The sequence below is a fragment of the Asterias rubens genome, chromosome 11 (genome assembly GCF_902459465.1).
Source record: "Asterias rubens chromosome 11, eAstRub1.3, whole genome shotgun sequence".
Lineage (NCBI taxonomy): Eukaryota > Metazoa > Echinodermata > Asteroidea > Forcipulatida > Asteriidae > Asterias > Asterias rubens.
In genome coordinates this window covers 2,129,577-2,201,665 of record NC_047072.1, presented here as the reverse complement: position 1 = coordinate 2,201,665, position 72,089 = coordinate 2,129,577, and the positions used below count along the sequence as shown (strand labels likewise).

Here is a 72,089-nt window from a genome sequence, read left to right as displayed (position 1 = left end):
GGGCATTTTAGTACGAAGTGTTTCCGGCATCTTTGGTCTCTAAAGGGATTTGAGGGGAAAAACTATCGGTATTCGACTGGAGCTTCACGGTGTGGTTCTAAAATAGTGAGTGGGTTGAGGGCCGGCTGCTGTTGGATTGAGCCAAAAGTTAGGTCTTGAGTTTAGGGTAAATTCACAGAAGTGCAGGGCTTGATGTAGCTTACTATTTGTATCGACCTATAAATTGATTTTTCAAGACCAGAAACAAAATGAGAAAAGAAAATCCTTTCTTCACACTTTAACATCGCTGCATTGTAGTTAGGCCTATACTGGGGAGTGCGAGTTTTCATTACATTATTTAATTAAAAAGCACACCACTGGACTTGGAGTTTACTGGCCTTACGCTAAAATCACTGACCTTGACCCTGTGGTCCATGGTAAATTTTAAGCATCGGACTTCCAGACTCTTATTCACTCGTACTTTAATTTCATCCAATTCTAGCAGTAAATTCTAGCAATTTCTTTCGAAACTGCATGCCTTGTAAACTTTACCTCTAATAATTCCCCCACCCAAACTCCCGAAACAAAAAAATAACGTTTATTTTTTTCGCACTTAATTAAAAAAACAAGCCACTGGACTTGTCAGGTTGTGAGTTTGCTGGCCTCACACTATAAATCACTGACCTCGAACCCTGTGGTCCATGGTAAATTTTAAGCCTTGGACTTCCTTTACATCCAATAATTCCCTCCCCCAAACTGCCCGAAACAAAAAAATAACGTTGATATTTTCGCATCACCGAATGTAATTTCTTATTAAAGACACTGGACACTATTGGTAATTGTCAAAGACCAGTCTTCTCACTTGGTGTATCTCAACATATGCACAAAATAACAAACCTGTGAAAATTTGAGCTCGGCTGGTCGTCGGAGTTGCGAGATAACTATGAAAGAAAAAACACCCTTGTCACACGAAGTTGTGTGCTTTCAGATGCTTGAGTTTGAGACCTCAAATTCTAAATATGAGGTCTCGAAATCAAATTCGTGGAAAACTCTGTCACTTCAGAGGGGCCATTTCTCACAATGTTTTCTACTATCAACCTCTCCCCATTACTCGTTACCGGGTAAAGTTTTATGCTAATAATTATTTTGAGTAATTACCAATAGTGTCCACTGCCTTTAAAACAAAATGCAGAAGGGAATCTTAGTAATAGTACTAGATGTGGGTCGGTCGGCAGTCATGCGTAATGTAAATTGGGAAATAATCAAGTTTGATCATTTAGGGCATTGACCGTGATTGTAATATTGCTGAGATGAAGCCAATAATCCACTTGAGATGACTGTAGGCAAGACATGTTATTAAAAGTCAGTTGAGTAGCCGCACCTGGTTCTCCCTCGGGGAAACGTCCCCCCACTTATTAATGTGTACCTGTCAACTCCTTAACATCTATTTTTAGATTGATCATGATATTATCTGCTTGTAGGCTCATAGCAAATCGTCCTTCTAAATTAAATCGAACTCGGTGAAAGTCATTGATGTGGGTAGAGATGGGTTTCCGAATGAGTACTGTACATGTACGAACATGAGTGTACATTATAATGAGGACTGCTGTTGTGTACTGTGCATGCACACGACACTATTGAAAATTACTCAAAATAGTTATTAGCATAAAACTCGGTAACGAGTAATGGGGAGAGGTTGATAGTAGATTTCGAGACCTCAGATTTAGAATTTAAGGTCTCGAAATCAACTTTGTGTGACAAGGGTGTTTTTTCTTTCCTTATTATCTCGCAACTTGGACGACCAATTGAGCTCAAATTTTCACAGGTTTGTTATTTTGTGCATATGTTGAGATACACCAAGTGAGAAGACTGGTTTTTGACAATTACCAATAGTGTCCATGGTCTTTAAAATGCACACTTTCTTTGTACCCTTTCCTTTAGCACCCTTGCCCATTGTACTTTTATTTGCCCCCTTGCAATTGCATCTGCACCTTTGCCTCTGCCCCTTGCCAGTGTGCCCTTGCCTTCCCCCTTGTATTTTGTAGCTTGCCAAGTGCACTCTCCTTGCCTTATCCAACCTTGCCTTTGATCTCTTGCCTTTGCACTTCACCTTTTTGTACCCTTCTTGCCTTTTCACTCTTGTCTTGGTGCATTTGTGCCTTCCCTTTATACCCTTGCCTGTGCCCCTTGCCCTAGCCCCTTGCCTGTGCCCCCTGCCTGTGCCCCCTTGCCTTTTTCTTGTCTTTGCTCTTTTGATTGTTTCTCTCGAAATTCATACAAATCAGACTCCCAGAGTAATATTCTCATCTGCAATACTCTCATTGCTAAAGTCAAGGACACCGCATTTAAAGACCTGCAGCCCACCCCAGCAATAACAAAAACATGTAGGCCCTACACTTCGTAATAAATAAACTTGCACAAAATCCCAGTGACAAAACACAAACAGTCTCCTGTTGTTTTCACTCAAACGCAATTGCTGTAAAGTTAATGAAATTTTCACTGGTTATTTGAGTGGCGTGTTTACATTGAAAGCTTGAAGCTGATGCGAATGACAATCGACCATTCCAAGAAATAACTATGGACTTTCATTTCAATTAGTGTCACAACAGTGCTAGATGCAGATCCTTAAAAAGTATTGTGCAGCAACACATGCAATGTTAAAGACACTATTGGTAATTGTCAAAGACCAGTCATCTCACTTTTTTGCTGTATCTCAACATAAATGCATAAAATTTCAGCTCAATCTGTCATCGAAGTTGCGAGATAATAATAAAACAAAAAACACCCTTGTCACACGAAGTTGTGTGCTTTCTGATGCTTGATTTTGAGACCTCAAGTTCTAAATCTGAGGTCTCGAAATCAAGTTTGTGGAAAATTACTTCTTCCTCGAAAACTATGTTACTTCAGAGGGAGCCGTTTCTCACAATATTTTATACTATCAACCTCTCCCCATTACTTGTTACCAAGTAAGTTTTTATGCTGAAAATTATTTTGAGTAATTACCAATAGTGTCCACTGCCTTTAACCTTAATGCATAGCACAAGCAGTGAGTGGGCATGTGTGGATAAACTTGTAAAGACGTATTCATGCTATGCAATACACATTGTACAGTAATCGTGATTATCACAAAAGCAAATTGACAACTTTTAATCTACTTAGGGGGCCTACATAAAAATATTACTTGCTACATAAAGTTTGTATAATTTGTGGGCTGAGAAATATTGTGATGCGAAACATTGTAATTTTTGAGAAAATATGATGTTGCCTACAAATTAAGCATGGAAGGTTTTATCTGCACGATATAGACCTATTCACAATGCTGATGCGAAATGCTGTTTTTACACAAAACTGGAACCTTGATTTTACTAAAGTTTCACGGTCAAGTTTTAAGAGCGCAATTTATTCTAGTGTAGATGTGTCATACATCTGTAGGCCTACATGTTTAAGTTGCTAGAAAAAAAAGATGTTGTTGACATAAAAAATCTGTTTTCCCCCAATGTTCCCTTTTAATGATTCACTCCCTTTGAATAGTGAGCTGTCAAATTTTAAATAATAGGCAAAACGCACAATAAACGTAGGTCAATGTACAAGTGTACATTGAAATGTAAACTATGGTAAAACTACAAAACGGGGAAGTTTTTATATCATGTCAAAAAGCAATAACCCCTAATATGGTGTCCAAAGAAGTACATTTGTAACTGCACCCCTGGGGTTATAGAAGGCTGCAATGGGCTTTTGCAAATTCCTCTTAATTGTACACTGTGGTAGACCTATAAAACCACAAACATAAAAGTATGAATGAAGCCGACATACTACCAAAATTCTGCAACATGTCCTGCAGATCCTGTATTATACACAAATGAAACACTGGCATTTTGTTGTATTTCTTAGAAAAAGGCAGGGGTCTGGCTGACAAGATTATAAATGCAATTTTTTTTTGTCAGGGCTAACAGTGTTGGTATGACAGGGATGCTAGTGTCATTGGAGACATGCCTTTTTCATTGCAAATTCCTCTAAATTGTACACTATGTGGTAGACCAGTAAAACCACAAACATAAAAGTGTGAAAGAAGAGGATACATAGAATTGTGAAACATGTTTATACATATAGAAAAATTAAATGTCAGCATTTTGTTCTTGATTTCTTAGAAATCAGCAGGAATTTAGTTGACAAGGATATACAATTTTTGTTAGGGCTAACAGTGTTGGAATGACATGGATGCTATGTACAGTAGTACTCCAGGAGGGTCATGACCTTTCATTACCCAGGGACCAATTTCAAGTCAAGGCAGTGGACACTATTTGTAATTACTCAAAATAATGATTGGCATAAAACCTTATTTGGTAGCGAGAAATGGGGGCTGTTGATAGTATAAAACACTGTGAGAGATGGCTCCCTCTGAAGTAACATAGGTTTCGAGAAAGAAGAAATTTTCTACGAATAGACCTCAGATTTAGAATTTTGAGGTCTCGAAATCAAGCATCTGAAAGCACACAACTCCGTGTGACGAGGGTGTTTTTTCTTTCATTATACTCACAACTTCAAATGGCCTTTCAGATGCTTGAATTCCAGACCTCAGCTGAGGTCTCAAATATGTAGTGAGAAATGACTTCTTTCTCAAAAACTACTTTACTTCAGAGGGAGCCGTTTCTCAAAATGTTTTATACTATAAAACAGCTCTCCATTGCTCGTTACCAAGTAAGTTTTTATGCTAACAACTATATTGAGTAATTACCAAAAGTGTCCAGTGCATTTAAATTATACACTGTGGTAGACCTGAAAACCACAAACATCAAAGTGTGAAAGAAGAGGATACACAGAATTTGTGAAACATGTTTGGGGGATACATACAAAAATGAAATGTCAGCACGTTGTACTCCATTTCTTAGAAAACGGCAGTAATCTAGTTGACAAGGTTATTCCATTTTTGTCAGGGCTAGGTCTAGGAGTACTGATAGAAGGGCAGGGATTGGCTACTTTACTAGGAGGGCAGGGATTGGCTACTTTACTAGGAGGGCAGGGATTGGCTACTTTACTAGGAGGGCAGGGATTGGCTACTTTACTAGGAGGGCAGGGATTGGCTACTTTACTAGGAGGGCAGGGATTGGCTACTACTAGGAGGGCCATGACTTTTCATTACCAAAGGCCTAATTTCATAGAGCATACAGGCATGTGATATTTCCTCTTTTAAGCTGAATTCCTCTTTTTAGTTTTGATTTTCCTCTTTTTTTCTTCACTTTCTGTCTGTGTATAAAGTATAGGAATATTATCTTTACCTCTTTTTTCTTGCCCGGTTTTCTCTTTTCCTGTCCTTCATGGTTAGTTACTCACATGCCGGAGCTTCTGGACCGATTCTAATAAACAAAATGTGTCCACTAAGCAGGAATTGGTAGGAGAAAAATCCTTTAACATTATTACCTGTCACATGGCAGTTTGGTTGGTAACCTTTGATAGCCCGAGTTCCTGTGAACTGGCATTTCCATGAAATTTGTCCTTGAAACCCACCCTCTTTTGAAACCCTTCTTCGGACAATTATATTTAAATGGATTTTAATTTCCCCTTCGTCCCCCTCCCCAAATTGGCTTAAACCCCCATCAAGGCAGTCAATACACAGATGAAAACATGAAAGCAGTAAGCACACCTTGCTATACAATTGCCCTGTAATTCTCGCCAACATAAGACACCTAAGGGCCGACTATCACCCGATCCTTTATCCAGAATGATGACGAATTGATTTCATTGATTGCATTGATTTGGATTGATTTGCGGTTTAGTTAACAACAGGTGGAGGCATGTTCTGTCTAAATCGGAGGATGTGAAGTTATTGAAAAGATGTCAGGCTTTAAACCACTTAACTAATTACTCAAGCTGGTAATCTGAGGAATTATACATGGACTCAGGTTTACCTGCTGGTGGGTGTGCAGGAACCGGTGATCAGTAAAGTAACCGCTGAATTGTCCTAATAGTGCATGCTATGTTTAAAATTCATCAAACCGTATAGCAAGGAATATAGTTATAATAATATTAATAAAGACTTGTAATGCGCAAATATCCACCCTTTGTTCAAGGTGCAGTGAACCCCCCCCCCCTGCACAAAAAAACACCCCAAAAAACGGAAAGATAAACAGACACAACAAAATGAGTCCTTGAAAACCTGTGACATAAGATAAGTTTTGAGAAGAGATTGGAATTTTGTGGTGTACAAAGACAAGATCTAAGATTTAAGGACCACGTTGCCTTGGATCGGACGAGTTGGTCTACAAAAAGCGTTATTCACATGTTTCTTGTTGTATCCAAACCTTATGTCAGTCATCATCATTCAGGACCAGTGCTTTAGTTGCCATTATTTAGCATTTATGCCTTTATGTAGTTCAGTTCAACATTTAAAAAAAAAATTGTTTGCCTATTATTAAACAGAACATAAAAAATAAAAAAAATTATTTTAACAAAACTAACTGCTTTTGAAGATTTCACAGAATGAAATATCCTTTTTGAATGGCTACTCAAAAATAACGTTCAAAGCGTTACATTTCAACTAGCCTTCTGCTAGTCTTCATTAAAATTCCTGCACCATGGTAATTCCACACCCAAACTGCTGGACTCTTGACTATGGTGGTAATGTTTGCCTGAACCCATGTGAAGCATGATCAGTTTACTAAAATGCACTCCGCAGTCCAACACCCACCATACAGTAACTCAACACCCAAACTGCTGGACTCTGATTATGGTGGTATGCCCGATCTCCTATGTGTAGAGCATATTCAATTTGTTGGTCCAGTCATGGAGGAAGAAAACAGAGTCTGTTTTCTTCCTCCATGGTCCAGTGTAGTCCGTAGTCCAAATAAATTGAACAAAAGATGGAGTGGAACTTTGAAGTTTTGAGGTTGGCAGGGTCAAGTACACCCTCAGCCTTACAATGGAATATTCTGGCTAGCTACTGTAATTTTTCTGAAACACCAAAGGACTTCATTCAAAAGGCAACAAGGTACCCACCCCACCTCCTTGAACCAGTAAAAAAGAGGGGCAAAAAGAGAACGATTCTTGTAACATGCAGACCGTCAAATGTAGTACACCCTCGGCCTTACAATGCCAATACTGGCTACTGTACTATCCTGAAACACCAAAGGACTTCACTCAAATAGTATTACAAAAGTAACCCACCCCCCTCCAACCAGAAAAAAAAGAGAGAAAGAGGGGGAAAATCTCTTGTTCAATACAGACCTTTGAGTCATTCTGAAACACCAAAGGACTTCACTCAAATGCTAACAAGGTACATACCCCCTCAAACCAGAAAAAAAAGCGAGAGAAAATGAAGAAAAAGTCTTGTTCAATGCAGACCTTTGAGTCATTCCAACATAGTACACCGTCATCTTTACAATAAACTGGCAACTGTAATTTTCTGAAACACCAAAGGACCACACTCAAATAGCAACAAGATACCCAGCCCACCCCCTCCAACCAGACAAAAAGGGAAAAAAGGAAGAGAAAATCTTGAACCTTGGACCTTGTTAAAATACAGACCTTTCAGTTATTCACAAAATGAACAAAACATCCCAAGGCTCTGTTTTGAGAAGTCACAAACTTTGGGTAAATTTGTAAAACCTTGTCCCTGAGCACTCAACAACTTTAAAGAGAAACACACCAAAGAAAACCCTTCATTTTAGAATTGTCATAGAATTGAAGTTTTCCACTTTTTGCAACAATAAGTCAGGGATCTGGCTGAACTTATTGTTAGCAAGAGGGGGTCTTTTGGACACACTGGTTTATATGTGATGTGCATGTACAGTATGAACAGTTTGGACAACCAGTTTTAAAATTTCAAGCAAATTTTGGCAATTTATGAACAATTTGGACAACCAGTTTATAAGTTTCAAGCAAATTTTGACACAATTTTTACCATATTCTGTCTGATAGATTGGGAAATTGATCCTTTTAGCTGTGTACATATTTTCCCTCTTCTCTTGACCTTGGAGTGGTTTACAGCTGACCCACAGTGGGTCCCTGCCTGGAACCTATACCAGCACTGACTCATGGCTGGCCCCTCCAAGCCCCTAAAGGACTCAAGAAATGCAAGGAAAACAATTTCCTGGAAGACTGTGTTATGGCACTTCTGGACATCCATATCTGCGGCGCCCATAGTACAACAAAATCTGATTAAAACGATGCGCCCCGGAGGCATGTATTGAAATCATGTTGCCTAGTAGCTGATTGGGGCAAACTCTGGGACATAACAGTAGTATAAGGGCTTCAGCCCACAGTCAATGGATTCCCCAGTTAATCCCCTGCCCCAAGGGTATGCAGTTTAGGCTCTGATCAGGTCAATTCTCAAACTGGAAATGTTTATACTTTGTGCATGCTGTACAACCAAGTAGGGTACATATGTAGGCCTACTGTATACTGGAGTGGTACCGCCATTTTTGTTGGGTGATGTTGGGTCCCCTGTGTACACAGTGCATTCAAAGTTACAAGACTGTCCCCCTCTCCAACTTCAATAATATACCATGCCCGCTATGGGAACAGAAGTACCCCCCCCCCCCAATGTTCCCACTTTTAACGCACAATTAAAGGCACTGGACACTGTTGGTAATTACTTAAAATAAGTGTTGGCATAAAAACTTACTTGTTGACAAGCAATGGTGAGATGTTGATAGTGTAAAACATTGTTAGAAACGGCTCCCTCTGAAGTAACGTATTTTTTGAGAAAGAAGTAATTTTCCACTAAAATATTTGAATTTGATTTTGAGACCTCACAATTAGATTTTGAGGACCCGAAATCAAGCATATGAAAGCACACAACCTCCTAGTATGTGCCAAGGGTGTTTTTTCTTCCATTGTTATCTCGTAGGTTTGTTATTTTGTGATTGTGTTGAGATACACCAAGTGAGAAGACTGGTCTTTGACAATATTACCAAAAGTGTCCAGAGGTTGATTTCACAAAGAGTTAGGACTAGTCCTAGGAAATATTAAAAACTTAAGGATAGTGCTAAGTTATGACGAGTAACTCGTCCTAACTCGAGATAAGACTAGTCTTAACTCTTTGTGAAATCCACCCTAGTAGTGTCTTAAAATCAGGCCTCAAAATAACTCATACCCACAGTAATTGATGTGTTGCCCTGTCTTTTTGTCTGTGGTGCCCTGTGCTTTTGCTGTGGTGCCCTGTACTTTTGCTGCGGTGCCCTGTACTTTTGCTGCGGTTCCCTGTACTTTTGCTGCGGTGCCCCCTGATGTAAGGTTCCAATACAATCTTCATTTTCACCGTAGAAGTGTTCCTTACCAGTAGAGGAAAGGAATTAAATATGAAGCTTGCATTATTTTCTTCTTGTACAGAAGTACAGTACCCCTAGCAAACTCCATAAATAGTTCCCGAGATTCCAAACACAATGAAGACATAGTTATTAATTTTGGTTTTTACCCATACACGGATGTGTGTTAGCACCGTATACTCAGTACTTTCACGAGTCTTGTGAAAAAATATAACAGGCATGTTACTCGGGTGGGATTCGAACCCATGACCCTTGCAATTCTAGAGCAGTGTCTTACCAACTAGACTACAGAGGTTGCCCGGTAGCTAGAGGTAGTTCGAATCCATCCTATGTTTCGGCAGCGGGTACCGCAACGATTATCAGAGATGTTAAATTTGCGTCGTGGATAAGGAATATTAATTTTGGTTTTTACCCATACACCGAAGACACTACGTAACATGCCCCCATATCAAGCACCAAATGTTCAGTATGGTTACATTGGATTGGAAAAACGGGGGCATTCAAGATAATGATTCACAATAATGAAATTCAAACCTCAAATTCCTTATACATGTATATCATCGTTTCTCTTGGTGGGTCAACTCTGAGAAGTTGGACAAATACTGTTGATAAATAATGGTCCAGCAAAATGGTTTAAGGTTTCAGTATTTTCATGGTAGAATAAAGTGAACATAATATAATACGAAAATGAATAATTGTGGGGGTGGAGGATAGTAATTTGTTATTTTTAACCTACTGTAAAACGATAGAAGAATATGAATATGAGGGAAACACTTAGAACCGGCGACAAAAGATAGCCTTCCTCCTAGCGAAGAACGTAATGTGTAAAATTATGCCTTAGGTTGTGTGTTTAAGTACACAGTACTCTTACGTGTACTTCACACAAAACTCACATTGATTCCTGGACTACCTTGTCTACATCCGGCCTAAGTTTGAAACAAATTGTTGAAAGGAATTCCAGGAAAACCTGATGACAGAGAATGAACCTCTTAAAGACACTGGACACCATTGGTAATTGTCAAAGACCAGTCTTCTCACTTGGTGTATCTCAACATATGCATAAAATAACAAACCTGTGAAAATTGAGCTCAATTGGTCGTCGAAGTTGCAAGATAATAATGAAAGAAAAAACACCCTTGTCACACGAAGTTGTGTGCGTTTAGATGGTTGATTTCGAGACCTCAAATTCTAAATCTGAGGTCTTGAAATCAAATTCGTTGAAAATTACTTCTTTCTCGAAAGCTATATCACTTGAGAGGGAGCCGTTTCTCACAATGTTTTATACCATCAACCTTTCCCCATTACTCGTCACCAAGTCAGGTCTTATGCTAATAATTATTTTGAGTAATTACCAATAGTGTTCACTGCCTTTAAAAGTTTTGTTCTTTTATTGGGAACTTTAACGGTGACATTTTGTTAAAATAAGTGAAACTGAAAGTGTTGAGTGAGAACATCCAGTCATACTCCTTTTCAAACGGCTTTTTAGTCGGGGAGAAACTATTGTGACTCAGCTTTTTTCTTGGTAGTTTTACTCTTTCCCTTAAAGCACGAACAATCTGTTTCTCATGATAGAGCCAATTCCAAGAAAATACAAGCCCAGGAAATTGCTGGGGAAGTTAAACCAAGGCCTTGAATAAACTTAATATGGCACCCATGGCAATAGCTGCAGTTCCATGTACTTTTGCCTTGGTGTCCTTTGCAAAGTATCAAAATGCGTTGACTTTTTCTTCATGGAAGTCAGTGTGCCTCTTACCAGAGAAACTTTTCCTTGCCCTTTCCAGAGCGAAGTTAAAGTCTTTGTGACCCACTTGCCAAGCCCATGTTTGCTTCACTTTTGATGCAATTTTTATTGGGAAAAATAACCACTCGGTATAGGCCTACTAACAATGCAAATGTGGAAAGACTTTTTGCTGATAAAATGTCTAGGGAAATTTGTCTGTGTGAATAGGGCTTAAGTTACAATCTTCTTTACGCACTGTTTTTAAAATGAATATTATGATATACCTAATAGGCCTATGTTCTGTTAATTCCCAGTATTTTGTTGAGCAACTTGATAGCAGTGCAAGTGAAACTCACAAAGAAGAATTTGACATTTTTTGTTCAGAAATACAAAATATATTGCAGAATGCAGTCAGTAGGAGCATACAATGAACAGTAATAATGAAGGGGTGTAGAAGGGGTAAGCAGTGTTGGGAGTTGGCAGGTGCAATCGTAAACACGGGGATAGACACAAATGGGTTGGAACACAAAATTGGACAGTCCCTTTCTGGAATCAACTTCCTCTGATTGTTACATGTATGATGTTCCTTCATCATAAATAAGAGACAACATCTTTGTGCTTTTGTTTGCTTGTTTTGGGTTTTTTTTTTCCAGTTTTTTGTTGAAGGGGGGACTTGGGGAACGATATCGTCTTGCAATTTTGCATAGCAAAAAATGCCAATATTGAGCAACGAATCGTGGTTTTTTTAGTGGCAACAGTGATACATTTTTATGGAGCATTCTGCTCTGCTATCTAGGGAAATCATTCACTGGGACTTCAGATCAAATTCGCTAAAATCATCCCAGATTTTTAAATCATTCTGAGTGCTCAGGCCAAATTTCCAAAATGTTGATGAAGGAAAAAACTTAAGAGAACCCTGGAATGTGTATTAAAAAGTAGAGGAAGGGAATTAATTTACACTTCCGGTAAAACAATGGTGTTCATGTAAAGGCCTTGTCACACGAGGCAACTTTTGCGGGCAACTTGGGGGCAACTAACTGCAGTGCATGCTACAGGACCATTTTGTTAGCACATGGGTCAGTTTTAAAACATTGTCTTTCGATCCACAAAATAAAAATGTTATACATTCAAATGGGAATGCCTTTTCTTCTTGAAGATTGCCTGGAACTGGTTGCCCGTAAATTTCCTTGTGTGACATGGCCCTTAGATTCCCTTTGAATACAATGGGGGTATCCGATGTTCTTATATTATGGCACTACTCTCTTTAGACTAGTGTGATATCAGGCAGCTGGTTTTCTCCAAGAAGCTGGTATTTCCCCTCGAGGGTCTTTGGTCTGTAATGGATGCACAACACCCAACTCTTCTATCAGCAAACTTGAGATGGTCTGAATAGCTTAGGGTAACCTGTTTGACCCCATCAGGTCATGTAGGTTAGGATTGGTCAATAGATGTGGAATGTCAGACCACATGTCATCATTAACAGCTTAATAGTCCAATCCTGGATTTCACAAACACTGAGATTTATAATTCACAGTTGGTGTATCTCAACATAATGCATCAAATAACATTAACAAACTTGTGAAAATTTGAGCTCACAATCGTACATTAAAGGCAGTGGACACTATTGATAATTACTCAAAATAATTATTAGCATAAATCTTTCTTGGTGATGAGTAATGGGGAGAGGTTGATGGTAACAAACATTGTGAGAAACGGCTCCCTCTGAAGTGCCATAGTTTTTGAGAAAGAAGTGATTTTTCACGAATTTGATTTCGAGACCTCAGATTTAGAACTTGAGGTCTCGAAATCAACCATCTAAACGCACACAACTTCGTGTGACAAGGGTGTTTGTTCTTTCATTAATATCTCGCAACTTCGATGACCGATTGAGCTCAAATTTTCACAGGTTTGTTATTTTATGCATATGTTGAGATACACCCACTGTGAAGGCTAGTCTTTGACAATTACCAATAGTGTCCACTGCCTTTAAAGTTGTGAGATAATAATAAAAGAAAAAACACCCTTGTCACACAAAGTCGTGTGCTTTCAGCAGATGCTTGATTTCGAGACCTCAAATTCTAAATCTGAGGTCTCAAATCAAATTCATTTAAAATTTCTTCTTTCTTGAAAACTACGTCACTTCAGAGGGAGCTGTTTCTCACAATGTTGTATACTCTCAACCTCTCCCCATTACTCGTCACCAAGTAAGGTTTTATGCTAATAATTATTTTGAGTAATTACCAATAGTGTCCACTGCCTTTAAAAGCACCATGTAAGTTAGTACCTTCCCCGAGTTCTGTGAAAATATCCATAATCAAATCACTTGGGTAGGATTCAATTCAAACTCAAGACCTTTGCATTGCCACCGGAGTGTGGATTGTTTCACTGCACTCCGGAAAGTACCAAGTAATGTATATACATGTACAGCGCGTACAACATGTTGGTGGACTGTAGTAAGGGAAAATCAATATTCGTTATCCCTGATGCAAGTAAAAACGTGTCATGGTTTTGGGGGTTGTATACATGGTTTTGACGAGTTTATCTAACAGGCTGAAGGACTTGATAAATACAATGATTAAGCATATAAAATTCCTCAGGAATGCTTTTTATTAACAATTTATCTTGATTTACTACCCTGCATCTTGAGAACAAGAATGACCAACAATGCTTGCCTGTGACAGCTGCAACTACCCTCTTCCCAACTCAATAAACATTCCCCAATAAATCCACCCATTGCAAAGAGAGTTGTGTGATCCCCATCAAGGCATTTTGAGTACAAAGCCAATCAAGGGATACTAAACTTAGGGGTGGTAGGGGGTGGTTTGGGGGTTGGAAATGTCTGTAAAGTTGTGAAGGGATTGCAAGGGATTAGATTGGGCCATCATAATGAAGACATTAGAAAGGGGGGCAATCCGACCCTCTTGAAGATACCATAGTCCTGGGATAAGCTCATTAGCATCGAGTGGTCCAAATCTCAAACAGAGAAAAGTGTCATCCCTGACTCATGTAATCCCATTTAGGTTTAAACTCCTTTCAGAAAAGTTGTTGTGAACTAAGAGGCACTGGTTTTTTTGTGTGGCATTGCGCCATATTGTTTGTATAATTCGCTGGTAGATCCCAAAGGGATAAGTACATCATTGGTTTTTAGGGAAAAAGGAACGAGGAATATTTTTTATCCAATTCAGGGATTTTGAAAAAAGTCTCATCCTGTTATTAAGGTGAACTCCTGCTGTTTCCCTGGTCATACCTTAACTTGGGTAACTATTGGTTGGGGGGGATGGGGAGATGTCACTACATGTACCTTGGTCGCTTTACTTTTGTTGTTTAAAGCCCGGTTCATACTTCCAGCGAATGCGAATATGATGCGAATTTGACGTGAATTTGACGTCACAACCTTCCTTTCGCAGTGATATTTGCACTTGAGATGAGCAGAGTTGAACTGCTGCAAATTATTCTCCTGAAGACGAGCAGAGTATACTGTTTGAAACGTCGAGACCTAACCGGCTCTTTTCAGAGCCAACACTCACCCTAAGAGATTTACACATGGTTGTACCCGCAGGTTTACTATTTATTTATAGTTTCTTGTTATTTCTCCACACAAAGCTTCAAATAATACTTGCAAATTATTCATTGCGAATTTGTGACGTCAAAATTAGCTTCGCATTTGCATTCGCAGGTAGTATGAACCGGGCTTAATACTAGTTACCCCTGATTGAACCTCCCATTCATAACCCCATGGTGTGGGTTAGAGTCCAAGTCGTGACACTTAAGCAAGACACTTAACCATTAAATAATGCTGTGTCCTTCGGATGAGACGTAAATCTGCTGGTCACGTGTGTTGTGTAATGCACAATATTAAAGAACCTGTGCTCTTAATCTTAAAGAGACAGGGTTAGCCCCAGTTATCCTGCTCTGATCGGATACATATTGACAACAGCACCTTGTAAATCATAACTAGTGCTATAAAGGCATCTATAGGTCTCATACTTCATAAACGTAGCTCCCCTGATTTGCAGGAAAAAATACTGAGCGCTTTGATAGGCCCTAGGAGTGTGATAAAGCGCTTTTAAATATAAAAACCTAGTATTAATACAATTATTATTGTGTATGAACTATAGGCTTGATCAGTGAGATTTCAAATTAAATCTGTATTTAAATCAAAATGGCCAATGCTGTCCTCTAAAGCCCGGATACTTCCTGCGAATGCGACACGAATTTGATGTGAATTTGATGTCACAACCTCTTTTTTCGCTACGATATTCGCAAGAGAGTTGAACACATTTCAACTTAGTGCGCAGTTCGTTGTGAATTTGTGACTTCAACATTCGTATCGCATTCACATTTGTATGAACTGGCCTTAAGCCTGGAAACGTGAATCAAATGTAGATGCCCCTGTTCCTCCTAATCCTTAACACCCTGGGCCCCCACCTCTTTCTTGTCCCCATAGAGAGATATTTCTGTCTGGAGGTAGTAGGTACTTCAAACCTCTCTAAATTGTCCTTGCTAGGCCCATGGAGTGATAAGCTAGGCCAAATAAAGGACAAGTAATTGGTTAACAGCATGTCCCACTTTCTAAATTACCTAGTGGGGGAGGAGGTTTGTTTGCCATTATTGCACCCAGAGTTTATTGTAGAGAAAATAGAATTAGCTTTCACAAACTGCTTACCAACCATAAATACAATGAGAGAGTTTTGAAAAGCCTCTAAGCCTATAAGGAGAACAACAAAATTATACAAAAGTTATAGACTTATTAAGATTTGTCAATGAACACAACAAGGGGTCCTTTGTCATTGGAGGTGACTTTGATATTGTTATTATTGTATTGTGTGATCATTATCAGTATCATAATTATAGCCCTATGGAGGCCATTGGTTCACCCATCGATTGACGTCCTTCCTCCAACTAGACTCTTGGACAAGTCGTTAAATGTCTGTCGTTAAATGAATCTTCCCGTGATTCCCGCGCTATTCTTGCGAAACTGCTGGCCACGCGAGACTACTGATGTCGATGGTCCCATGATAAAGTCCGCAACCAGCAGTTCGCGCGAGAGCAGTGATCTCGCGAGAGCACCGCCACAACTCAACTATCTCACTGCGGCAGACCATTAACGACTTGTCCACAAGTCTATCCTCCAACCTATGCTCCAACCATTTCTGTTTTTGGCCCTTCTCCTGGTTGGTAAATTTCCCATTACAGTCCAATCTGTAGTCATCTTCCCATTGGCATTTCTTTCCTCTGATATTTGTAGCGTCTATACCGAGATTTATTATACCCTCTTACACTAACCCAATATCTAAAGTGGCCGATATTTCAACCTTCTCTTCTAGTGACATGTCCGTACCATTTCAGATTCCTATGGGGGCCGATTTCACAAAGGGCTAAGATTGATCCTGAAGGAACATTACAGAATTGGTTTTGCTAGCAAAAAAGTTGCTGGCAGTTTGTGTAATCACTTTATGTAATCCACCTTATACATAAACCGACAAACCTGTAGAAGTTTCAGATCGGCTGTCTGGGTCACGAGAGAATAGTGAAAAACCGATTACAAATTATTGCATTGCATTGATGCCAAAACAAAAATTAATAAAATGGTCACTGTAGTATGAGCGATATTTCTCATAAAATAGGGAAAATTCAGACAGAAATATTTTGAGGGATGTTTTCTACTATCATCATCATAGACCGTGTAAGTTTTTGTTTCTTACCAATTCTGTAACGTTCCTTTAACTTTGTATCAATCTTAATTGCTAAGCAAAGTGTGAATGATGTCACAGTATAAATTGCTATGGCAATTATTATCAACTCTTCTTAAGATGATTTTTTGTTCTTAGAGAAATTGAGCCCCAAGGTCAAATTGAGTTTTGTAATGCTCTCATTTTCTGATAGATTGAGTCCTCCTAAAAAAGGGGAAAGGTTTCAAGTCTGTAACCTGATGTTAAAATGGTGTATCATCTTATTTTATACACTTAAAGACACTGGACACTATTGGCAACTAATTGTCAAAGACCAGTTCTCTCACTTGGTGTATCTCAACATTTGCATAAAAGAACAAACCTGTGAAAATTTGAGCTCAGTTGGTCGCTGAAGTTGTGAGATACCTATATATGAAAGAAAAAGAGGTCTCAAAATCAAATTCGTGGAAAATTACTTCTTTCTCGAAAACTATGTCATTTCAGAGGGAGCCATTTCCCACAATGTTTTATACTATCAATCTCTCCCCATTACAAGTTACCAAGTAAGGTTTTATGATAATAATTATTTTGAGTAATTACCAATAATGTCCACTGCCTTTAAACATGGCACCATCAGACAGCAAACAACAATGAGTCTGTTCTAAAGAGGAGGTTCTGCAACATTCATAAGCTTAAATTCAATGCTGTTTTGATTGAAAATTCAGGAATGAATTGAAAATTCTCCTTCAAAAAAATGTACAGACTGTAACTTCAAATGATGTCATCAGACGTACCTTTTTGGATTTTGATTTTTTTTTTTCGCTCTCGAAGGGAAGGGGGGGGGGCCTATTTCAAACCATGGAGGTAGAAATCAAACACAGTGGAGTTTATACTATTGTATTGTGAGGTTAGAAACTTGTAACTGGTTCCAACATTTTAATAAGGACTATATCTATTGGAAAAGGAATGGTCACTCAAAAAACAACTCAATTTGACCTTGGAGCCATCTTTAAAGGAACACGTTGCCTTGGATCCGACGAGTTGGTCTTTGAAAAGTGTTTGTAACCGTTTGTTATGAAATGCATTTTGGTTAGATAGATATTATAAAAGTAGAATATAACGATCCACACAAGTATCACTCGAAATTGCACGGTTTTCATTTTACCTCGTTGACTAACACTGTCGGCCATTTTTTTACTCCTACCATGGAGCAATAAACTAGTGCTCCATGCTCCTACAAATGGCAGAATGCTCCTACAAATGGCAGATCGTGTTAGTTCGTAAAGTAAAAGGAAAACCACGCAATTTCAAGGCAAATTTGTGTGGATCATTGTATTCTACTTTTAAAACATCTTTCTAACCATATGCATTTTATAACAAACGGTTACAGAACGCTTTTCAAAGGCCAACTCGACCGATCCAAGGCAACGTGTTCCTTTAATGTTTTAGTCCTAATGGTTATACTGCAATCCAATATAGGTTTCTAGGCTAGTTAGTGTATGGTCAATGATGATGATCCCGTTCCTGCTACAGCACTGCACAGCATGCATAGTGAATTGTGGTCGGGTAAATTGGAAGTTAAGTCCCAGTGTTACCTTTTCAATTTTCCAGTTGTGAGTTTGATTGTCCGCCCGCACAATAGCCTGTAACTGCTTTCTATTATATGGCATACACAAGTGCCACCCTTGTGCAATCACAGAGAGAAAAGACTCTGAGGAAATCCTCATACAAAGGAATAAGTAACAATAAAGCAATGGCCTTTTTGTAGGAGCCTGGAGAGTGGGACTGGGCTGTGTTACTTTTTAGAGATTAAGGGAAGTGCTGAGGAAATACAGTTTTGCAAAAGTCTCTCAGCGGAATTTTAGAGAGATTGATCGAATGTTTCAAGAGATTGAGAGAAATTCTTTTCGCGGAAGAATAATATGTTCCTTTCAAATGATTAAAATGAAAGTACATTGCACACAATCAATCTATCATCATGTATTTGTAGAGCTCCATCATTCTAGTTCATTCCGAGCCTATTCCGAGGTGCTAAGAAAGTAAGGGAAACAATTCAGACAAAAGACTTTGAAGAATTTCATGTGGAGGTGGCAAGTGCAGCGGAGTTAATGTAAGCAGATTTAAAGAGATGAGTCTTACTCTTAATCTAGCGTTTAAGGATCTTTAAGGAGTCAAGTGTGTGGAGTTGATAGTGGGGATCATGCTATAGCTTTGGGGCACATTACTGTTTGTGTGTTGATACCTTCTCTCTTTTTGGAAATTGGGTTTGAGGAGCTTCTAACTGCTCATTCAATTTGGGGGAGAGCTCTTTCCTTTGTACAGAACCAAACTTTTTAACACATTAGTGTAAAAAGTGAAAGCAATACACAATGTTTATCCATGGAGAATTTATTCCTCCATGGTTTATCTAAGTTGTTACTTTTTCATTATATTTAATTTTAAAGCATGTAGGCCTCCTCTGATGATTTATTTATGCAGTTTACCAGATTGCAGGATTGGAGGGGACACTATTGGTATTTGTCAAGGACCAGTCTTCTCACTTGGTGTGTATCAATAACAAACCTGTGAAAATGTGAGCTCAATAGGTCGTCGAAGTTGCAAGATGATAATGAAAGAAAAAACACCTTGTCACAAGAAGTTGTGTGCTTCTAGATGCTTGATGTCGAGACCTCAAATTCTAAATCTGAGGTCTCGACATCAGAAGGAGCTGTTTCTCACAATGTTTTATACCATCAACCTCTCCCCATTACTCGTTACCAAGTATTAGTTTTGTGCTAATAATTATTTTGAGTCATTACCTTTAAGCAGATTGTTTTTGACATTATCATATCAATTAAACACCACATACATGTAGGCCCCACATTTAGGTCACTTCCTGCTGTGAATCAAATGTGTCATTCCCCCAATTAAAACCCCCAAAAATCCTCTTTAAAATTTGTTTTGCACTCCTTAGATAAGATTGCACTTGCACTCCTCAAAATTTACTTTGTTAGCATTAATGCAGCAATATTTGTCGAAAGGGCAAATCAAAGCGTTCGTTATGTTTTCCAACAAGAATTAAAAGTAAAGCTGTAGGGCCTATTTTATTTATGAGACCAATTTGTACAGCATCTTGTGTACGTTTAGGTGAGAAGGTGATGTGAGTCAATCTGCTGCCAACCATGCCAGAAACACTGTCGGCGAACCCCTGCACCCCCATGTTAAGTTAACCAGCACAATAAAAAATATTGTTTTCAACATTTTGCACTTCCCCATTCAATTTCAAATCATACGTATCCAAATTTAGGCCGAAAATAAAAACTAGTCTGAACCCTTTTTGAAATGGAATCCCTAATATAGCTGTTGCACACAGGGGATCATACCGAATAATCTGGCAACCTGCTTCATTTTAAAAGCGAGAAGTGCGAAGCGCTTCCTTAAAAGCAGTGGACACTATTGGTAATTACTCAAAATATTATTACCATAATACCTTTCTTGGTACGAGTAATGGGGAGAGGTTGATGATATAAATCATTGCTAGAAACGGCTCCCTCTGAAGTAGCATAGTTTTCAAGAAAAGAGTAATTTTCCACGAATTTGATTTCGAGACCTCAAGTTTAGAATTTGAGGTCGAAATCAAGCACCTGAAAGCACACAACTTCGTGCGACAAGGGTGTTTTTTCTTTCGTAGTTATCTCGCAACTCCGACGACCAATCAAGCTCAAATTTTCACAGGTTTGTTATTTTATGCATATGTTGAGATACACCAAATGAGAAGACTGGTCTTCAATAGTTACCAATAGTGTCCAGTGTCTTTAATGCAACAAATAACAAATCTCTGCAACGGATTGATGAAAAGAGACTCAGCACTGATGAGTATCTTGATGCTAATCTCCTATGGGTTAAACCCTTGTGGTTAAACTAAACCTGTAGGCTAGCCTATACTGCAGGCATGTCACAAACCAAGGCCATTTATTTAATTAATGTACCCACATCACTACACACCATAGTGTTGTTACACTTCACTCATTAATAACAGAAGAAACCTACATTCCTGGGCTGTCCTTCTTTGCTTTCAAGTGGCTATTCACTTGTGTGATGATGGCCTTGGTGGGTGGAGTGGGGGGGGGGGGGGGGGGGGTACTGCGCCTCACTGTCCATTAAAGGGGGTATCCCATAATTGATAAAAAAGTGTTACATTATAGAGCAATAATAATTAGTTTACTGGGAGTGGAGGGGACGTTCAGCATGGTCTTTGTGTTGTTGTGATTCAGTTCTCAACAGACCTTTTTACAAATGTCGCTGGGTAAACATCGAGAGACCTGTGCAATAAGTGGAGACTCATTCAAAAGCAACTTAGCAAGGAGTAGGACCTGGTACTAGTAGGGTGCTCCTGTAAAATATAATTTGAGCTTCTAGCCACTTAGGGCTAGACTTGTGGACAAGTCATTAAATGTCTGACGCGGTGGTAGTGTTCCTCTCTCCGCGATTCAGAATCGCCCCGCGATTCCCGCTACACTGGCAGTATTCTCGCGAGACTGCTGGCCCTGCGAGACTATTGCTCTCACGACTCTATCGTCCCATTTAACGGAGGAGTAGCAGTCAGCAGCAAGCAGCTTCAAGCTGGAGCAGTGATCTTGCGAGAGCAGTATTTGATCGCGGACACCTGAATTATACGCCACCACCATGCCTAAATTATCTCACCGCGAGACAACAACTTGTCCTCAAGTCTCTAGGATCTGTTACAGGTCCTTTTTTCTGCTAAGTTGCTTTTGAATGAGTCTACTCTTAATGCAGAATAGGTCTCCCAATGTTTTCATTAAAGACACTGGACACTTTTGGTAATTGTCAAAGACCAGTCTTCTCACTTGGTTTCCTCTCAACATATGCACAAAATAACAAACCTGTGAAAATTTGAACTAAATCGGTCAACGAAGTTGCGAGAGAATAGAAACAGCTTTGTCGCACAAAGGTGTGTGGTTTCGGGACCTACAAATCTAATTCTGAGGTCTCGAAATAAAATTCAAATATTGTAGTGGGAAGTTACTTCTTTCTCGAAAACTACGTTACTTCAGAGAGAGTCGTTTCTCACAATTTTTTATACTATCAACAGCTCTTCAATGCTTGTTACCAAGTAAGTTTTTATGCTAACAATTATTTTGAGCAGTTATCAATAGTGTTCACTGTAGGGGTGCTATGGTAAAATATAAGTTGAGCAACTGACCACTTAGCTCCTTATGTTTACAACCCATTTTTTTATGAGTTGTTGTGGTGACTCACCAGAACCATTTATAACCAGCCTGTAGTCAAGATCACATTCCTGTGTTACATAACTATTTGTCTGCCCTGCTAGGAAATGGCTTTGCAATATTGATGTATTTTTTTTTCAAATTGGTAGGATAGGAGCCAGATTGCAAACTGCAACTGACTGAATTCATTAGTTTAGTTCTGTCGAATTACCTTTATTGCACACTCATCCAAATACATCTTTAGTGCAAATGGGAAACCCTGAACAGTCACCCACCCACTATAACAAGGGGATCCTTGATCACACAACAGAATAGAACAGAGACAAAAGACAAACAGCCAAAAAAATTAACTTTCAGTAGAAAACCTGGAAATAGAGTAGTTAAAACGGTGATAAGGGGAAACGACTTTTTCAACATTTTTAATTAAGGGTCTTTCAGTGTTGCTATTATGTTTAATTTCATTGTTTGGTTTCCAAATGGTTTTAAATATGAATCTGTTTTAAAACGGTGATAAGGGAAGACGACTTTTTCAACATTTCTAATTAAGGGTCTTTCAGTGTGACTATAATGTTTAATTTCACTGTTTTGTTTCCAAACAGTTTGAAATATGAATCTGTTTAAAAATGGTTCCTAAACATCTCATACACTACCCAAAATGTCCCCTTGGTGTTACTTCAGATTCCACCCACAGGGATAAATTCAGTTTCTTTAATTAAAAACCAACCTGAGAGACCAGGCTATGACGTCAAGGGACTCATTTTACAATTTGCAAAGGCTAAACATGTTTAAACATTCTATATGGTACATGTTTAAACATGGCTGTGCGATCTCCCTCTCCACCAATTAGATTTAGAATGGATAAACTGTCCCCTATGTTTCTGAATGTATTTTCAAGTTGGTTGGCCTGCTGTACTCTAAAATGATGTGTACATTCTATGTTTGTATTATAAGAATGTTTTCAACAATGTCCAGTTAATAATGTGACAGTTTGTTAACTGAATGCTGTCAAATAGTCATTGACTTTTGTTTGTTGTTGTTTTAAAGAAAACAGTTGGTAGACTTCAGGCTCCAGACCAGTGGTACTAGTCTAGGACCTGTAGATTAATAGATTTATGACCAGACAAGTCCAGTGGTCTTGCGTTTTTCAATTGAATAACAATACATGTGTCTCAATGTTTAGTATCTTAAACTGAAACAACTGTTCAAATGCTGACCTTGAGTCTTAAAACACCTTTAAAAAAACTATTTAGTATAACTGCCTCAAAAGACATTTATAAAACATCACATGTGCCTTAGGCCCTAGTGCGTTTAAACTACTGTAGTCAGGACTAAGTTAATTTCATTTCATTTTGACTCTGGTCAAGTCACCATTTTGAGCTACGTTGTGGATTGTGGATTTTTCTCCCAACTTTTAGTTAATTTCATTTCATTTTGACTCTGGTCAAGTCACCATTTTGAGCTACGTTGTGGACTGTGGATTTTTCTCCCAACTTGAAGCCCTTTAGCCTTGATAGCAATTAAGATTAATATACATTCATAAATACCCCAGACAGTAGTGACTCGTTCTTAAACGTCCGTTTAAAACCTTGCAGGGTCATTGCAGTGCGCTTTATCACACGGCAATTCAACCCTGCCGGCATTAAACAGCCGTGTAAGAACTCGTCGCTACCCTTTTATTCCCATAGTTATAAGATGAATCTTAACTTGTTGATGAAATCGGTCTACGGAGACATTATGTTTGACGTTTTTTCTTCTTACAGTGTCCAACATAGTTTCTCACAACACATCTTGATTTCACATTTTTCTGTTTTGTTTTCTGGGCCAACGAAAAAACACATGGTTCGATTTGCGCATTATACCATGCATTACGAGTCACATTCACCCAATTTTAAGCTACTGTGATGAACTGGTTGAAAAATAGTTCATGACTTCATGACTTCACTGATAACTGATTAATTAATGAATGTCTGGGATTGGGAAACTGCCGGGGATTACATGTCAGGTATCATCTCATCATTGTTGTGACTGCACCTAGTTCTTCTTCTCCTCTTCTGGTTCATCAAACTGCTGAGCAAGCTCATTCAGAAGGTTGGAGTTGTTTACCCCCGACCCTGATATTAGGAGCACTTGATGCTACTCAAAAACAATCATCTACTTAAAGGGATAGTGCCAAGGCTGTGGTTGAATTGGTTGTGTTGTATTTTTAAAAAGCTTACCAGGGTGTCTTGGCGTAGGTTCGAACCTGACACTGGTATAGGAGCAATTGATGTTACTTGCAAACAATCATCATCTTAAAGGGGCAGTGCAAGGCTGTGGTCGAATTGGTTGTGTTGTAAGTTTTATCCCCCATGCAAATTTAACATCTACATGTTATTATATTTATTTCTTGTTTTTATTTTTTGCAGATTTGTTAATGTCTACTCTAAGAAGCAAGTTGGTGTTTGCCTGCGACAAAGACTTCCTTTCATTCAAGTGTCCGAACAACACGGTCATTACGATAGAAAACGCTAATTATGGACGGCAGGTCCCAAATAAACACATGTGCCCCTACAGATGGAGCACCGTTGGCAGCTATCAAGTTAAGCAGTTTCATGAAGACACCAACTGCAAGGCAATAAACTCAAGACAGGTTCGTATAAAAAGTGCATGGGACTACATAGTTGTACTTGTTCAACAGATGACAGAGTTGAGAAACATAGGGAATCTTTGGGACACTTGGTAGCAGTAGATGTACCAAGTAAATTCACCCTGGTTACATAATTGTGTGCATGCGCATTTTTCTGAGAACAATATATTTACCTCAAGGGATTGAGACATGATTTAAGACTTTACCTGAAGGTCTTGAGAGACTTTACCTCAAGGACTTGAAACTTGACTTGAGACTTAATATCAGGGACCTGAAACTTGACTTGAGACTTTATCTCCAGGGCTTGAAACATGACTTGATACTATACCCCAAGGACTTGAAACATGACTTGAGACTTTATATTATGAAACTGAAACTTGACTTGGGACTTTATATCAGGGACCTGAAACTTGACTTGAGACTTTATCTCCAGGGCTTGAAACATGACTTGATACTATACCCCAAGGACTTGAAACATGACTTGAGACTTTATATCAGGGACCTGAAACTTGACTTGGGACTTTATATCAGGGACCTGAAACTTGACTTGAGACTTTATCTCCAGGGCTTGAAACATGACTTGATACTATACCCCCAAGGACTTGAAACATGACTTGAGACTTTATATCAGGGACCTGAAACTTGACTTGGGACTTTATATCAGGGACCTGAAACTTGACTTGAGACTTTATCTCCAGGGCTTGAAACATGACTTGATACTATACCCCCAAGGACTTGAAACATGACTTGAGACTTTATATCAGGGACCTGAAACTTGACTTGGGACTTTATATCAGGGACCTGAAACTTGACTTGAGACTTTATCTCCAGGGCTTGAAACATGACTTGATACTATACCCCCAAGGACTTGAAACATGACTTGAGACTTTATACCAGGGACCTGAAACTTGACTTGATACTTTATCTCCAGGGCTTGAAACATGACTTGATACTATACCCCAAGGACTTGAAACATGACTTGAGATGGTGCATCAATGACCTAAAACTAGACTTGAGACTTTACCTCAACGACTTGAGACTTGAACTTAAGACTTTACCTAAAGGACCTAAACTTAACTTGAGACTTTACATCAAAGACCGAAACTTGGCTTAAAATGTTACCTCAATGACATCAGATTTGACCTGGGACTTAAGGCCTACTACCTGGACCTGAAACTTGACATGGCACTCAACATTAAGTTACCTCTGGAACTTAAGACACAATCTGTGACTTCCTCTAAGAGGCTTGGAACTTGAGACTTGAGACTTGAGACTTTACCTCAATTAGTTCAACAAGACTTGAAAATTCACTTTAAAGGCACTGGACACTATTGGTAATTTCAGTCTTCTCTCTTGGTGCATCTCAACATATGCACAAAATAACAAACATGTGAAAATTTGAGCTCAATTGGTCGGCGAAGTTGTGAGATAATAATGAAAGAAGAAAACACCCTTGTCACACGAAGTTGTGTGCTGTCCAATGCTTGATTTCGAGACCTCAAATTCTAAATATGAGGTTTCGAAATCAAGTCCGTGGAAAATTAGTTCTTTCTTGAAAACTACGTCACTCAGAAGGAGCCGTTTCTCACAATGTTTTATGCCATCAACATCTCCCCATTACTCGTTACCAAGTAAGGTTTTATGCTAAAAATTATTTTGAGTAATTCCCAATAGTGTCCACTGCCTTTAAGGACGTGGACTTGTCCTGTGACTTTATCTTTGAGTTGGAGTCATGACTTGATACTTTTACCATAGGGGTTGAGACTTTATTCAAAACCTCCCTTGCCATAAGACATGAGTTGGAACTTTATCTCAAGGACTTTGACTCAACTTAACCTAATTGAAATACTATTAAAGAACATGTGTAAAACTAAAAAAATGAAATGTACAAGCTGGTTTTTACATATGAAGTTGATATATGCATCTGACAAATAAGGAAGTCAGTAGGTTAATACGAAGGCCATAACATTTATTGAAAAATAACTCATTGAAGGTTGGAGGTCATTACTTACAGTGAAAGTCACCTTCAATATTACTTCAGTCACTTGTTGACACTTTTAAGGGCAGTTTGTTATTTATTGCTCACATGTCACCCTAGTTTATGCTTTAAATTGAAATTTGTTTGATATGGTGTTTTGTTTTTGAACAGTTTATTTTGAAACCCTTAGGAGATTTCTTGATAAAACTAGTATGCTCGTACTAACATGATGGTACTAATGACAACACTTTTTGACCAAAACACCTTGTCTCTGGTAAACATTCCACCAAGGACCACCACATTGGTGCGCCAGACCCCAGTATAGTCAGTACCAGTAGGTAAAGAAAACAGCTTAGACAGGTTTTTCTCAATTGGTCATCGAAAATGCAAGATAATAATGGGTGCGTTCGTTCGTTTAGCTTCCCTGGGTCGACCCCAATGTGGGGCGTTTTTTTTTTGCCAGGACAAACGTGTGCAGATAATTACCCACGTTCGTCCTGAAAAAAAAACACACCGGGGTCGACCCAGGGAAGCTAAACGAACGCACCCTGTGATAGAAAAAAACACCCTCAGAGCAATGATTGACTCTACACTGAAGCCTCTGAACCCCAATCAATAGGCCCACTTCTCTCTTATCTCTTCAGTCTCCTGACGATGACTAGAGCAAGCTAGTCGAAATGTTGGGACCAATTCAATAACTGACTCCATGGTAGTGCAGCTAAAGTAGTAGGCCCAGCCAATTTTCTATACCTTCCGCCCTGGTAGTATATGAAGAGCAGAACTGAGAAGTTTCGTGATCAAACAATCCGATAAATCTACTCTACAGGTATTAGAATATAGAAAGACAGTTCTCTAAAGAACAAACTCTACCTGGGAAGTAGATACACACATGGTGTTACTGAAAACCAAATTCTATTGATACCTCACCATGCAATGCTTCAAATCCTACAAAAACATGGAATTATGGGCTTTCCGATGCCGAAGATTCCAGTTTTTATGTGAAAATAACCCCATGTTTTTAGCATTAGTGCAAAGCGCTATTTTTCTTTAAATTGTGTGCTTAGAAAGAGGAAGACTCTGCTATAAGGTCACAACATCAGGCCAGTAAATATTTTTAAGTGTTATAACCTTAAATGAAAGCTTGTAACTTTCTCAAATCAGTAACAATAGCACATTAAACGTAGCATCTTTAAACCTTTTTAAAATGCCTTTTTGCTGTCTGAGTAGAATTACATGTAAAAAGTTTCTCATTAACAAGCCCAGTGAATATTGGAGACTATTTGGTGTTTTACACTGTTCAAAACATTAAACAGCCGTCGTTTCCTTTGATGGAAAAGTTCAAAATTCACAAACAGACACCGGTGATGCATTGATCATTTAGAAGGGGAAACTCGGGGGGGGCACCGGTGAAATTGCTTGTACAGCATATCGCAGCTGGCCACTAGAACACGTTGTCGACGACCACACGGACCCTCTACGCAAAGGTATACGGGGAGACATCTGAAAACGGAGCCCAGGGCAGGCTTAAAAATCACTTGCAGTAGGTGTTTAATTTCCTCTTGAATCTGTCTCGTTCAATCGTAGAGGATTTAAATTGATGAATTTAACAGTCCGAGTATTAACGCGGAGGGGTGTTGTGCTGGGAAAATTAAAAGCGCTGTGTTTCCCTGAGAGGTGGGCTTGGGATTTGTTTTTCTTGGAAGAGAACATTCATTCCCATCGGATCTGCTTGTTTAATTTCTCATTTAGGCTGGGGAAACCTTTCAGTAGAACACAGTTTTTCAAAGGTGCCAAGCACTAACAAACGTTCGTAAAATTGAAAAAAATATTCGAGACAAGGACAGACATTTTATGGAGAAAATAGAAAATTAATAGACAGTGAGATGGGGTTGATGAAATGAATACAGTAGAAAACCCAAGATTGATTAAAAACAAAAATCTAAGCAAGACAGAGGAAATGAATAGAGAAAACAAATAATTTTGTAGCTAGATAGGCCTACAGCTGACGACAAAAAACCAAGCCCTACATCATATTAAAAAAGAAAAAAACCGTACAACCAACATGTGAAACTTTTGTTACAATTTGTTTTCTATTTTTTTGTCCTGTTTTTGCTTATTTTAATTGCTGCAATCATAATAAGCTAAACCAATTTTTGAGGCATTCAAATGCTACGTTTCTTTACTTTTACAGTTAAAGGCAGTGGACACTATTGGTAATTACGCATGATATGTTTTAGAATAAAAACTTACTTGGTAATGAGTAATGGAGAGCTGTGGATAGTATAAAACATTGTGAGAAACAGCTCCCTCTGAAGTATCGTACTTTTTGAGAAAGAAGCAATTTTCGACAACTTTGATTTTGAGACCTCAGAACTAGCTTTTGAGGTCTCGTAATCAAGCATCTGAAAGCACACACCTTCGTGTGACAATGGTGTTTTTTCTTTCATTATTTAATAAGTATTAGCATAAAACCTTCATTGGTAATGAGTAATAGGGAGAGGTTGATATTATAAAACATTGTGAGAAACGGGTCCCTCTGAAGTGACATAGTTTTCGAGAAAGAAGTAATTTTTCCACAAATTTTTGAGACCTCAAGTTTAGCATTTGAGGTCTCGAAATCAAGCATCTGAAAGCACACAACTTTGGTGTTTTTTCTTTCATTATTATCTTGCACCTTCCACGACCAATTGAACTCAAATTTTCACAGGTTTGTTATTTTATGCATACACGTATGTTGAGATACACCAAGTGAGAAGACTGGTCTTTGACAAATACCAACAGTGTCCAGTGTCTTTAAGTTGTTTCAGACAGAATTTTGTTGTCCACGGCTGATGGGCTCATTAAAAGGGAACATTTAGATAAAAGCGCTATCAATTCCCCCCCCCCCCCCCCCAATGATTGGCACTCTTATTCTACCTTTACGTTGTTACGAAAAAGTGGTTCAAAACCTTATCACACACTTTAAAGCCATTGGACACTTTTGGTTAACAGTATTATCCAAAGGCCCACACTTCGTGTATCACAACTTATATATAAAATAACAAACCTGTGAAAATTTAGGCTCAATCGGTCATCGGAGTCGGGAAAAAAATAACGGGAAAACCCACCCTTGTTTCTGCCATTTCGGTGTGTCATGACATGTGTTTACTATAAATCCGTAGTTCTCGCTATCGAGAATTGATATTGTTTTAATGTTTTCTCAAAAAGTAAAGCATTTCATGGAATAATATTTCAAGAGAAGTCTTTCACCATTACCTTCTGTAAACCCTGTAAATTAGGTGTAAATCTGTGATTTTTTTTTTTCTGTACCGAAAGTGTCCAATGGCTTTAAAATGAAGGGGCTTGTTTTGAAGAAAGAACCAGCATGTTTTACCCTACAAGTTGCCCTGCAGCAGATGCTGTATCTTCACCAATAACATGCTTTTTATTAATGTTCCTAATATAAACCAAATTCTAATTTTAAAACCCACTCTTATCTTCAGGCAAGTTGTGACGTCATGGCAAAAATTCACAAAGAAAACTTTCCGATAATAATAATAAAAAAGAAAAAAAGAAGTGGAGCACAAAGCAAGGGTGAATGAATGAACCTTCCACATGAGTTAATGATGCTGAGTTCGCATGGCGTCAAACCATGCATCAGTGTTTTAAAGGGAAGGTACGCGTTTGGTAATCACTTTCCAAATGAATGGCAATTAAAAGCTTTGGTAAGAAGCTTACAGCTGCGTTCAATAGTACAAAGCATTTTGAGAAACATCTGACGTACTTTTTGTTGTGCCTCAAAATTTGAATCTGAGAAGTGTTATTGTCAGTAACGTTTCTCAGATTGTGGTTTCCTGATAGGGATTATTCTTTCTGTATGGACATATTCGCTCTGGATTTCTGGCGATATCTCAAAAGTGTGTCCCATTGAAATGAAATAAGTGAAAGCCTTGCACATTTTTCAGCATGTTCACAAATCGTCCTTGAATTTGGTTGCAACAAACCAATTAGCTGTTGCTTTTTTTTAAAGGTTTTTAGATTTCTTAAATGTGACTTCATTTCAGAGGGAACTAATAAAAAAAAAAATGATTCCAGTAAGATCTTCATAATCAGTAGGATTTCAAACTGAAATTTAAAAGAAATTGTTTTTTACCAACTCTGTATAGTACATAGGATGTATCTTTATTGATGGATGTATTCATTAAATGCATACATCAGCGAAGGCATTAATAATTTCCTTCGTTTACAGTTCTACACTCACACTTAAAGGCAGTGGACACTATTGGTATCTACTCAAAATAATTATTAGCATTAAACCTTACTTGGTGACGAGTAATGGGGAGAGGTTGGTAGTAGAAAACATTGCGAAAAACGGCTCCCTCTGAAGTGGAGTAGTTTTAGAGTGAGAAGAGTGGTCTTTGACAATAACCAATAGTGTCCAGTTTCTTTAAAGAGTTTGTTGTTCTCCATCAACCTATGTACCAGCTTCGTACAAATTTCTTCTGAGTTGGTATTTTGAACCTCAATGGATAAAAGATGCTTCAAATCATCCAGAAGATTGATGGAGTTAAAGGCAGTGGAAACTATTGGTAATTACTCAAAAAAAATAATTAGCATAAAACCTCACATGGTGACGAGTAATGGGGAGAGGTTGATTGTATAAAACATTGTGAGAAACGGCTCCTGTGAAGTGACATAGTTTTCGAGAAAGAAGTAATTTCCCACGAATTTGATTTTGAGATCTCAGATTTAGAATTTGAGGTCTCGAAATCAACCATCTAAACGCACACAACTTCGTGTGACAAGGGTGTTTTTTTCTTTCATTATTATCTCGAATTATTATTACAAACCTGTGAAAATCTGAGCTCAATCGGTCATCGAAGTTGCGAGATAATAACGAAAGAAAAAACTCCCTTGTCACACGAAGTTATTTGCTTTCACATGCTTGATTTCGAGCCCTCAAATTCTAAATCTAAGGTATCGAAATCAAATTTGTTGAAAAATACTTCTTTGTCAAAAACTACTTAGCTTCACAGGGAGCCATTTCTCACAATGTTTTATACCATCAACAGCTCCCCATTACTAAGGTTTTATGCTAATAATTATTTTAAGTAAATAGTGTCCACTAAGAGTCTGTAAACATCAGGGGATGTAACATCAGTGAGGTTCTGGGTCTAGAATAAAGGGGAACCCAGACCAACAAATAAATAAAAGACTTTAAAAAAAAACATTCTTATGCTGACTTTCATGCTAACATTTCTTGTTGTCAATGTCTTTGCTATAGATTATACAAAACATGTGTGAAAGCAGGCAGCTTTGTAAGATTAGCGTCTCAAGTGATCTGTTTGGAGGAGATCCCTGCCCTGGGACAAACAAGTACTTAGATGTCACCTATAAATGCAAACCAAGTAAGTTTCTATAGAATAATAGTGAATATTGAAGACACTGGACACTATTGGTAATTGTCAAAGACCAGTCTTCTCACTTGGTCTATCTCAACATGCATAAAATAACAAACATGTGAAAATTTTAGCTCGATTGGTCATCGAAGTTTGGATATGCTAATGAAAGAAAAAAACACTCTTGTCACACGAAGTAGTGTGCTTTTAGATGATTGATTTCGATACCTCAAATTATAAATCTGAGGTCTCAAAATCAAATTCGTTGAAAGTAACCGGGAACATAACTGGAAAGTAACTATAGCACCTGCCCTAACCAGCTTATAGTGTTATGTTGATTGCTGTATCTTCATTTTCTTTACTGCAGGTACATTTCGTAACATGGTTGTATGTGAAGACAGTCACATGATGCTTCATTGTGACAATAAAGAGGTTTTAGCAATACACTCAGCTGGTTTTGGTCGGCCCATTGCAGAGAATATGAAATGTCCGTCATTCACAATGGATGAAACGGGTAAGTTAGATCACTTTCTTTTCCTTTTTTATCGTTTTTTCAAACTAACGGCTTGGAACTATTCCTCAACATGAGTAGATGTTTATAAAGTTTAAATTATCTTTGGATGTGTGGCCGATTGGTCAAGTGCACCAGAGTCCAGTCCTGCATGGTCTTGTCAGAATGTGGACATGACACGTGTCTTTAAACACACTGGACACTATTGGTAATTGTCAAAGACCAGTCTTTTCACTTGGTGTATCTCAACATGCATAAAATAACAAACCTGTGAAAATTTGAGCTCAATCTGACGTCGAGGTTACGAGATAATAATGTAAGAAAAAACACCCTTGTCACATTTTTAGATGCTTGATTTCGAGACCTCAAATTCTAAATCTGAGGTCTCGAAATCAAATTTGTGGAAAATAACTTCTTTCTCGAAAACTATGTTACTTCAGAGGGAGCCGTTTCTCACAGTGTGTTGTACTATCAACAGCTCCCCATTACTCGTTACCAAGTAAGGTTTTATGCTTATAATTATTTTGAGTAATTACCAATAAGCATAATTGTTTCATCCTTTGGATGGAGGGTATTACGTCCTGTGACTTCTGTACCGGCATGTGTAAGAATTACCTAAGAAAATAGCATTAGCTGTAAGTTGCAAACTGTTTACCAACCAAAATACCTTTTGCTGGTATAAATGCAAAAAAAGGCCTGACAGTACGACCCTAGCAGCTTTCTCAAAGGATAAAATCTAGCACACTTTTGCTTAGAGAAGGGGTTTGCCCCAATGTTTCCGGGATGAGTGTTTATGCTCTCACTAAAATGACTTTAAACAACAAATTTACTTCTTAAATTTCAAACTGAAGAGAAAGAATGAATCTGCCCTTCTAAAAACTTTAATGTACATGCAGCTTCCCTCCAAAGGCATCAACTAGGGATGTGTTTTGGGATGGGGGTGGGAGTGGGGGTGTGGCGGTCTACCCCCGAAACTTGCTGTTCGGTATTTGAATGTTCATTTTGGTCATTGTTTAACGAGCCCCCCTCAACCTTCTCCACACAGTCTCAAGACATTCATCCTTGTGAAACATTCTTTTGTTCTTTCATTTGTCCCTCCACTTTTCTTTGTTACCCGTAGACTAGATGATGTACACAAATTTCCTCATGGCGCACCCCAATCTCATGAATTCCCTTATGTAATTCTTTTGTTTTCCACTTTGTTTTGTCCGTGGTCCCACGGACACCTTCTCCTTCTCCTTCCCCTTCCCACACACTTTCCAGCGTAAATTTCTCTCTCAGTCACCCCAACTTCCTTGTGGAGAACCCCAACTTCCTTGTGGAGAACCCCAATCTTTAGAATGCCCATAGTTATGGAGTTCTTTTGTTTTTCTTTTTTCTTTTGTCCTTGGTCCCCTTAAAGGCACTGTACATGTTGGGTAATTGTCCAAGACCAGTGTTTACACTTTGTGTATCCCATCATAACCATAAAGTAACAAGCCTGTGAAAAGTTTGGCTCAATTGGTCATTGAAGTTGCAAGAAAATGATGAAAGAAAAAACACCCTTGTTGGACGAATTTGTATGCTTTCAGATAGGAATATAATACTTCTAGCTAGAAGTCTTTTAATATTTTAGTGAGAAATTACCTCTTTCTCAAAAACTACGTTACATCAGAGGAAGCCGTTTCTCACAATGTTTTATTCTATCAACAGCTCTCCAATGATCGTTACCAAGTCAATTTTTAAGTTAATCTTTGTTTTTAGTAATTACCAAACATGTACCTTCCCTTTAAAGTACTAAAAATGAGCACACCTTCTTATCCTCCTCCCACACACTTTCAAGTATGAGGCTAAATTTCTCTCTCAGTCACCTCAAAAGATGCCAAGGTGCAACACTAAAATAAGTAATTTACAATCTTAAACACATCTGGTGGGAGCATCTATGTATTCTTTAGTCACATTTTACCCCCCCCCCCTCCTGTTGTGTCACTGATGTGCAGCAGGGTACTTCATCATCTAAACCGAACGAAATGAAAAAGTCCTTATTTGGCAGTACTCATTACCGATTTATTTGCTCAAATGAGCGTTTCAGGAAAGCCTTTCAGGAGAAGCTGTGACTGGCGGCTTGTTTCTGGATTATTCCGGATATCTTTGCCATATTTCTGACCTGGATAAAGTGTCATGTTTTTGGCGTGGGCTCCTGTACTTTATTTCTCCTCTAATTAACACAGATTGATTTATCACACATCTCAACAAGCTGTGTCTTGTTTATGACATTATAGTAAAATGAACTTTTATTCTACGCTCATCACGGAAGAACCCAAATAAGGCATTTACAAATTTGTTTCAAAGGCCAGTTTGATCAACCAAACTAGAGCAAGGGCCAATTTCATAGAGCTGCTTAAGCAACAAATTTGCTTAAGCACGAAAATAGCTCGCTTATTTTACACATGTTACTGGCCAAAATTTCATGCCATATACATTGCTTATGACATAGTATTTAGCTGTTGTTTACTTAGCATAACAATTGAGTGGTATCTTGGCCGGTAATCTGATTTTACTAAGCAATGAATTTTTTGCTTAAGCAAAATTTTGTGCTTAAGCAGCTCTATGAAATTGGGCCCAGGATTTGAACCTGCAACCTCCAGATATATCTTCCGGCGCTGCACTACCATCTGAGCCTTAGCCATAAAGTTGGCGGTCTCCCTATTTTGTCCATATCTGTGTTTTGGTGTGCCAGTCAGACGCCATACAACCATAAGCTGTTGTTAAGCCAGGGGCACTCGCACCCAAGGAGGCAACAGTGGCGATTGCCTCCATGCCCCCTTGTCATTGTCTTGATGCTCTTGAAATGCTCCAGTAGAAATTTACAATTTCCTTATAGGGTGAAGCCTTGGTACCACTGCCTTTCAAAAAGGGAGCATACAGACCTGAGAGGGGATGCCAATTTTTATTTCAAATACAAAGCCACAAGAGAAACTGACTCGGTAAATTTTAAATAATTGTGGGATGAACAAAGACAAATTGAGTAGAGTGTGATTTTAAGACGATTTACAAATCAAATTTTTGTTTGACTGACAACTCAATTACACCCTGCACTGTTTCTCTGTTGTCCTTGTGTTTTATTAAATTCAATTGGGCTTATTGTCTTTTGCTAACCAGCTCTGGTATGAAATTAAGAAAATGTGTCTGAATGTCATGTTTGCTCATACCACAAATGCCTAGTATTCAGTAATTGTTCAGGGTCCTTTCTCTCATTTCACTCTGAAGTAATCACAGATCAGTATTTAGGCCTATAGAATTTTAATTTGCTGGCAAAAAAGATATTTTGATTGACCGTAACTCATTTTCACCATGCAGTATTTCTCTGTTGTCGTTGTGTTTTATGAAATTGGGGCAAGTGTCTTTTGTTTACCAACTCTTGTATGAATTTAAGAATCTGAATGTCATGTTGCTCATACCACAAATGCCACGTACAGTAATTGTTGGTTCTATCTAACATCCCACTCAGAAGTTATCGCAGATCAGTATTTATAGAATTTTAATTTGCTCGCAGTGTGATGCAAACCACAACCAACACAAGAGCGGACCGCGGTGAACCGAAATGCCATCGGACTCGGCCAATTGGCAGCTATGTTGAAACTATGTTGCATGGGGTGACGTGGAATGTTGTAACAGTTTGACAGTGCGGACTGGAGTCTGTATATAACCAGTCTTGAAATTGAGGACTTGTCATTGCTCGTTGGCATCATAACAGCATTTTTATTTTACACCCCCCCCCCCTATTGGCTAGAAGCCATCTGTCTGACCAATCAAGGTGGGTCAGTTACAATCATTGGTCTCGGAGTGCTCCCTGTTGGGGATGGGTCCTGGATTGCTCGTTATGTAACAAGCGATGGTTATAATTAGGTGATTGGCCTGAGCGTATTTCCTTACCGGAGTTATCTCGGTAAGAATTTCAGCATTGCATTTGCAGAGCTGCCAACTTGCGCTGACCCTGCAGAAAGTTCATTGAAAATAAACCAAAGGCCATGTTCAAATGAACAAATCTTAAAAGGAACACGTTGCCTTGGATCGGTGGAGTTGGTCTTTGAAAAGCGTTTGTAACCGTTTGTCATAAAATGCACATGGGTAGAAAGATGTTGTAAAAGTAGAAAACAATGATCCACACAAACATGTCTCGAAATTGCACGGTTTTCCTTTTACCTCGTCGACTAACACGGCGGCCACATATGTGAGTCAAATTTTTGACTCCCATAAATGGCCGACCGTGTTAGTTCGCATAGTAAAAGGAAAACCACGCAATTTCGAGGCAAACTTGTGTGGATCATTGTATTCTACTTTTACAACATCTTTCTAACCATATGCATTTTATAACAAACGGTTACAAACGCTTTTTGTAGACCAACTCGTCCGATCCAAGGCAACGTATTCCTTTAAGATCTCTCTGATTATGGAAATGGTGTCCCCATTATACTGAACATACATGTAATTCTTAATATCTCTCTGAAACTTCTGGCCAAATAAAACTGTATTTTAGGTTTGCATTTTTCTTTTGAAACGAGCCCATTTTTAGTGCTTTTGTCATGCTATTTGCAATTTGCCCTGGTCTTGGCTTTGGTGCCCCTTGAAAAGTTTCAATAGCAAAGAGTACTTCAATTCTATAATCTCAATGATTGCTAGATACAATTGTTGTCAGCTCTGCGTTGCAGTTGCACATGTACTCTGGAGGGCAATTTCATTTCTTTTGTCATTGTAGGTGGTGGTGTTTAGCGAGTTTTGTGTGCTTACAGGCTTTATGAAATTGGGCCTAGGTGCTATAAATCCTTCTGAAAAACTTGATTTAGACACAGGTCAAAATAAGGCTGTGTCCGAATTGGTGGCCATGAAATATAGCCATGGCTGGGTCCCCTGGCATCATCCCTTGAAGTATAGTCTGTTTTTATCTTTATCAACACCCGCAGCAACAGTCGTAGCCATTGATGTAGCCGCCAAACTGCGAGTAAGTTTTGTGTACAGATTGGTACAATGACTTGCTGTAGTCAACAAGTAACTGCTTAAGTTTGAATTCCTCAGACTATAGACAGTTGCTATGTCAAATGGTTCCAGGCAAGCTTTTGTATCTAATAGCAACCTCCATATGAGTAAACTCTGGTACCATTGTCCCATACACACTCGTTCAAAATTGTGTATGGGTGTTCGCTGCTCCTAAGTGTAAAGTTCCTGCACGCAAAAGTTTGCCCTGGATCATTTGACATAGCAACTGCCTCATAGTTTGAGGAATTCAATTTGTAACTTTTGTTCAAACAAGTCATTGTACCAGACATTATTCAAACTCACAAACGGCTTAACTGATAGCCTAAGTGAGTGTTAACCTCTACATTGCCTTGAACAAGACAAGGTGTGAGGTACATGTAGCTACAAACCACAGGCATGTAGTATGTGGTTTGATATGTTTATTGTAAGAGGTTAATAGTAGGATTGATTGATGTGCTTTATTTTCAGAATGTGAGTCTCATAACTCACTTGAGGAGGTGATGAAGAGATGCCATGGAAAGAGACACTGTGCTGTCAAGGCAAGCACAAGGGTCTTTGGGGAGCCATGTCAACAGGGTACCTACAAATATCTTAGCGTCATCTATACATGTGGTAAGTCAGCCAAAACTTTCAGTTCAGTTTGTTTTCCACAGTATCAAAATCAAAAACAATTTCAGAGGGAAGTTAATTCTTACCTCTCAAAACCAAATGTGTCAACATTTCTTGGTGTTGGCTCTAAAAAGACTTCAAACTGTCAACAGGATCTTAGCGTCATTTATACTTGTGGTAAGTCAGCCAAAACTTTCAGTTTGGTTTGTTTTACCAGTATCAAATGCAAAGACAATTTCAATTGGAAGTTTGGCTCTGAAAAGATGTCAACAGGGTATACCTACAAATATCTTGGCATCATTTATACTTGTCTTACCAACTAGACCACCGAGATTTCCTGATAGCTATGACTTTGAGGCATTTTGAATCCTCTGTTTTATTCCTATGTTATTTTTCTTGACCGAATCTCTTTTTGGAGGAGCGTTCTTCTTCTTATCGTGTCCACACACACTAGATATTGTCTTGTGTTCCCATAACCTTTTTTTCCCCTCTATTCAATCGTTGTTGTAGATTTTGTTTGCTTTGCGCATTTTTCTTTGTTCCAATTCCCCATTTTCCATCTCTTCAATCTGTCTTCCATTGGTTTCACAGCAATGGACCCTTGCTCCGGTGGCTTGGGATCAAATACTCCCTCCATAAATTTTTACGTTTTGGCCCCTACGGATAAGTCATAAATGCTGTAGGCCTACACTAGATTTCTATATATGGTTCTAATGAATTAAAGTAGTGGATCATTGAGCAGTAAATGTTAGGAGTTGGTCTCTTCATGGTTGAGATGTTGTATCTGGAATGTCATTCAACTGTGACGATCCCCTGGTACTGCAGCGGCAAAAACGTTGTGTCCCCCCCCCCCCCCCCCCAGTGGGCTCAAGCTCTGGCAAGATCAGAATGAAGGAAGAGAGCGGCTGACTGTTATATGAATGAAGCATTGGCTTTGTTATGGTTGTCCAAAAATCAATAACGTTTTGTTTTCTTTTCATCTGGCTTTTTGACATTTCTTATAAATTTTATTAGTTTTTTGTGACATTATTTTCAAATGAGTTTAAACAGGCACTATGAGAGGACCTAGGATACACTAGGGGGACACAACACAAGATACAGCATCTCATTTTTCTAATAAGAGTATACTTCAATACTTAAATTGAAATAGACTTTAGGATTCAAGGTCGCACTACATTTAATTTTGTTCATAAATATATTTGACAATGAGGTTCCCTATCTATTATTTAATTGAAAGAAAAAAATACCACTGGGCTTGTCTCTGGCCTGCGCTCCAGTGTTAATTTTAGAATTTGGTAGTTGGTACAGTTGTTGCTTTCAGACCACTCATTCCTGTTTAACACTACTCAGCCATTTAAAATGATTTATAAAAGTGCCAAATATGCCATTTGCAAAATGGAAACAGAATTGCTCTTTCAACACTGAAAGTTCCAGACCCATGGGAAGTAATATTTTATGCCCCCAAAACCCACTAGAAAATGGGTCCTGGTATGTACATAGAGTACTCTATGGTATGTACAACTCAAGGTTGTGTTCTTTTCTGCAAACAGTTTGACATCAACTGTACTATAAAATGTATAGACTCTAGCCAACTGATCCATCAAGCTGTCATGTGATCTAATATTTAACCAATCAGAGTGACAGGCTCACAGTAGTGCATTTTGAATGGGTGTTTTGTGTGTGTGTATGCAGAAAAACTTGAAATTGCCCACTGGCCAATGTAAATAAATAAGGGACTTGTGGAAATTGTGGCAATGTAATCACGTTTTGAAGGTCGCTTTCTTGAGAATCTTTGTTGGTGTTTATAAAGAATGGTGAACTTGTTTGAATGGGCGCCAGTATTTGATGTAAGATTTTATAGTTCACAATAGACTAGATTGATGTCTGTCCAAGGGCGCCCCCCCCCCCCACCTCGAACCTTGTAAGTAAACAAAAAAAACGAAAGAAAAATCTCCCAAAAACCCCAGCCAGTGTGTTTCATAAAACACTTCCTGGTGTTGCATTTTTTAATTAAAAAACATATTGCAAACAATATAAATATTCCATCATTCTTTTGGTACATTTTAAGTAATGATGAATCCAAGCCGGAAAAGCAAATTTAAAGGGAAGGTACATGTTTGGTAATTACTCAAAACAAATATTAACTTAAAATGTTACTTGGTAACTGGCATTGGAGAGCTGTTGATAGTTTAAAACATTGTGGGAAACGACTCCCTCTGAAGTAACAGAATTTTTGAGAAAGAGGGAAGTTCTCACTAAAATTATAAAAGACTAACTAGAAGTCTCTTATTCCTATCTGAAAGCACACAAATTCGTCCAACAAGGGTGTTTTTCTCTCATCATTTTCTCGCAACTTCGATGACCAATTTAGTTAAAATTTTCACAGGCTTGTTATTTTATGCTTATGTTGGGATACACCAAGTAAGAAGACTGGTCTTTGACAATTACCAAATGTGTACCTTCCCTTTAAACAAGCCCCTTTTCAGCGCTCTTGTTGTGTCATGTGCATTTTTTGCCCTGGTGTTAGTGCCCCTTGATAAAGTTTCAATTCCAAAGGTAACTTCAATTCTAAAATCTTTAAAGTCTTCCGGAAGCTTTTGAAACGACATAAAGGTCAATCAACGCTATGACCTCCATACGTGTGGTAGCCTCTGTGTAGTTCCAAGGCTTGATAGACTTGAATGTGTTGCAGAGAGGAAGTGCGCTTGTAAGTAAATGGCTTCACCATCTCAAAGATGAAATTCAAGACCTGCAAAGAACGTTCAAATTAGATTCCTCAACTAAACTAAAGACAGTTGTTACAGGGTCAGGCTCTTGTATAACAACCTCCAGACCAGCCAGATGGGCAAACCCTTGGTCTATTCCCGCCCGAACCTTGGCTTGGGCTTGGGCTTGGGCTTTGGCTTTGGCTTGGGCTCTGGCTTGGGCTGTGGCTTGGGCTCTGGTGTGGGCCCTGGCTAGTGTGCTGGCTTGGACTCTGGCTTGGGCTCGGCTTGAGCTCCGGCTTGGGCTCTGGCTAGGGCTTTGGTTTGGGCTCTGGCTTGGGCTCCGGCTTGGGCTCTGGTGTGGGCTCTGGCTTGGGCTCTGGCTTGGGCTCCAGTTTGTTGGGCTCTGGCTTGGGCTTTTGGCTGGGCTCAGGCTTGTGCTCTGGCTTGGGCTTTGGCTTGGGCTCTGGCTTGGGCTCCAGCTTGTTGGGCTCTGGCTTGGGCTTTGGGCTGGGCTCTGGCTTGGGCTCTGGCTTGGTCTCTGGCATGGGCTCTGGCTTGGGCTCTGGCTTGGGCTCTGGCTTGGGCTCTGGCTTGGACTCTGGCTTGGGCGCCAGCTTGTTGGGCTCTGGCTTGGGCTCTGGCTTGGGCTTGGGCTTCGGAGCAGTGTACACTTTGTAGGACATTTCCAACATCAAACAAAGCCTGGAGTGGAGACAGAACCTATAAGCAGAGGTTTGTAAAAAGTCTGTGGTTCCATTGTGCCATACTGATTCAGATGTGTGTTTTGATGTTTGCCATCTCTTACTACACAAAAGCTTGCCCTGAACCATGGGACCTAGCAACTGCCTGTAGTCTGAGGAATTCAATTTTAAGTGGTCATCTGTGATGATTAACAAGTCATTGTACCAGACATTAATTTATCAAATCTAGCACACATATAGGTAACTGGTTGCCTAGCTGTGAAGAACCGTATCTGATAAAGTAACATTGATGTTCAGCATCATTGAGATTAAAGGGGCACGTTGCCTTCCAATTTGGCACACTGAGCTGCAAAGAGCATTTGTTTTGTAATCAATTTTGATGGAGATACATGTACTATATATTATTTTAAAAGCAGGGCACAATGATTCACACAAATATCTCTTGGAATGGTGTTTTTTAGTTTTGTTATGCCAACCTTGCCAACATTTCTCCAATTCATTGTTAAATTATAATAAGGATTGATGTTAAGCTGTGTAGGCCCCTAAAGTTTTTCTCAATTTGATTTTGGTCTTCTTGTCTAGCAAAACTTTAAACTACAAGCCTTTTGGTCTTATGGATTTTTTCTCCAACTTTGAGCCCTGACCCTGTCATAGCATAAGGACATGTACATCACAGCACTTGTAGAGCTGTTAAAGGCAGTGGACACTATTGGTAATTACTCAAAATACTTATCAGCAAAGAACCTCACTTGATAATGAGTAATGGGGAGAGGTTGATAGTATAAAACATTGTGAGAAACGTCTCCCTCTGAAGTAACGTAGTTTTTCCTGAAAGAAGTAATTTTCCATGGATTTGATTTCGAGACCTCAAGTTTAGAATTTGAGGTCTCGAAATCAAGCATCTGAAAGCACACCACTTCGTGTGATGAGGGTGTTTTTTTCTTTCATAGTTATATTGCAACTTCGACAACCAATTGAGCTCAAATTTTCACAGGTTTTTTATTTCATGCATATGTTGAGATACACCAAGTGAGAAGACTGGTCTTTGACTATTGCCAAGAGTGTCCAGTGTCTTTGAGCCAAAAAATGGCTAAGCACAACAAAAGTGTGCTGACCAGAATGTTTAACCAGCCAAACTTCAATGTCACATAAGTACAATTTGTGACTGGTTTTCTGCTAATTTCTCCCCAGCAGAAAATGTTAAGCAAGATTTTCTGATTTTAAAACCAACTCTATGGAATTGGGCCCTGAGAACTGTACAAGCATGCGCTGTGTCTGCATCATTGTACAAATGCTACATGATGTGCACAATGCTATCTCATACTTTGTTTGAAAAGCTGATAACATAAGTGCTAGTGGTGTGTTGTTTCTATCACCTAACACATGTATGCATGCACCTACATGTTTGATCATCAAGATAAACTATCTCTAGTACGCTGTAGCTGGAAAAATATATAATAAATTTAGTTCATGTACAAATTACATTGAACTGTGTAAAAGCACAAGAAGTAGCTGAGCAATTTTGGTGAGCAAAAATAGGTTACCAGCCAAAATACCATTTCACAGTACTGTACTAATTTGTGACTGGTTTTCTGCTTAAAACTGCGCTTAGCATAACTTTTTTTTACAGCATTTTCTACTTGAATTAAAAAATACTATTTGATAGTGCCCTCTCTCATCCCTTTTTTGAGGCTGCATCCTTTTTTTTTTATTTTACATTTTTTTTTCAAAAGATTACTAATTTTTTTATTTCTCATAAAACTTACTAATCTTTTAAGAACTTGTAACTATATAAAGTAAGGTTGGTGGCCAGTATTAATTAAAGGTGCTTAGCAGCCACCTTTGAAAAACTAAAACAAATACAACTGAGCGTAGTACACATATCCACTTTCGATCACTGACGTCTTGGGCCAAGATGGTACAGTAGGCTGTTAATGGTTGAGAGTTTAAAAAAATACAAAAATCATCCAAACATTTTCACCCGACCTAACAATTTATTACAAGGGGATCACAGATTTTAATTTAAGAGTGTCGAGTCGTCACGTCTTGAGATCATTTTTTATTTATGAACCAACAGCTGAAAACCGCGCAGGAAGAAAATGTTTAAATTATACAAGAACAAAAAGTCAGTATTTTGTACTTGAAAAATGTATCATTCTTAACAAATTGTTCTCTTGGTCAAATTAGTATCTGGAAGACACAGATTATGTTTTTCGATTTATTATGATTAAAAACTTTGAGGTAGGGGACGGTCCAAAAAGAGAAAAAATATGTTAAACGTGCTTGTGAACAAATTGTACATTAATAATAATAATAATATCAATATAAACCACAAGGGAAACTGACTGGGTAAATTTTGAAATGATTTTTGGGGTTGAACAAAGAATTGACTAGAGTGGGATTCGCACCAACTACCTCCGGATGTTCCGGAGGTCGTTGGTTCGAATCCCACTCTAGTCAATTCTTTGTTCAACCCCAAAAATCAATAATAATAATAATAATAATAATAATAACAATAATAATAATAATAATAAGCGGCTTTTATATAGCGCCCGGAACTCCAAAAGGGTCTCGAGGCATTTCACAGAGGTTAAAAATATTAAGCAAATTAAGAACATTTTTAGGTAAACCAATTTAAGAAAAACAGAGTAAAAATGCTTAAGAAAATTACAAACGACCAAAGACAGTTATTAAAAAGTTAAGCAAGTAAGAACAATGCTGGAAAATTTAAGGTAAACAGATTAAAAATGCTTAAGAAAATTACAAACGACTACAACAGTGTTATAAATACCAATGGACAGTCTCAAAATGAAACAGGCAGGCAGATTGAGAAACTTTAAAAAGAGCAACGGATTAAAATTCATTAGTCCCATGGTTTCATAATTCTACAAAACCCAATTAATTATTAAAAAAGAAAGTTTTCAGTTTGGATTTAAAAAACAGATGATGCAAGCCTGATATGTAATTATCGAAGAAGCTAGGTGAGGTTTTTTATTTGAAAAGTTCACCTTGATAATAATGGTAACAACAATAATAATAGTCATAATACAAATATTTATATTTAAAGTCACCTGGAAATAGAATTGTTTTTCTTTCAAACATACGAGTATATGCTTACGAACAATAAAACAATTTTTTTAGTAATTGTTTGTCACGACTTACCTATATGTTTAAAAAATATATAAAGTTGTTTGGGGGGCTGACTCCGCCTACCCCTTTTGTGACGTTAATCGAGGGAGACTTGCAATGCGTATAGTAAACACACGTGCAAAGTACATGTACGTCCAAGTCGTGAGTTGGTACATTTCAAAAAGTGTTTTTCTGCATTTAGCAGCAATACACCTGGTCGGCATTGCCGGAAAAAAACAATTTTTTTTTTTTGAAACGTACAAACTCACGACTTGGTTCATTCATGTACTTTGCAATTGTGTTTACTCTACGCATTACAGGCAAAGTCTGCCTCGATTGACGTCACGAACAGCGCCCTCTCGGGTCGGGGTCTACTCTTAAATTTGTAAATAACATAAGAACTGATTTTTTAAAACCTTAGTTAACTGTTTATTCACATTCCACTCATCAAAACACATATATTAGTGGCAAAAGCTTTATTTTGAAAAAATACCACTTCCAGGCGACTTTAATATCAAAATCTGCCTAAAAAGATGCTCAAGGCACTTTATAAACTAGTGTTCTGAGAAAAAAAATTCCCTCAATATAAAAACTACATTCTCATTTGCTTTTAGCCGCTGTTGCTGTAGGTTTTTACATGTAGGTTGGCATATTTTATGTGATGTTTTCTCCACACCCGCTAAAAACGTGACTCCTTTATAAAATGCCAATTTCACAGGCTGGCTTGATTATTGCAAAATCTGAGAACGTGATTGGGAATGTATGAGCTCTTCCTAAAAACAATGATATATCACATCTTGAAATGTCAACTTGAAACTGAGCCAAGAAAGGACAAGAGGCCACTAGGGTTTTCTGTTTCGTTTACAGCCTCGACTTCTTAAAGGCACTGGACACCTTTGGTAATTGTCAAAGATAAGTATTCTCACTTGGTGTATCCCAACATAAATTAACAAATCTTTGAAAATTGGAACTCAATTAGCATCGAAGTTGTGTGTGAGTATAATGAAAGAAAAGCTACCCTTGCTGCACAATTTGTGTGTCTTCAGATGCCTGATTAGCTTCAAGTATTTTACTATTTGAGTGAAAAACTACGTCTTTCTCAAAAACTTGTATACTTCAGAGGGCGCTGTTTCTCACAATGTTTTATATTATCAACAGCTCTCCATTGCTTGTTACCAAGTCTGTTTTATTGCTAACAATTATCTTGAGTAATTACCAATAGTGTCCAATGCCTTTAATTTCTAGTTATTTTATATTACTAAGTGGTGGTTTCCTTCTCCATAAAAGAACCCCATTAAGCTTGAATCATTTATAAGATGACACCAAATGCTAGAAGATGTCTGGGAAGAAACCAACTTCTTATTACATTTAAGATGGAGTCTCAAATGACTTAGCCCAAGCCGGTAATGTAATGGCATCTCTGATCCCGACCAGCAATGAAGTTACAAGTGATGGATTACATGTTTTTGTCTTTGCGATTTGGATATTGCCTTTTGATATATCACGGGATGGGCAAGAGGTAAATGAAGAACGAATCCTAATTATCTTGTATGCCTGAGTTCCAATGCCAGCGGGATAGTTGGAGCAATGATGACTTTACCAAGTGTCATATTTCTGATGCGGCGCATGCTGTGCCGAGTATAGGCCCAGTGCATTCTTAGGGATCACAGCGGGCATGATCGCAGTGCTGCTAGCATGGCCTCTACTCATAAATACAACCATAGATATTTATATCTCGATCCGGCATACCTGCACCAGAGTTAAACTGCAGTCTGCGCAATCCAATCGACTGTAAGTAAGGTTATATTCACTAGTGAAATATCAAAGGTAGCTGATGTAGCATATTATAGGTAGAGATATTCTACATGTTTGAACCAAATTAATGTTATTTTGTTGGGTGTATAAGATGTTGAAATGGATACTTCAACCTGTCCTGTAGTGACTAGGTGTAAGTTTCTTGGTCTGAAGTGTCTTAGATGATGCAGTGGTACAGAATAATAGTATGTACATGGTACATGTACTTTGTTGTGCACAAACAGGATAACTGTCAACCACATATACATCTACATTTTAATTCTGCTTAGCATTGAAAAGTCTTGCTTAACAGTTACGGGTTATCAGTCGAAATACTGGTATATGTGTGTATTGTATGTGACAGGCTCCTGGGCTCCCTGCTAAGTTTTGCTTGGTAGAAAAAATTGACTAGGCACCCTGTTATAAACTGCTTTAGGAAACTGAACAGGCAAACAGACTTTAAGTTTGTATGTTTACAAGTGTCGAAAAATGTATTGTAAAAATGAAAGATTTAATTTATGCTATCTCATATTGAGTTCTGAAAGATCTTTTTTATATCCTGTACAAGACATTGGAATTATCTTCAAATTAGGCAACAATTTTTTAGGGCAAACGGACTGCGTTTAAGTTTAGTTTTCACCAAGGGGTTGTGTGCGCTATAGCAGCACAGTTTGTGCTTATTTTTCAGTTAAACTTCAAGTTTAACCTTGGGGCCACAAGGCAATGAAGATTGGAAGCAATTTGTGTGGGTGATGAAGTGTACTGGCCTGCTTCAGTCATGCTGGACATGGTTGCACATACATATGGCAATACATGTAGATGGCAATTTTTCGCATTACTGAATATTACATGTAAATGGTCCGTGTACAATGTACTTGTATATACTACGGAACTGCAAGATGTATGCTGTCATATCAGCCTTTAAAGGTAGGTTGTTTTTTCATCGAAATACTGATTTATATTTATAGGCCAAGTAAAAGATCAGTAAAGATACAACAAAAGTCACCTGTGAAGGTGTCAGTCGTATCCTTGCTGAAAAGAAAAAAAAGCGTCACATATTTTAATTCATTAAAGGATTTGGGTACTCTTTCAAAATGTCCATTGATTTACATTAAACTTACAGGGTTTGAAGAAAATGATAGTGGAAAGCTTCCCTTTATTACTTACTGAGGTGCTGTAGTTTTTGAGAAATTAGTAAAAAAAAATGTCATGAAAATACGTTTGTAAATTATTAAAATAATTTTCGTCTCATGAGATGAAAATTATTTTTATGACATTGTTTTACTCATTTCCCAAAAACTACAGCACCTCAGCACGTAATATTTTCAGGGAAGCTTTCTACTATCATTATCTTCAAACTGTGTAAGTTTAGTGTAAATCTGTGGACATTGTGTTTTTTGTCTTACAAAAGTTACATAGACCCTTTAAAGAACATTGAATCCATTCATGTTTTGTGAGGTGACAACGGTTACCAACTGCACATTCAGCCACAGCATTCACAAAAATGTACACCATGGAAACATGGATCTCCAAAAGTTGCCTGATTCAAACTTCTCTTGATTTCTAATCAATGGAGAAACTTCAGTCAAAATAGTTTTGTTGGATACCCTTAAAGGTCGTGGAAACTATTGGTAATTACTCAAAATAATTATAAGCATAAAACCTTTGGTAACGAGTAATGGGGAGCTGTTGATGGTATAATACACTGTGAGAAACGGCTCCCTCTGAAGTAACGTAGTTTGATTTAGAGACCTCAGATTTAGAATTTGAGGTCTCGAAATCAAGCATTTGAAAGCACACAAGTTCGTGTAACAGGAGTGTGTTTTCTTTCATTATTATCTCGCAATTTTCACAGCTTTGTTATTTTATGTATAAGTTGAGATACACCAAGTGTGAAGACTAGTCTTTGGCAATCACCAATAGTGTCCAGTGTCTTTAACATCTTTTGATAAGACTTTCAAATTATATTATTGTTAGCTTCTTCTTCTTTTAGGGGTGGGGGGGGATCATTACCAAAAGTATGATCTTACCTTTAAGTTCCTTCAGGCCTCCTTTGTGATCAAAGCCGTGCCAGAGTGTTGTAAACTCGAGTCATCTCCCATTATAATTGGTATATTTGCTAGAAGCATTTTTGAGTCAAGAAAAGCTGTTAGTCGTTGGTCGCCATGAAACATGATGGATGCACTCTGCAATACCAACTGGTGTAAACAAGATATCCTTAGTCTCCAGGCAATGATTCGAGCCTATCAGTTAAAATGTTGCCAAAAAGCCAACCCAGCTCTTCTAAGAGCCGATACAGCTTCCAAAACAGAGAGTTCACAAATTGTAAGAATTTGGTAAATAACTCCAGCTACTGGGCTATTTCAGTTACATTTTTTACTTCAATGCTGTCATTCGACAGTTATTACGAAATTTGTGAACTTTGTTTACTTTCATATCTTTTTCATGGCTAAATAAAAAAACAGAATCATGCACTCACAAAACTCAATATGGTTTGGACTACTGAAGTTCAAATATGCGCAATTGCTTAGCCTCAATGTATTTGGATGCACAAAGCTTTTGCCTGAGGTAATTCATAGTTTAAATTGTACTTTTGCTCATTTAAGTGTATATATTCTTTATACAAACCTTCGGGCAAACGCAAATAGGTTGTGTGCGGCCTGACGCACTCGAAGCTATCGCCCACGTTGAGTCTGTTTGTTAAAGTGCCTCTTGTCAATCTGAATTGGGTGCTGCTGTCACTGAAAGGAACTGGCAAAGAAAACATCTAAAGTATGAGATTTGGGTGTTTATTACATGAGGGAAAGGAATTGGAATAGTCTAAAGGTATTGTACACGCTTAAGGATGTTTAGATTCTATCTAGTGTTTCAGCGCTGATGTTGCGGTAAGTTGCTTGGAACCTTAGGTGTGGCACGAACAAGATCAGTTGGTTACGTATTATTTGCAGTTTATTCCTGACTTTCTGCTTTCTCTGGTGAAAAAACACAGAGTTTGTGTTTCACTAAAAGAAATATATATACACCAGACCCCAGGGTTTGTACTTCTGAACTTTCCAAATTTCTAACTGGCTGACCTTTTGGAAGGATGGTGAGATTTTTAAAGGGCCAGTCACACTGCAGCGATAACGAAAACGATAACAATCACGTTAACAATGCACGCCCTCGATAGGTGGAATAAGCGTGCGCGTATTCGGCGTGGGACAGTTCAACCAATACAATGCGTTCTCTTTGCGTCGTGATCACTATCGTTCTTGTTATCGCTGCAGTGTGACTGGCCCTTTAGTCTCAATGAAAAAGTCTAGACTTAGTTATCCTAGTAACGGTTTATCAAGTTAAATAAACCACAAAGGAAACTGACTGGGTAAATTAAAAATAAATAGGTGTTAATCAAATCAAAATTCACTTGAGCGGGATAAGGCTTGATAGCTCAGTTGGTAGAGCGCCAGTTTGTTAAACCGGAGGTCATTGGTTCAAATCCCTCTCTTGTAAATTTTTCTTTTAATCAGTTAATAGATGTTAAATTTGCATCGGGATAAAGAATATTAATTTTTGGTTTTACCCATATACACCGATGTGTGTAGCACTGTATACTCAGTACTTTCCCCGAGTCCTGTGAACAAAATCACAGGCATTTTACTCGGGTGGGATTCGAACCCACGACCCTTGCAATTCTAGAGCAGTGTCTTACCAACTAGACCACCGAGATTGCCCGGTAGCTAGAGTAGATCTCTTGTCGCAACATTCACCAGAGAGGATTCATGCATTCATCATTTCTTAGATTCAAATATTATGGGTTGAAAAACTACCCAAACCAATTGTTCTTGGGTTTTTTTTTTCTAAAAACTGCTTTTTATTATACACAGCTGCAGTGCTACTCACCAAGTGGGTCTTATGCTCATAAATTTTGGGGGTATTTAGGTTTTGAGGCATTGCATGGTACGGTATCAATATATATTCGTTTTGTTGTAACACCATGTGTGTATTGTTTATCTACTCTGCAGTGAAGATTTGCTCTTTGAGAAATTGTCTTGCTATTTATTCTACTGCCGTGGAGTACATTTCGGAATTTGATGGGGCTACTTCTCTCTAAATGTAAAAGAGTGAAAAGGCACTCTCTGACGAGCCATATGAAGGACAACTTTTTTTCGAGTAGTCTTCCACTCTTTTAGATTGAAGTTTGCATCTTTTTGAGTGATTTTACATAATAATAATAATAATACCTGGGTGGAAGGTAGGAAATCAACCATTGAGTAGTTACCAGTCAATATTTGACCATACCTTTAAAAGGCTGTTTAAGACATCATCACCTACTCTTTTATTCCCTTCCTATAAACAAATACTTCCACTCCTGGTGATGACTAAATCCTCTACTGTACAGTGCAGCCCATGGAAAGGTTGCATCTACATCCATGTATCTTAACACTATGTACAAGAATAGTGTTTAATGTCTTGGTGGTGTTATTCTTTGATGGTCTGGAACCAGGATGTGTTGAGAAGGTTGTCTGATGATGATCCAAGTGCAGTATTTGCTTTGACAGGCCCATGTTAAGTGTTATGATAACTAATTGAATGAAGAACAAAACCCTTTCCATTTGGGGGTCTCATCTCTTAAGCAAACAGTCGAGCCATGATATGCCTGTCTAAAGTCACTAGTTTCCCACAGTCAACGCCGAGTCTTTGTGTTGGAATCGCAGTGAAAGTTTTCCCACTTATGTGAGACATTCTGATGGTCAGGATAAAAGGGCTTCCGCTGCTACTACTAGGAAGTGAGTTGATCTGAGTACATAGGGACCCCTTGATCTACGAAGTAGGTCTACATCAATCACTAGCTGAAGTGCCATTTGAGTGGAGTGATGCAGTATGTATCAGTGTACAACCGGAAAGTGTTTCAGAAAGTGAAGAGTGTAAATAGATGTCACCAAGTTATACTTATTCCTGATGGAGTTTTTATTTTTTTGGAGCACTGATGAGTCAAGCACCGATGAGTGAAGGGATAATCGTGGGTTTTTTTATTGTGCAAGGGATGAAGCATGTTTACTCTGTAGGTTCTATGCTGGTCATTATTTGCACTGCTGGCTGGTTTCAATTTTGGAATGGATACCCTTCTGTGCTGATCTTTTTTTCCATTTGTAAACTTATGCCTTATGCTGGGTGTAACATGCTATTACATTCATTGGGTACAATGAAATCGTGTTGTTTGATCTACTTCCTCTAGTTCTCAGGATACTGTTCCTTAATCTATAAACTCCAGGGGTTATTTACCAAAAGGTGGAAATGTCATTCATTTCAATTGAACATTCATCCTTGAATTTTGATCTTAGTTTCAGCAGACGTTTTTTTTGGGGTCAGCAGTGACTCACACCCCTTTCATGAGTTTCATTGTTGCCTTGTTTCTTTTTGGAATACATGTAGATGCCTCTGGTCTTGGAACTCAGGTCCTTTTTTCATAAACTGGCTTCGGCAGTGGCTTGTGATCTGGCTAGTGATCTGACTTGTGATCTGGCCAGAGCCCAAGTCGGAGCCCAAGCCAGAGCACAAGCCAGAGCACAAGCCAGAGCCCAAGCCAGAGCCCAAGCCAGAGCCCAAGCCAGAGCCCAATCCAGAGCCCAATCCAGAGCCCAATCCAGAGCCCAAGCCAGAGCCCAATCCAGAGCCCAATCCAGAGCCCAATCCAGAGCCCAATCCAGAGCCCAATCCAGAGCTCAAGCCAGAGCACGAGCCAGAGCCCAAGCCAGAGCCCAAGCCAGAGCACAAGCCAGAGCACAAGCCAGAGCACAAGCCAGAGCACAAGCCAGAGCCCAAGCCAGAGCCCAAGCCAGAGCCCAAGCCAGAGCTCAAGCCAGAGCCCAAGCCAGAGCCCAATCCAGAGCCCAAGCCAGAGCCCAATCCAGAGCCCAAGCCAGAGCCCAATCCAGAGCCCAAGCCAGAGCTCAAGCCAGAGCCCAAGCCAGAGCCCAAGCCAGAGCTCAAGCCAGACCCCAATCCAGAGCCCAAGCCAGAGCCCAAGCCAGAGCACAAGCCAGAGCCCAAGCCAGAGCCCAAGCCAGAGCACAAGCCAGAGCACAAGCCAGAGCACAAGCCAGAGCACAAGCCAGAGCACAAGCCAGAGCACAAGCCAGAGCCCAAGCCAGAGCCCAAGCCAAATCAGTAGTTTCAAAAAGGACCTCCTGACTGATCTTTCTTATCTGTAAACTTGTTAACAGCATGGTGAATTAATTCAAAGTAAAAATTTATCTTTTGAGATTTTGTTACATATGTATTTTTCAAACAATGTCCAGAACATAAACAAAGATGTGGATGTGTGCATAGAGACAGTACATGAGAAACATCTTTGATGACATGCTAACTTTCTCTCGTTACTTTTAATACTAGTATCTTGACATAATGTTTAAATGTTCGCCACCTAATGGAGACCAACAATGTTAATTAAGTACAGGGTCAAATGAAAAGAACACAATGAACCTCCCCAGTTATGTTAAAATAAAATGGGAATTCTTGTTAACACTCTGGGGTAGAACTATCACACAACACTAATAGAACCTGGGAAACAGCAGGTTGGATTGAAAACTTGTGTTTGATTTCAGGCTGCCTGGCTTCTGACTGTCCACTGCCGAACGAAGATAATTACAAAACAGGGAGATTGTCTATGTTAGGGTTACCATGTATACAGTAGTAGTAGGTTGTCCGTCGTATTCGACGATGACGTCAGTGCATTCAGTGTGTTCGCATGTGATTATATAGCCCACATTTGGGGCATGGAAATTGTCCAGGTACAGCTGGCACAGCTGCAGCTGCAGACTTTCTCCTCTACGGGGCGTAGATCAGGCCAGCTCTTCTCTGCACCTCGAAGATGACAAGGGCCTGGCGTGTGAGGGTGCGCCAATTTGTGCGATCTTGAGCACACTGTTCCAACTCATTGGGAGGGATACCAGCATGTGTGATGTTGTCTTTCACCCTGTCCTTGTACCTCTTGCGAGGTCTTCCTCTTTTTCTCCTACCAAGAGAGAGCTCTCCATAGAACAGCATCTTTGGGAGCCTTGAATCTTCCATTCGGATGACGTGACCAGTCCATCTGAGCTGGGCTTTCAAGATGATAGCTTCGATGCTTTGGTTCTCTGCCTTGTCAAGTATACAGCTCAGTTGGTAAAGCGCCAGTAGACTGGAGGTTGTTGGTTCAAATCCTGCTCTTGTCAATTTGTTCTTCAACCCAAACTAAATTAGAATTGAGCCAGTTAGTTTCCCTTGTGGTTTGTTATCTAAAATGTAACTTTTAATTTTTAATTTTTTTATTTCACAGTATCAAAGCGGATATTTCGTAAGCCTCGACGGTTTACTGGTATTCCGACGGTGCCATATAACTTTGTTATCAATCCAACCTTCCCAACGTATAGTCAAGGGTATGATCATCGCAGCCAGTCACCTAAAACCATGTCTGAATCAACGGATAACCAACCAGGTAAGGTTTACTAGTAATGTTACGGGGGTGTCATGGCAAGGTGGTTTTAGATCATCGACTTCAAGTTCTGGGTGTTTAAAGACAGTGGACACTATTGGTAATTGTCAAAGACCAGTCTTCTCGCTTGATGTATCTCAACATTTGTCTAAAATAAGAAACCTGTGAAAATTTGAGGTTAATCGGTCGTTGAAGTTGCGAGATATTAATGAAAGAAAAAAACACCCTTGTCGCACGAAGTTGTGTGCTTTCAGATGCTTGATTTCGAGACCTCAAATTCTAAACTTGAGGTCTCAAAATTACATTCGTGGAAAAATTACTTCTTTCTCAAAAACTACATCACTTCAGAGGGAGCCGTTTGTCACAATGTTTTATAATATCAACCTCTCCCTATTACTTGTTACCAATGAAGGTTTTATGCTAATACTTATTTTGAGTAATTGCCAATAGTGTCCACTGCCTTTAAGCCTCGGATTCGGGTTCGAATCTTGGCTCTGACATGTATGTCCTTTAACTGAATTCTCTCCACCAAGGGGTATAAATGCGTACCTATGATGGCAGAGATGGTTCTTGTGATTGATTTAACCTAGTGCGCTACAAACTTGGCAGCACAGGCTGTATACTCCCAATGGAGATGAGATGGTTTTATTGAATGAAATCAAAATGGCCCCACGGCCAGGGGATAATAATGTTGGAGAGCAATGAGCGTCACTGAGTGATGGACCTGAGCACTTTATAAGGAGCCATGATAATTATTGTTATAGAATTTCCTAGTCATATTTTGGTAAATAAGCAGCCAATCCCTGCGCATTGATTCTAGCTGTAGCCAACCCCACACAATCATTTAAGTTAGTCACTATAACTAATTAAAGGAACACGTTGCCTCGGATTAGTCAAGTTGGCCTTTGAAAAGCATTTGTAACCATTTGTTATAAAATTCATATGGTTAGAAAGATGTTGTAAAAGTAGAATACAATGATCCAAACAAACATGCCTCGAAGTTGCACGGTTTTCCTTTTACCTCGTCGACTAACACGGCCGGCCATTTATGGGAGTCATTCATGAAGTATTTTGTTTAGCTTCTGCGATTATTTTGGTCGGTTGTTTTTGAGAGTTTATCTTTCCCCTTAACAGTGATCTTACCTTTACAAACGGACTTAATTAACGAAGAGCACTTAAACGAAGAGCCTGTCAGAATTCAATAGGGTTTAAATAGATGATATAATCTGTTTGTTTCCTGTGTTCTTGTTAGTGTTTTGTTCACTTCAAAATAAAAATGCCAGATCCTGTTATTTCCATCTATCTTCCGGGGGTTTATTTTGCAGACATTTGTGGGCTTTTCTAAGATTTATTTGTTACTTTGAGGAGGCAAGGGTGTTGAACCGACGAAAGAGCAAATTGGTTGTCAGAAATGATACTGAATGATAATCTCACATTGACACTTTTATTGTGCATTGCTACCTGCCGAGTGGAAAAACATGCACTATCTACAAGTGTTATTGGATAGGTTGTTTGTCAAGTCCGTCTAGCTTTAGTTCGTTTAAGATTTCCTTTTGCCGGTGAAACAAAAACAAAATATTTAGGCAACCTGGGCCCAATTTCATAGAGCTGCTTAAGCCAAAAACAGTGCTTAGTAGTTTGCTGCTAAGCAACACTATGCAGAATACCTGTTACAGTATGTACGATGTATTCTGGCTAACCTTATTCTGGTAACCATAATTTTGTTGTGCTTAGCTAATATATTAGCTTTAAAAGCAGCTTTATGAAATTAATAATAATATAATATTATCGTAGTCTTATATAGCGCACGTATCTACCAAACAAGGTACTCAAGGCGTTGAGTATATACAAACTTTCAGAAAGATAAGTTATTGCAGTGATGGACCCAATTATGTAGCACCAATTATTAATTAGGTGCTACGACGCAGTAAGCAGCCACAACCAGGAATACCGGGGCTAACCCCTTCTCTTTTCGATAAGTGCACTGGGTTCTTTTACATGCTTTACACATCACATGGGACCAACGGCTTTACGTCCCATCCGAAGGACGAAGCAATGGTAAAGAAGTGTCTTGCTCAGAAGGACAATAGTGTCACGGCTGGGGTTTGAAAACCAGGCACCTATGTTATAGGTCTGCCATGGTTACATATTGCTGTATGCATAAATGGTCTCTTATGAATTGTTGACTTTTTTCAGCCAGAATTTGTTGTTTTCGCAAAGAGAAACGAAGAGCACTAAATTATCACTTGCAGATTTTTTGAAGGTCAAATACCAAATTTATTTTTCAGTCATTTCATGATTAGCATCTGGAATATGCAACGCAAGATTCAGTTTGAAAATAAAATAGTAGTTAGAAAAAAAGGGCTCCAAGGTCAAATTCAGTTTTGTGATCCACTCTTTTTCAAAAACATCTGAAGAAAAGTCTATAAATATGAAAACTTGTTGGCCTTATTGTTTCCCGACTTTCTTGGGGATGCTATGTACCTATTGAAAAATTGGTGTATAAATTCCAAACTGAATTTGACAATAAAGCTCCCTTATTCAAAGGCACTGGACTCTATTGATAATTACTCGAAACAATTTTTAGCATAAAAAACATAGCATAATGAGCAATGGAGAGCTGTATAGTATAAAACATTGAGAGAAATGGCTCCCTCTGAAGTATCAAAGTTTTTGAGAAAGAGGTTAGTTTCTCACTCAAATAATAAAACAGGCATCTGAAAGCACACTCTTGTGCAACAAGGGTGTTTTTTTCTTTCATTATTCTCTTAACAAATTCAATGAGCAATTGAGCCCAAATATTCACAGATTTGTTATTTTATGCATATGCTGGGATCACCAAGTATGAATACTGGTCTTTGACAATTACCAAAGGTGCCATTAAAGATTGAAATTTGGGGTGGGTGCGTCTTCCTTTCTAGTTTACCTCCAATCGCCTTCCTGTACTTATTTTTTTTATGGTTCCTTTGAGGTTCCTGTTTTCACTAGTTTTGTGCAATATTCAAATAACTGTATTTTTCTTGGCTTTGTAGGAAAAAAGTATTGGGGTTAAAGGAGATTTGAAGGGAATTTGATTGGCTTCCTACCTTTTTTGAAAGGAGCGAGGATGCGTGGTTTTCTGGTTGATCTATATTTTTTGTATACAAAATTTAATGTATTTTCTATAGTTTTTATATATATTTTTATTTGTTATGGTTTTTGATGTGCAATTTTTATGATGTTTTTGTCCTTGTGCCCTTTTGTGCCTTTGTTATTTTTATTGTCTGGATCGCCTTTAGATAGTGATTATTTTCGCTTTTTGGTTATCCGCAGGCTTGTTCTCTGTGTAGTCTTATTTTTAATCGCCTATTCTTTGTATGTTCCGTTTGCCTGGAAATAAATAAATAAATAAAACCAAATTTGAAAACAGATTGAAATGCTAAACACTGATTACTCTTAATGGCCCCCTTAGTGTTACTGGCGACTGCAGACAACTCCAAAACAGCCAGAGCATGGCATATCAGTGACAATTGTAAGACGCAAATGTACTTGATGCTATAGGCAAGGGAGTATGAAACCTACCACTTGGATTTCACGCCATGAAACCTCTTAAAGGGTATGGGTACGTTTTGTAGAACACAAGACAAAATGTCCACAGATTCATATTTAAAGGCAGTGGACACTATTGGTAATTGTCAAAGACTAGCCTTCACAGTTGGTGTATCTCAACATAAGCATTAAATAACAAACCTGTGAACATTTCAGCTCAATCGGTCATCGAACTTGCGAGATAATAATGAAAGAAAAAAACACCCTTGTCACACGAAGTTGTGTGAGTTTAGATGGTTGATTTCGAGACCTCAAGTTCTAAATCTGAGGTCTCGAAATCAAATTCGTGGAAAATAACTTCTTTCTCGAAAACTATGTCACTTCAGAGGGAGCCGTTTCTCACAATGTTTTATACCATAAACCTCTCCCATTACTCATTACCAAGAAAGGTTTTATGCTAATAATTATTTTGAGTAATTACCAATAGTGTCCACTGCCTTTAACTTACAATATCATCTGCTGAGGTTCTTTAGTTTTTGAGAAATGAGTAAAACAAGTCACACAAATTATTTAAGCATGTCAAAACGTAATATACGTTTTACATGTATATGCTACAACTGAGAAAAACATTTTTTTTATTATAACTATTATTGTTTTACTCATTTCTCGAAAATCTACAGCACCTCAGCACGTACTTTAAGGTAAGCATTCTACTTTCATCACCTTCAAATGGCGTTAGTTTAATGTTAGTTTGTTGACAAAAAGTACCCAAATCTCCAAGGGTTTACATGTACATGTAGATACCTATTTTATATCAAGTTTTTGCCATCCCTGCTTTTTTTTAAATAAAATTTACCTGTACAAGTTTTAGCTTCATTAGTATTCAAGTTTTTGAGAAAATAAGTGAAAAACACAGAGTAAAGTCAGTGTTTTCAGGAGAGTTTTTTGTTGTACATGCTAAAATAATTTTTGTATCTGCGGTAGTAGCTTAAATAGCAAGACAGTTCTCTAAAGAACAAAATCTACCTGGCAAGTAGTCATATACATGGTGTTACAGCAAACTAAATATATTATTTTCGTCTTACCGAGATGAAAAATATATTTGTGAAAATGTTGTACTAGTTACTCAAAAAACAACAGCAACTCAGCAAGTAATATTTTAAGGGAAGCTTTCTACTATCATTATCTTTAAACTGTGTAAGTTCAATGTTAATCTGTGGACGTTTGTGTTATGCGGCGAACACAAAAAGTAGCCAAACCCTTTAGTGAGAGGCGTTCAATCATTGAGTCCGTGTACCACTTCATTGCCACGTTTAACCCCCATGGGGGTTTGATAGAAGAGATGATAGTCTCTGAAACTCCCACACCACTGCTCATGGCGGTCATCCACTTGAAAGTCGAGATTGAATTAATCAACTTTGCCATCGAAATGCTTGTACATATCGATTTTAGTTTTGAGTCTACAAATATCCGAGCTATAACATGTGACCTACAGGCATAGTCCTTGGTGATGTTGACAAAACTAGAGCTAGGAATGTGAAGGACCCCGTGAAAACAATTTCCCCCGCCCCCCTCCCCCTCCCCCTCCCCTGAGAAAGGGGAGTGGAGGAAGGGATGATGAAAAAAAAAAGCAAATGAAAATATTTTAAAAGATTCCGCTTACAGATAGGTTTTTTTTTTTTGGTGCACTCCGCAGCCACTTCCAGAAACATCAGGCTCTTCTCTTAGCCGCTTAGTACCACCCTTCTGTTAGCGAAGGGATGTAACTGGGTTTATGTACTATGCCTTTACTCCCCATCTGAAAGATATTGACAAATATAGCGCCCTCTTTTGAGTCTTCCTCAAATATGAAACAAATTGTGCAAACAAATCAAGTCTGTTAATTGCCAATGTTATTTTGAAATAATATCTTAGAAAGCAAAGTCTCTCAATGTCGTTAAGTCATGAAAAAAAGGGCAAACAAAAATATTTAAAGGAACATTACAGAATTGTATTTTTTTGCTAACAAAACAGTTGCTGGCAATGTAAGCACTTTATGTAATCAACAATATACATAAACTGACAAACCTGTCAAAGTTTGAGATCGATCGACCATCTGGGTGAAGAGAAAATAGTAAAAAACACTTTTACACATTTTGCATTGCATCAAATTTAAAAAAAAAATAAATAAAATGCTCACTGAGCGATAAACTCCTAATGGGAAATTAGTTTTATTTATTTCTCATGAAATATGACATTTCAGACAAAAATATGTCAAGGGAAGTTTCTATTCTCATCATCATTAGACTTTTGTTTGTTTTTAAAGCCTTCCATGACCAGACGCCATCATATATCAAGGATTGCTTTACTTTTCATAACTCATCCCGCCCTTATCTTCGCTCTTCTCTAGACCCATTTTTGCTTACCATTCCTAGGACCCGTAGCAAATCTGGCGATCGCTTATTCACTGTAACTGCATCTACAGAATGGAACAACATCCCTTCTTTCATTATAGCCGCAAAATCCACTGACCAATTCAAAAAACTTCTGAAAACACGTCTCTTCCCTGTTGAGGCTTTTCTCTTTTACTCATGCTTTTCAAACATTGTGTATGTAGCTTTTTCGATAAGTTTTTGTTATCGTGCATTTTCAGTTTTTGTAAGCGCTGTGATATAGTTTTCTATGGGGAGCGTTTCTAAACACCTGTTATTATTATTATTATTAAGTAACCTTTTCTTTTTCTTTGGTGTGTCTTTGCAGGAGGTGATATTTTTAGTACAACAGGGTCTAGCGTCTACGCAACCAGGACGCCTTATAATATCAGCTATGAACCCACAGTGCAAGCTGAACAAGAAGAATCAATGGGATTCTTCACTGGTATATTAGCAGCTATTGGATACATCCAAAGTACGTATCCAATTGTACAAATGTGATGAGATCATGCCAAAGAGTTATATATAAGAACTAGAGGGCGCACGAGTGATGCTTCGTGCACAAACGCCACGGGACCGCAAGATGACAAGCGCGTCATTCTGCACGCGCGTTGAATATGAAATACACGTTTGAATTTTTTTTATTGAACGCTCACGCGATGCTGTTTGTTCAACTTACAAAATGGCCGCACAAACACATGCTGTGAGATGCCAGTTTTGTCAACTTAGAAAATGGCCGCCTGCGCACATGCCGGAGCGCATATATAGGCCAGTGCGCCCTCTAGTTCTTATATATAACTCTATGGATCATGCCAAATGAATCGCTGGTTAACCCAGGTCATTTCATATATTTTTTTAAAAGGGATTTTAATAACTGTTAAAACCCTAAGTTGATACCAACTTTAGTTCAAAACTTGTTTAAAGTAGAGACACCAAGTGGTGCGAGAGAATAAAACTGCAAAAAAGGCGTTTAAAGTCAAGTTGTTTATTGAAAATATTATTGCACATTTCAATCAATAGCTCTCCCTTAGTGGTTGCCAATATATATATTTTGAGTTATTACCAAATGGTTTTTAAAGTCTTATGTCTTTTTTTTTTTTGATTTGCCTTTAGCCTTGTTTTGGGTGAACTTGCATAAAAAAAAAAATACCTTAACAAATCGTTCCTTAACATTTATGTTTTTATAATGGTTGTGTTTGTCTTGCAGTGAACACAGAGGTATTTATTTTGTACATGTCCATTGGATGCTGTATGGGAGTGTTGGTAACTTTACTATGGTGTGTCATCAGACTTCAATGTCAGAATTATGATCTCAAGAAAAAACTTAAGGAATCAAGTAAGTCACTTTACCCTAATCTAATAACCCCTAAAAAAAGAAAGAGCCATTTGTACAATGACGTGCTTCATCACAAGTTACCACTTAAATTTGAATTCCTCAGACTATCGAGACAGTTGCTTTGTCACATGATTCAGTGCAAGCTTTTGCGAAGTTACGTAAGAGACGGTGAATACCCATACCCATTCTAAATGGATGTGTTTGGCACAATGACCAGGGTCTACTCATCTGGAGGTTGCTATGCAAAGGCTTGCCCTGAACCATTTGAACAACTGTCTCTATAGTCTAAGGAGTTCAAATGTAAGCGGTACGTTGTGACTAAGCGAGTCATTTTACCAAACATTATTGAAATCTGAATCGCAAATGGCTCACTGCATGAAATTTTTTACGGAAATTGTAATAGATTTAGTCATTTTGGTGACATACAAGAATGTCGTTGGTGTAGCTATCCTCACCTTCCGCCTCGAGGACTCCAGTTCGAATCCAAGGGGGCTTTCAGTTTTATCGTTAGCTGAAATATTTATGTTTTCTGCTTGATTTTATTTTCCCCTTTTGTTTGCCCGAAATTCTATTAAAAACATGTTATTACTTTGTCTTACTGCCTGTGCTTCATTGTGTCTCATATCATATTTTTTGTAGTTCGACATAATGTTCATTTTACCTTCTCTATATAATTACTTGTTTGTACATTTTGCCATATGCAAATGAAGGTTAAATTGTATTGAATTGAATTTTGCATCTTGAACTATTTTGTCATTGTCCTTGTTTTGAATGTTTGACAAATGTGTTATTGTAAAATATTGTATGTGCAAATCCATTTTAGTTGCTTCGTTATTAATTGTATTTTGTTATGTTTTAAAAGACTAAGAAGCTTTGGTTGCAAAGGTCAGAATTTTTTCTTCTTCAGGTGTGTGGATGTACATGTACATGTGTATGCTTCTCATGTATATGGAAATTCCCAATGCACATGCTAGCATGTGCAGATAAAAACAATTTCATAATATTGTTCATAAGGTCCAGTAATACATCATATTGACCATCCTTTGTCCTCACCACTTTACTCCTATTGGTTTGTATAGACGATGTGCCCTATGTTTTCGTTCAAATTCTGCCCTCTGTTGACAAAACACTGTACATATGTCATGTTTCGCCGGCGTGTAGTCATGGTTTGATTGTGTGTACCTTCTAGCTTGCTGCCAAAGCACAAATGTTTTGCGCGCGAATCATGTTATGGTTTTGAGTGACGTCAGAGCTCACATCGTCGATAGCCACAAATTGTTTTTCAAATAGAAACTTTGATAGAAACTTTGATTTGCTATAATTTTCCCACTTTTTCCAATATCCACTCCCTTAATCCTTTGCTCCCCCTTTTTCTATAAAATGGATTTTTTTTTGCAGGCCTGATACTTCACGGAGGCAACGAAGGCGATTGTGTCCGTTGCCCCTGGTCATTGCCTTGGTGCCCTTGAAATGCTACAGTACAAATTTACAATTTCCTCATAGGGTGCCCGTTACCAAGGAGAAAATGCCTTGGTGTCCTTTCAAAAACGAAGCATACAGGCCTGTGTTTGTACCTGTTTATGCCTCTACAGAACATGCAGAACGTCTGTTTTGGATCCAAAGCTAAGCCTGATATACCCTAGGCATTTAATAACAGTTCATAAATATGACTCTGATCTTGTGAGAAAAATTACTAATAATCTTGCACAATAAAACTTTTTAGCATGTTTGTGAATTTCTCCTACAAAATGGAGCTCTCAAATATTGTAGTTTTCTTACATGTATGTTGTGATCGTCATTTATATTCAATGCCATTTGTTTTGTTTGTTGTTTCATTAATGACTGTATCACACTTAGGCCTACCTCACTTTACTATTAAGTTTTTTATTATATTTTGATAATGTTTTATATACTCTTTTTTTTCTTCTTTTTTGATATTGTTAATTGCTTCTTGTTGCTGGGCGCTGTTGAAAAAGGTGTTCCACTCAAACATTTTGCTTTACAATAAATACATTTATGAAAGAAAATAATACATATATAAATAAAAACATTGATAAATGTTATGCCTAAATGCATAAAACATCAAATAAACAAGTCATCAATGAATAAATGAATAACTTTTGCATGTTTTTTGTTAATCTTATTTCTACAGATATTCCCAAGTCAGATACTGACGCAGTGAATAGAACATTATCCCGCAACGGTTCCATCCTGGAATCCGTGCGGCAAGAAAACCGAGAAGACATTAATGAAATATGGAACACTCCGCCCCCTCCACCACCATCAACTTTAACGCCGCGCCCTGAAAATGGTTTCCACACAAACCGGAGGTGGGATTCTCCTTCCCCGATAACGACGCCGACGAGGGAGGTTAACTCGCTACCGGCAACGAGGAATCTAAACAGTTACTTCCCATGACTAGGCCGAGAAAGCCATCATCAATCAGCTCATGAATATGCATTGGGTCTGGATGATGGCACAAGTGTGTGATGAAGCGAGGGCGCTCTTTGCAAAAAGAGGAACACTGCTCTGATAGTAGCCTGATAAACATCTGTCAACACACTCCGAAGCTCATGAGTTACACCAGATACCAGCCTTGAGTGACTACCGTGACGTGTAACCTTTGACCTGGCATTAATTTCACATGGAGATTCCCAGTCAAATTCTATTTACAGTGTATACATATAAAACAACATTCAATAAATATACCAACATTTAGCAGGCTGCATGCAGCTGTCCGAAAGTGCAGCTGGCAAACATCACCTCAAACCAATCGAAACAGAGCTATGGAAAGCTTGTGCCACGGCACATGGAGATTCGCAGTCAGATCCTATGTACAGTGTATACATATATAAAGCAAGGTTAAATGCATTTACTTGTAATATGAACAAAATATATACATGAACATGTACCAGCATTATGCCTGCTGCCTGCAGTTGAAAGTGCAGCTAACAAACCTCGGACCAATGAAATCACAGATATGGAAGCTTACGTCACTGCACATTTATCCAAGTCAAAGGGTCTGTAAAACCACCAGTCTACTTTGATAGTGACGTGAATCAGGGAGCAATAAACTAGAGGTGAAATGTGAAGAATTGTTTCACAGAGATCTGTAGTTTGCCAGATTGCGCCCTCGCTTGATAGGGGTGACTCACCACTCAAGTGTCAGGAAAGAGGAACATCAGAACTTCATTTGGGAACGAGAACTTAAAAGAAAAGTCGGTCATATGTGACCCATCATCCACAAGGATAGGGCTAGCTGAGCAATCTAGGATTTAAAGTGATGTTGACTGACAGACCAATCATATGTGTTGCTACAGTCACCTGACCAATGAGATCAGGCTTCAGTCACCCGACCAATCAGATGTCAGGCTTTAGTCAACTAATCAAAGTTCATGCAGGTTTAACTCTCCTGACCAATCAGATTATATCTGGTTTCTGTCACCTGACAGTATTTTTTTTCAGGCTACAGCCCCCTGACCAATCAGATGTAATGATACAAACTGACCAATCGCGTTTCAGGCTGCAGTCACCTGACCCATCAGGTGTCATATGCGATGGGCACCTAGCCAACGAGAGATCAGGTCAGACACATGTTCGTGTAGCTGGAATAAAATGAGCCAACAATACAAGTATAGCAAGTAAGGAGAGAAGAAATCGGCAAACCTTTTAGTAACTTTGAAGCTGTTCAACTTTGCTGATCTGAGCTGTCTGATTTAGTATACAATGGCAAAGGCTGATTCTAAACAAAATAAAATAGATTATCGTCTATTTGTAAATTTTAAAGCTGTAAATTTCATATTGACAAAATGCAATACATGTATGTAAAAGCCCTGTAGCATTGTAAAGTGATACTTCATATTTTTAGGTTCCTTAGAATCATAGTCCCCCTTCAAACCAACAGGGTCACCCTTACCACCAAACATTCCTTCAATGTTTGTCAATTATTTGCCAAAGTGTTTTTAAAAAGTTTGTAAATTAACTTCCTTTCATGCTCAATTAGCTTCAATCTCAATAAGACCAAAGAACTGTACGTATGTGTAGTGTGCATGGTGGGTCAAGTCCTTCATGTAAGACAAGCTCTTCAGTTAAAGTTCCAAGTTCATACGGTCAAGTCCTAAGTCAAGTTTTTAGGTAAAGTTCCACAATTTTAGGGTCAAATGCTTTGTCAAATTCTTGAGTTAAAGTTCAAAGTCCATTGGATCAAGTCCTTAGTTTAGTTCTTCATGTAAAGATCTCTTGATCCCTTGGTGCATGTTCTAAGTCAAGTTCTTCATGTAAAGTTCCAAGTTCATACAGTCAAATTCTAAGTCGAGGTCTTCAGGTAAAGTTCTAAGTCCATTTGTTTAATTTGGTAAAGTCTCAAATTTTTAAAGGTAAATTTACTGATAAAGGAATTTACAGTGTACATGTGTTTACTCATGTATATTACAAGAGATTTAAAACAAAATTATAGGATGCATCCTATGTATTTTGTGTAAATTCTTTTTTTTTTACTTACTAAATGACATCAATTCAAAAAGTAATACGCGTCTAACCTTTGAAAGTAAATTTTCTCAAGGGCTTCATGACTTGCTTGGTCAAAGTGTGAGGCTATTGCTATTTTTTACTAATACCACGTCGTTTGGTCAGTAAGCAGTTTGCAACAGCTGTTTTTGTATTTTATGCTCTTTTTTTTTAAACATTAATTCACTGAAATATTTCACGGACATTGTATCGATTGTAAATGCATAATGCATTTAGTCATCTACCAAGAGCAGATGGCCATTTTGCATTGGATTTTAACAATCATGTTTAAAGCAACAATAGCAGAAACCGAGCATTGTCTTCATACAGAAAATAATGACGAACCCTGCAAAGTTACAAAGGATAGAAGTTTGCTGCGAGGGCGCTGTACAGAGAAAAAAGCTATGTCATAAGTTATAATATAACGCCACTAGCAGGCTTCGTCATCAAAGCGTAGAATAATTTGTGAGACTCGTCAAATATTCAAAACAAAAAAAATTCCACAAGTTTCCTGGAGCAAAAATCACAAAAGAAGTTGCTCTTTCACCTTTTCCACAAAAAAAGTTGTTTACAAAATTAATATTCGTTATCCCCGATAACATCTATTAAATCGTTGCAGTACCTGCTGCTAAAACATTCAACATAGGATTTAAACTGCCTCTAGCTAACAGGCGATCTCGGTGGTCTAGTTGGTATGACACCTCATAATAATAATATATAATATAATAACAAATTCTTATATAGCGCATTTCACAATAACCGTATCAATGCTCTTTACATTAGTGCCCTGGTCATGGGGCCAATAACATCCCTGTATGTTTCTCAGCTCCCTTGGGAGTATACAGCCCTGAGCTGCCTGTAAGGCGCTTGTGGCTTTTTCATACACAATAACAACCTCTACCCTCGCAGGTACCCATTTATACCCCTGGGTGAAGAGAAGCAATTATAGTAAAGTATCTTGCTCTGAAAGGACACAAGTGTCACGACCGGGATTCTAACCCACACTCTGGTGAATCAGCACCAGAACTTGAATTTGATGCTCTTAACCACTCGGCCATGACACTCTACTCGGCCGTACACCGCTCTACAATTGCAGTGCTATCACACATCGGTGTGTATGGGTAAAACCAAAATGAATATACTTCAGATTTGTTTACAGAAAATAATTCAATGTTAAAATCATTAATTCTAAATAGTCCGTAGGCCTAAGGTTGAAGTTGATGATATTATCTTTGTTGTACTGATGCCTTTAAAATTCATTACTATAAATAATGAAATTGGCAGCAAAGTCAATTTATTTGTCTCAACAAGTTGCACGTGCTCTATCTTGATTCTCAGGAAATGTCTTTTTTTTTTGCCAACAAAAATATTGGTTAAACATTTAAAAAGTTACACCATAGCAACTCATTGTTGACTTTGAAAGAGGCTTAATTTAACACTTTTCACTACACGACAATACTTATACCAGTCATTTTTAAATCAGTGGTTAGCTTGGTAGGATTCAAACCGACAACCTTGTGATTACAAATCGTGCAGTCTATCGCTAGACCACGTTGACTTCAATATTCAATGGCACAGCCGACAAACCAACAAAATTAGAAAATCACCTTGGCCGAATGTCGGATGGCTCTGCTTACCACCAAATTGTATGCTTACAATCACCATTCTCCGCTGTCGTGCAAGGCCCAAATGTCTGCACCTGCTGTTTAAGCGCAGATTGCCTAGTAACGTGGAGTAAGCACGCGCAGAAGCCAAATTCCCCGTAAATAGAGCCATGAAATGGGGCCCTGATCAGCTGAAATGTTGCATGCTTGGGTGCTACTTAAGTGCAAAAAGTAGCTATAAGCACAACAAAAGTATGCTAAGCAGAATAAGATTACCACCCAATGTGCCATGTCACATTTACAATCTGTGACTGGCATAATTCCCGTAAATAGAGCCATGAAATGGGGCCCTGATCAGCTGAAGTGTTGCATGCTTTGGTGCTACTTAAGTGCAAAAAGTAGCTATAAGCACAACAAAAGTATGCTAAGCAGAATAAGATTACCACCCAATGTGCCATGTCACATTTACAATCTGTGACTGGCATAATTCCCGTAAATAGAGCCATGAAATGGGGCCCTGATCAGCTGAAGTGTTGCATGCTTTGGTACTACTTAAGTGCAAAAAGTAGCTATAAGCACAACAAAAGTATGCTAAGCAGAATAAGATTACCACCCAATGTGCCATGTCACATTTACAATCTGTGACTGGCATAATTCCCGTAAATAGAGTCATGAAATGGGGCCCTGATCAGCTGAAGTGTTGCATGCTTTGGTGCTACTTAAGTGAAAAAAGTAGCTATAAGCACAACAAAAGTATGCTAAGCAGAATAAGATTACCACCCAATGTGCCAGTCACATTTACAATCTGTGACTGGCAACCTGCTTATTTTTGCTCAGCAGAAGGTTGCTAAGCATAATTTTCTGCTTCAATAGCAGCTTTATGAAATTGGACCCAGTGTTTGATTACACATTTTTTATGAAGGGACCATGATACAATTAATGTACTTTGCAGTCCAACTACGTAGATGACTGTACAGACATCCAAAGTTGGAATTCAGATCCTGCCTTTTATAAACAACTGGTATTTCTTATCTTTTAAAATGGGTCAAAATTTGTTGCAGTGATTGTAATTGTATTGTGAGAAACTCCAATGCAAATGGTTACTAAGTGATATCAAGTGGCTAACGACTGGTGATGTATTTAGGTCAACTATCTAGGACTCAATCTAACTAGATCATGTGGTGGGCCCAAGTTTTGCGATCTGCCCAACTGCAGTTGGGCTTTGTCCAATTTAAGATTCTATAAGCATGAGCTGTAACTCAACATGAGTGTTCTCAAGTAGGTCTATAACTATAAATGGGAGTGCAACTCAAGCTGGGTAGCGGAACAGTGGTACATGTATCATCGAATGTCTTCCTTCCACGCCCATTTTAATGACCATTTATGTACGGAACCTTACAAAAAAGTGCGTGGTCAGGTTTTTTTTTAAGGCAGTGGACACTATTGGTAATTACTTGAAAAAATTATTAGCATAAAACTTCACTTGGTAACGAGTAATGGGGAGAGGTTGATAGTATAAAACATCGTGAGAAACGGCTCCCTCAAGTGACGTAGTCATACAACCATGTCACATGTACAATTTGTGACTGGTACCCTGCTCATTTCTGCTTGGCAGAAAATTTTTAAGCAATATTTTCTTGGTTAAGCTGCTCTATCAAATTGGGCCCTGATTATTGTGGTCAGCAGTAGGCCTACCATGAACAGGCACTTAACTATTTACAAACAAGTAGTGTATTTAGCAATACAAGTCAGGGTACCAGATCAAGAAGAGCATAATCATTGGGTGCGTTCGATAAGCTTCCCTGGGTCGACCCGGTCTGCCCCCTGGTACGTTCAAATAGCTTTGCCGTCATTCCAGGGGCTCACCCGGGTCAGCCCCCAGTGCCCTGCTTGTGGAACAGGTCACTTGGGGGCTGGCCCCAGGTGCATGACGTCAACACGAGAGGTTGAGTGATCTTTCGATTAGCTCTTGTCAGGGGCTCACCTGAATGAGCTCATCGGGGACGACACGGGGAAGCTAATCGAACGCACCCATTATATGAAGTTCAACCAGAACAGCTCGAGTTCTTTTTATCGCATAAAGTCAGGGTCAAAAGATAAAAGCATTTTAACCAAATTAATTTCAACTGCCTACCTCATTTTAATTTTCTTTTCGTGCACATAATGCCAACTTTATTTAAATATCAAAAGCATCTCAATCTTTTAATTAACAATTTTCAAGATGTCATAGATATGTACATAAGATAATGAATAGTTGTGTACATTTAGTTGGAATATTTCGACTTTTTGAGCAATCCTGACGTCGATTTCACTTAACTTCCTAACTTACGATTAATCTTAGGACTTAGGACTAGTTAAGTTCCATATCCATAGACGTTTGGACACGTTTTGGAGCCCATCCTAAGTTAGGACAAGTTACTCGTCCTAACTCGAGATAGGATTAAGCCTAGCGTTTCAGGAAATCGGCTGCAGATGAAGCTGTTTAAAGGGTATCCGTTGTCTCTCGGCATCCCAACACCTCTTTGAAAACAGCTCTGTTACGTGAAGTTCACATTTAAAAAACATACAAACTGATTAGGGCATATGTTCAAAGAGCTGCTAAGCCTCAAAATTGCTTAGTGTTAAACAGAATTGCTTAGCTGTATCAGCCGTATGAGGCCATTATGTAATGCAAGTGTCTTGTACCCACTGCCAGTTTCCGCTGAAGTAAAATTATGTGAACACTTTGTTTTGGTCAGTTTTCAGGTTATATTTTCCATAAAAAAAAGTACAAATATGTTTTTAGAGACGTTAGACCCTATGTTGAAGGTTCAACAAGCTCAAACTGTACCCTCACTAAGATCAAGGGAGATATTTGCTGACGTTCACATACCGTGGACCTCCTATTGTCTCTCTTTTGTGTACACTTGTACTTGTGGCAACAGCTCCCATTGGTTTTGTACACGTTTTCCAACTGGGGACATTTCTTGAACCATGGATCATATTGTCCTCTTTTGTTAAAGGTCCCAGTTTCAATGGATATGTGCATACCTACTCTTTGTTTTGGGGGGATATTAGCAATGGCAACCTACAATATGACGCTTATTTAACCATATTGCTGTAAGAATTCGTTAAAATATGTCAAGAACACTACAATAATATATTTAGATGACATCTTTCTTGGCAGCTTCTCATTGTGTTTGTTTAATAATTATTGCCCACCCTCCGAGCTTAAAGGCAGTGGACACTATTGGTAATTGTCAAAGACTAGCCTTCTCAGTTGGTGTATCTTAACAAATGCATAAAATAACAAACCTGTGAAAATTTTATCTCAATCGGTCATCAAAGTTGCGAGATAAGAATGAAAGGAAAAAAAAAACACCCTTGTCACACGAAGTTGTGTGCGTTTAGATGGTTGATTTCGAGACCTCAAGTTTTAAATCTGAGGTCTCGAAATCAAATTCGTGGAAAATTACTTCTTTCTCGAAAACTACTCCACTTCAGAGGGAGCCGTTTCTCACAATGTTTTATACTATCAACCTCTCCCCATTACTCGTTACCAAGTAAGGTGTTATGCTAATAATTATTTTGAGTAATTACCAATAGTGTCCACTGCCTTTAAAACTGTTATTCATACATGTATTGTGTACTAGGACATCCCCTATGGATTTGTCTGTATCAGTAGGGCGCCCTCACCTGCTGGTAAAAAAGGGGCCGTCATTGGTCAAACCTGCGCACTGTGCCACGTTGTGAATAGGGTCTAAAGACCCTTACATTGATGTCATTTGTGGCAACTGTCTAGCCAATGGCCTGCCATTTTCAGACTCAAATTACCTAAAACGTGCACTACATGCACACTGGATAAAACACAGAGATGCAACCCCAAAATGGCAAAAATTAAATTGTTGTGACGATGACCTCAGGTAAATTGGGTCAATAATGCAACAGGCGTAGTCAGGGCCTAAAATTGTAAAGCTGTTAAGCAGAACATTCTGCAACGTTAAGCTAGGAATGATTGAGATATCAGTCTCTCAGCAATGGTAAATGTATGGTGTTTTTTGGCTGGTATCCTATTTTTGCTAAGCAGGAAATTTTTGTGCTAAGCATGGGCCCAGATCTTTTTAAAAAAATTGCTTACATACATTGTGGTAAATGTACCAGTACTAATAATGAAGTAATCGTTATAAACGCATTATTGTAAACAAACTCCGATACGATGTAGTGGTTTGAATGTTGTCCTATAATAATAATTATAGGACTCCCATGTAGTAAATATTTCCTGAATTTGTTGTCATTTTAACGTGTGTATGAACATATCATTGCTTCCACCATTGTATATACATATATTTATATTATTACTATTATTGTTATTATTATAGTGCAGAATGATACATTTGGAATAAAATAACACAAACTCAAGTTTGTTGGTGTATCATTTGTTTTACTGTAGAAAAAAACAGGCACATACATTATTCAAAATTATTTCATGCCAAGAAGTTTAAGTTGTAAAAGTATATCATTTCACTATGAAGCAGCCATTTTAAAGGAACACGTTGCCTTGGATTGGTCGAGTTGGTCTTTGAAAAGCGTTTGTAACCGTTTTTTATAAAATGCATATGATTAGAAAGATGTTGTAAAAGTAGAATACAATGATCCACACAAACATGCCTCGAAATTGCACGGTTTTCCTTTTACCTCGTCGACTAACACGGTCGGCCATTTATGGGAGTCAAATGTTTGACTCCCATAAATGGCCGACCGTGTTAGTTCGCACAGTATTCGGAAAACCACGCAGGCAAACCTGTGTGGATCATTGTGATCTACTTTTAAAACATCTTTCCAACCATATGCATTTTATAAAAAACGGTTACAAACGCTTTTTATAGACCAACGTGTTCAGGCAACGTGTTCCTTTAATTGCAACATCACAGCCTTAGGTATTGTAAACCAAGGTTGAAAA

The 72,089-nt window shown here is 38.4% G+C and overlaps 1 protein-coding gene across 1 annotated transcript; it reads left to right on the top strand.

The window, feature by feature from the left end:
- The first annotated feature begins 24,270 nt into the window (after window positions 1–24,270).
- Window positions 24,271–63,983, top strand: LOC117296278 (protein eva-1 homolog C-like). The gene is made up of 8 exons (XM_033779118.1): window positions 24,271–24,491; window positions 31,730–31,853; window positions 32,212–32,358; window positions 37,840–37,983; window positions 53,610–53,768; window positions 60,033–60,179; window positions 60,912–61,040; window positions 63,193–63,983. Exons 1-8 carry the CDS (start codon window positions 24,276–24,278, stop codon window positions 63,456–63,458), a joined length of 1,332 nt encoding a protein of 443 aa, XP_033635009.1. The 5' UTR covers window positions 24,271–24,275; the 3' UTR covers window positions 63,459–63,983.
- The last annotated feature ends 8,106 nt before the right edge of the window (window positions 63,984–72,089 follow it).

Coding starts and splice junctions, on each gene's coding strand:
- LOC117296278 (XM_033779118.1), top strand. CDS start 24,276: ATGTCTACTCTAAGAAGCAAGTTGGTGTTTGCCTGCGACAAAGACTTC. Junction 31,854..32,211: donor CACCTATAAATGCAAACCAA/GTAAGTTTCTAT, acceptor TCTTTACTGCAG/GTACATTTCGTAACATGGTT. Junction 32,359..37,839: donor ATTCACAATGGATGAAACGG/GTAAGTTAGATC, acceptor CTTTATTTTCAG/AATGTGAGTCTCATAACTCA.